General features: G+C 43.3%; 1 protein-coding gene across 1 annotated transcript; it reads left to right on the top strand.

Moving 5' to 3' along the window:
• Nucleotides 1-20959: 20959 nt before the first annotated feature.
• LOC115094707 (protein eva-1 homolog C-like) lies at nt 20960-67720 on the top strand. Its single transcript, XM_029607959.1, has 8 exons — nt 20960-20996; nt 30605-30804; nt 32645-32768; nt 38108-38260; nt 41346-41489; nt 43267-43338; nt 47071-47160; nt 66724-67720. The coding sequence occupies exons 1-8, from the start codon at nt 20960-20962 to the stop codon at nt 67098-67100; spliced, it is 1197 nt and encodes a 398-aa protein (XP_029463819.1). The 3' UTR covers nt 67101-67720.
• The last annotated feature ends 4369 nt before the right edge of the window (nt 67721-72089 follow it).

The following is a 72089-nucleotide window of genomic DNA, read 5'->3' as shown; positions in this document are numbered from 1 at the left end:
TTAACAAATGTGCCCACTCTCTCCCCAAAAAGTAGGTCTAGAAACAACCTTAAGATAGGTTTCACCAAAATAACACCTAAACCCACAATCCTTTCTGCACACACTTCAAAGCAATATGGAGCAACCCATCACCACCACAACTCCCACTATGAACAACCTGGTTGAAAATTAGAACACAGACCTTCTTGGAAAACCACCCTGTATCAATAATGCCAAACCCACTCCCTGGTTCACAACTGCCTTAAAAGAACTAAAAAGAACTGGCAGAAACTTGGATTGAAAATTGCGGAAAACAAAATCCCATGTAGACAGAACTGAATGCAGATGTGATCAGACAATAAACTGCAATACCTTCACAAAAGCTAGGAGACTATTACAGCAGGACAATCAACCAAGTGGAAAATCCACCCAGAGAATTGTTCCAAACCATAAACAAGCTTCTAAATGCCACATACCCACTACCCTCTCTCCTTAACAACCAAAACCCAATAAAACAAGCTGGCTACATTCTTCACTGTAAAGGTCACGAACCTCTGATCTGAACTAGATAGGACACAAATGGATAATCCAACACAAGAACAGCAATCAGCACTACTGCACTCCCCCTCAAACCTTACCCAACTGTGGAAAGATGACATTGACTTTCCTACTCTCCACCTTCAAAGTGACTACCTGCCAAGAAGAGCTGTGCACACAACAGGGTGGAATCGGTAAATGGACTTTATTATCTCTTGCCCGACTCTGGCCGAGTTTCGCTATACAAGCTGCTTCAGGGGCTTTTATGACTATAGATGCCTTCTGGGTAACTCGAATTGGCTCAGGTAAGCACGGACTTCGTATGCACTGTAATCCCAAACCATCAAACAGCGAACTGACATTATTCCAAACGGCACTCGTGCATTCGCTTCTCATTGAGAAGCGAATGCGCGAGTGCCGTTTGGAATAATGTCAGTTCGCTGTTTGATGGTTTGGGATTACAGTGCATACGAAGTCCGTGCTTACCTGAGCCAATTCGAGTTACCCAGAAGGCATCTATAGTCATAAAAGCCCCTGAAGCAGCTTGTATAGCGAAACTCGGCCAGAGTCGGGCAAGAGATAATAAAGTCCATTTACCGATTCTACCCTGTTGTGTGTTTGCTGTCAGCCATCTTGGATAGGCTACCAGTTTGTTTTCTTGGACCAAGAAGAGCTGTGTCCACCATGGCTGATCCAGCAAGCCAAATCCGGCCACCTACACCTCATCCATACCATAAAAAATATATTACTTATTGAGCCCACCTTCCAAATTTCCTAAAAAGCAATAGTGTGACCTATACTGAAAAGACCCAACCTTAATCCAAATGACCTGAACAACTACAGCTCTGCCTCCAACCTCCCTTTTGTAAGCAAGATCATTGAAAAAGCAGTCCAAATCCAACTCTCCAACCATCTGCTCATCACAAATGCTCTAGACTCCTATCAATAAGGATTCTTGACCCCATCACAGCATAGAAACAATACCCATAAGCCTGGTGGACAAACTCTGCATCTGCTTGGACCCATGGTCAGCAAGTCCTACTAATACTCCTTGATCTATCTGCAGCCTTCAACATGGAAGACCATAGTATCATCATCTCCTGGCTAAACAATTTTGGAATCACTGGCCCTGCACTAGCCTGGTTTACCTCTTTCCTTCAAGAGTGCACCAAAACTGTTGCATTAAGAAGAGCTCTGAGAGAGTGTGATTAATTAAGGATGTGATTGTCAGAGTGATAACTCCATGTACTTGTTTCAAGGAACTGTCAGGAATTGGGTCACATAGGTGAACAGCGGGATTAATTTTAGTAATGACTTCATTTATTTCAAGATTACTTACTCTGTTGAATGTGGACCACTTAACCAGGCTAAGTGGATCTTCAGGTGCTTTTGTAGGAGAACAGACAGGGAACTGAGTTTTCAACCTATTGATTTTGTCTAAAAAGGATGTGGCATATTCATTGCAAATGGCCTTTAAGAAGTTATAGTTTTTCAAGATGGAAGATGATGAGTTCTTAATTAAATTTTTAACAACATCAAAGAGCAATTTAGAATTATAAATGACCCCGTGAATCTGTTTAGCATAGTGATCTTATTTTGCTTTATTGGTTGGTGTGCAGTATTTTGTTAGGGGAGATTTATATTTTCCTAGGGCTTCGGTGGATGGGCGTTTCCACCATTTTTTCTTTAATTTTCTAAGGTTCTGTGTCATGCGTCTTAAATCATCATTGTACCAGGGCTTCTTATGTTTAGAGGTATTCCTTTCATTGTTAATAGTTTTTGTCTGGACAGGACTGAGATTTTCAGCTATGTCATTGACAATCTGATCCCAGGAATCAAATGCCTTGGAGGCATTGGCTTGATGTAGTTCAAGGAGCTTATTTTTCTATTGTTTCTGAAGGTAAAGGTTTGATTGTTTTCTATACTTTTATGAGTTCGGTTGAGGAAGGCGATTTCCACCTTTATTAACTGGTGATCTGACCAAGGCAATATTGTGTGAGAGGTATTGTTTAGACAGTTACTTGTATTGGCAAATGTTAGGTCTAGAATATGTCCCGCTTTGTGAGTAGCTTTGGAAGCAAATTGGGACCATCCTAAAGCTTCAGAATTTTCACATTTTTTGCTACATAATCTACCCCTGAGGTGCCACAAGAAACTGTGGGGCTGTGCCATAGACTTAGTCCTTGTTGTCTGACCATACTGGGTTGGGGGAGGGGAGTGTGTTTGTGTGTGTGTGTGTGTGGGGGGGGGGGGGTAATGCAACAGCACCATCTGTGCCCAGGAGCAACAAAATCCTAAATCCATCACTGGCAATGGGGCAAGTAAATTAGAGGGAAGGGAAAATGCCAATGGGTGAGTGTCTAGGAGGGATGGGAAGATGTTGAGGGGGGAGTGACTAGGAGGGAAGGAGGTTGAGTGACTAAGAGGGGAAGGAGGAGTGAGGAAGTGGAACAGAGGACTGGGGATTGGGAGGTCTGTGAGGAGAGAGGAGGGGGTTGGAGAGCAAAATTGCTGGGGACTGAGAAGTCTGAGAAGGTTAAGGGACTGACTGGGGATAGAAGGCTGGGCAGAAAGACTGCTGGGTTCTGGGGGGCAGATAGGACTGGGGATCAAGATTGCTGGAGCCTGGGAGGGAAGAAGGGTCTATGGAGCAAGACTGCTGGGGTCTGGAAGGAGAGAGAGGCTGGGGGATCTAGGAGGGGAGAGGAGGCTGGGAGAAAAGACTGCTGGGGTTTGAGAGGGGAGAAGGGACTGGGTGCTGGGAGGAGAGAGGAGGTGAGATGACTGGGGCAGGAGAGTGAGGCTGCTATTGCTTCTGTTTCTCTGAGAATGGGAAGTGGGAGAATTTGTGTCATTTTTGGTAAATGTGTATCTGAATATTTCTATATCTTTTACAGTACAGGGAAAATGCAAAGGTTTTTATTTCTCTGGTGTTATACTGCAGGCAGAGTCTGGCTTTTTGGCATTTCCAGTTCATCTTTTTTCTCTATATTTCTCTTTCTAATTTGTGGTCAATTATTCAATTATTCTGTGTTTGGTGGGCTTCTGTTTGTGTTTTGCAAGCGGGACGAGTTGAGGTGTTCTGTTAGCCTGTAGTTTCTGTGGCAGGGTCTGTAGCAGTCCAACTTGTTCTTTATTCAATCTGTACCTTCTAGTACAAGGAAGAATTATGCTGTAAAACCGTGAGCATGTGTGAGCATGAGACAGAATATGTGTGTGTGTGAATGAGCATGTGTGTCAGCCCGAAAGAGAGTGCGTCAACAGTGACAATGTGTGTGAGCCTGAGAGAGTTCCCAGGAATGGAGGGTAATGGAATTTTTTAAAATCCTTATTAGCATTAAATATTGAGTATTGTTTGATCTGTGCTGTTTTGAAATATTACATTGGTGTTTGAGAAATTCTAAAATATTTATATATAAGTTTTAAATTATTGAATGTTCTATTTGTCAGCCTTTTTGAAATATTTATTCTTTTCACTAGTATTAGAATTTAAAGAAATAAATAATGCTATCCTGTTTGGAGTGTCTTTTGCGGGAGGCACCAGATTACTAGGGGGGAGGCAGTGCTGAATTACTAGCCTGCCCTGGGTCCAGCCTGTCTGCTCTGTAATGCTCCACACTGTATAATAGCTCTGTTTCAACTCTCTGGCTGGAAAAGCGTGCCATATAACGAAGAGTTTAATCATGGGAGCTTCTTATTGATTTATGCGCAGTTTCATAGTTGCCTTGTTAGCAGCCCACTTGAATTAGCAGAAATAAAACAGTTCTCTAAAGCTAGTTACAGATGTATTAAGTCAGCCCAATAAAAAGATATCACTTACAATTTGATATTGATATTAATTTGAAACACGTTAAAAATAACAGATGTGTTTTGTCAGATCACTCATGTTTTCTTAAAATGCTACACATCTTAGAAATTCTGCCAGGGTATGTAAATGTATGATCACAGCTGTATTTTCCATTCAACTATTGCTTGATTTGGGTTACTAAAACATTTTTTAAATATTAGTTAAATGTATTTCTAATTTCCATCAGTTTGTAAAACAAACATTCACCTGTATTTTTATTAAGAACATAAGAACATATAAATTGCCATACTGGGTCAAACCAAGGTCCATCAAGCCCAATATTTTGGGTCCAATGGTGGCCAATCCAGGTCACAAGTACCTGCTAGGATCCCAAATAGAAGACAGATCCCTTGCTGTTAATACCCAGTTATAAATAGTGGCTTTCCCCAAGTTTATCTGGTTAATAAAAGTTTATGGACTTCTCCAGGAAATTATCTAAACCTTTGCTAAACCCAACTACATTAACTGCCTTTACCATATCCTCTGGAAAACAATTCCAGAGCTTAATTATACAGTAAGTAAAAAAGAGTTTTCTATGATTTGTTTTAAATGTGCTACTTACTAACTTCATGTGGTGTCCCTTAGTTTTCATATTTTTGGAAAGAGTAAATAATTGATTTCACATTTACCCATTCTGTCCCATTCATGATATTATAGACTTCTATCATATCCCCCCTCAACCACCTCCTAACCTCTTTAGCCTTTCCTCATAGGGAAGGCATTACATCCCCCTTGACATTTTGGTTGCCCTTCTCGGTACTTTTTTTAGTTCAACTATATCTTTTTTGAAATGTGGTGACCAAAACTGCACACAGTAGTTTAGGTGCAGTTTCAACAGGGAGTTCCATGCCTAATAATTCCTAACATTCGGTTTGCTTTTTTGATCACCACCTCGGACCTAGGTACTGCACAAAGTATTTTCTACAATGGTGCCCAGATCTAAAGATTAATTTACCCACAATTTCACTCTTTCCTAAACTTTACACCCCAAAATTACTCAGCAAAGCCATATCCACTGATCGTCTTCAGCCACCAGCCACCAACCAAGTCCTCTTCTGGTCCCAATGATCCATCAGGACCTATATTATTCTGTATACTTTCTTCATTTTTAAAGTTAAAACATTGTCATTCTTGTATTCTTAATAACACTGTTTTAGTCATCTGGGTTTATTATCTGTTATGTATTTAAAAGTAATCTTATTTCCTTTATTTTGGTAATGGGATGGTTTGGGTTTTTTGCAGAAATTGTTTTAGAATTTTGACCTTGTTTCTTCCTTCTGCTTCTGTAGGTTTCTAGCTTTGCAGGAACTGGCCTGTACTGGGCATATGCAACCATGGGTCTCTGTAGGTACTGAAAATGTCCCCTTATATTCTGAGAACCATTTCCCCTCTACTTTCATCTGCTCCAGCCATTGATGTAACAGCCCTCAGTCATGGATCACAGATCACGGAAACTGGTATGCACGCATCCTGAGTCTGCTTACTAGGGTCACCATTTTGCAATTGCTGGTCCTGCTCCTCCACTCCTTTATTGGAGCGGACCGGGAGGGAAATAGGGTAGGCCTTGTCCCATCGTTGTGAGTTTCTAATTAAAATCCCCCCCTCTTGTGCACACAAGTCAGCACCTGCACGCATGTGCGTGTGGGTAGCCGATTTTATATCATGCGTGCATCAACACATGCATGTTATAAAATCGGTGCGTCCATGTGCAAGCTCGGGGAACTGTGTGCACATGGATGCCCGCGCGGCCCTTTAAAAATGTAACTGTTAGAGCATGGCAAATCATAGACTGGTAGGTGTTTTATCTTTGAAGTAATTAGGTGATATCTCTTGATTAACAGAGTCAAATATAAAGAAATTTCAACGAAAGCATCATTGGTTTTCCATTCTACCTAATCAGGAGGCACATTGTTTATGGAATGTGAAGGTATAATTACAAACTTGTACAGGGGTGAAAAAAGCTTGTGACAGCCACTTCTCATAACTTTGAAGCTGGAATGGTCTATACATGGATTCCATAGGTCTGAGAAACCCCAACGATCCTACAGTCCATCCATCACAGACCTAGAAATTATGATGGGCAATTAGATCACAGAACAATGTGCTGGAATTATACAGGTAGACTGCCTAACTAAAATGAGAGCTTGGGCAGAGATATGGTTGGGGGCACTGTAGACTAAAGGGGACTACTGTTCATGTGATCTAGAAATAATTTGTCTACATTTATTGCAATATCTTTTCAAATACATTTAAATATCTTTCCTCTTCCTCCACAGTTGCGTGCCAAGATCTTGAAAGAAAACAGGGAAGGAAGGAACTGATCTTTGTAACAGTTCCAGCTTCAGAAAGAATTTCAACCATTCATTCCTTTTTGGAAAATGTTTGCTTTATTATGCTGATAAGATGTAAAAAAAAAAATCCAACCCATAAATACTATTATTACAAATACAGGAATCTGATTCTGTTTTGATATATTAAATGTGTTTTATGGTGTTATTTGTCATAAAAACCATTGCTGTAAATAACGTAGACTGTGTGCTTTAAAGCTTGTGAGGTTGACTCAGTGAAAAGCAATCAAGTAACACCCAGGCAGGAATTCCTTAGATTTTGACATTTGGGAATTTCCAGCTGTTGTTTTTCTGCTGGTGCAACATCTCTTTCTGTTACGAGCCCCGGAGCCCAGGAAACCCACTTGGGCAGCGGCATGGGACTGCAAGGCAGGACTAGGAGCAAGAGAAGGGCTGGTCTTCTGCCTAGCCAGCCCCCTGCCCCGCAGAATGAGCCCCTGGCTTCTGGGGGGCCAGTAGATCTCTGCAGTGGCAGTAAATCATAGTGGTAAGTCCACACAGGCAAGGCTTGGACAATGCAGACAAGGCTAGGCAGGCTGGACCAGGCAGACGGCTGGACACTAGGCCGGACCTAGAACTAGACAAAACAAGGATAAGACAAAGCAAGGACAGGACTCTGGTACAGGCAGGACTAGAGACTGGAACAGACGGGACAAGACCGACTTAGAGAAGGCAGACAAGGGAAACACAGAACAAAAAACACAGAAGCCTGAAGACAGCAAGGCTTGGAATAGATGGAATAGGCCCGAAGGCCCCAAGGCAGGATACAAAAGAGAAAAGGCCAAACGCCTTAAGACAGGGAATAAAGAAAGATAGGCCCGAAAGCCACAAGTCAAGGCAAGACAGAAGGCTTGTAGGCCACAAGACAAGAACAAGGGTCAGGTCATGGAGCCAGAAGTGACAGCATGAGAAGACAAGGCTACTATGGTAATCTGGTTTACATAGGGCTGGAACTTGGGCATGACAAGAGCAGTGACGAGGAACTTGACAAGACTAGGGATGAGGCATACTAAGGGTCTCTGCTGGTGGGGAGGTGTCATAGGATAAAGCTATGTAGCAGGTGAAATCCTAACACTTACCTTTTAGAAAAATCAAATTAACCAATCCTGAAATGTATTGGGTCTGTTACAGAACTTTCAGGCTTTATCCCTTTCTGTATGGATTCCAAATTTATAGAAGATATTGTGGAGAGGTTAAGAGGAAGAGTTTGTCTTTTTGTGAATGACACTAAAATCTGCAGAAAAATGTGTGCACATATATTGGACAAATAGTACAAAGACATGAAGGGGTGCAAAATTTCCAACAGATTGAACATGCCTGAGGGAGTAGATGGTATGAAAAGTAATTTAAGAAAGATCAAGGAGAGGTCAGCTTCTTGGCAGCGAAGTGTTAATACTAAAAAAATGCAGAGTTATGCATTTGAAATGTAGAAATCTGAGGGAGTGGTACATGACGAGGGGGAAATACTAATAACAATAAAGCAGGAAAGAGATTTTGGATGATGACATCCAATTATTTCAGGGTAATTAAACAGTATGACAAAGCTGTAGTCAGAGGTGAAGGGATGCTAGGGTACACAGGAAGAGGCATAGCTAATAGAAAACAAAGAATTGATTATGCCATTGTACAGACTACTGGTGAGGACTCTCCTGGAGTATTGTGTCCTGAAGGCCATACTTCTGAAGGATATAGATAGAGTGGACAGGATCTGGAGAAGGTGTACCAAAATGGTATGACCTCTGCACCAAAAGTCCTATGAGATGAGACTTATGGATATCCTTGAGGAGAGGAGAGACAGGGGAGAAATAATAGAGACATTAAAAAACCTGAAAGGTATTAATGCAGAAGAAGTAAATCATTCTCAATTGAAAAAAGCTTTCTACAACAAGGAGTCATAGGAGTATAGACTCAGGAGCAACGTTACCAATATTTTTTGGAGAAAAGGTGGTATATACATGGAGCACCCTCCTGGAGCAGATGATGGAGGCTAATATGGTAACAGACTTCAAGAAAGCATGGGATAAGTGCAGAGAATTCTTAGTTGCAAAATACTGTGGCAGTACAACTTAGTGGTAGGTATTTAAAGTGTCCTTCTTCATTGAATAAGGAGTGTTAGGACTGCTACAGTGAGTGGCAGAATGATCCTACCATGGTAGGAGCATGTGACAGGGGAGGTCAGGAGTCCCCCCCCCAAGATTTGCCAAACGTCCCTGGTGGTCCAGCAGGGGTCTGGAGCGATCTCCTGCACTTGGGCCGTCGGTTGCCAGTATTCAAAATGGCGCCGATAGCCTTGCTCCTACCATGTGACAGGGGCTGACCAATCGCACGGTAGCCCCTGTGGAATCGTAAGGGCAAGGCTATCGGCGCCATTTTCAGTCATAGCAGGCCCGACAGCCCGACAGCCCGACGGCATGGAGGGAGAACATAAGAACATAAGAAATTGCCATGCTGGGTCAGACCAAGGGTCCATCAAGCCCAGCATCCTGTTTCCAACAGAGGCCAAAACCAGACCACAAAAACCTAGCCATTACCCAAACTCTAAGAGGATCCCATGCTACTGATGCAATTAATAGCAGTGGCTATTCCCTAAGTAAAATTGATTAATAGCTATTAATGGAATTCTCCTCCAAGAACTTATCCAAACCTTTTTTGAACCCAGCTACACTAACTGCACTAACCACATCCTCTGGCAACAAATTCCAGAGCTTTATTGTGCGGTGAATGAAAAAGAATTTTCTCCGATTAGTCTTCAATGTGCTACTTGCTAACTTCATGGACTGCCCCCTAGTCCTTCTATTATTCGAAAGTGAAAATAACCGAGTCACATCTACTCGTTCAACACCTCTCATGATCTTAAAGACCTCTATCATATCCCCCCTCAGCCGTCTCTTCTCCAAGCTGAACAGCCCTAACCTCTTCAGCCTTTCCTCATAGGGAAGCTGTTCCATGCCCTTTATCATTTTGGTTGCCCTTTTCTGTACCTTCTCCACTGCAACTATATCTTTTTTGAGATGCGGTGACCAGAATTGTACACAGTATTCAAGGTGTGGTCTCACCATGGAGCGATACAGAGGCATTATGACATTTTCCATTCTATTAACAGTTCCCTTTCTAATAATTCCTAACATTCTATTTGCTTTTTTGACTGCTGCAGCACACTGAGCCAACAATTTTAAAGTATTATCCACTATGATGCCTAGATCTTTTTCCTGGGTGGTAGCTCCTAATATGGAACCTAACGTCGTGTAACTACAGCAATGGTTATTTTTCCCTATATGCAACACTTTGCACTTGTCCACATTAAATTTCAATTTAATGTGGACAAGTGAAAGATCGCTCGCGGGACCCCGCTGGACACCAGGGACTTTTAGTAAGTCTTGGGGAGGGATCGGGATGGTGAGGGGGTATAAGAAAGTAAAATTGAAGGGTTGGGGTAGGTTTTTTTGGTTTTTTTTTAATAAATGTGCTCCTCCCCCCGCACTAACCCAAAAAACGAATTTTCCCCGAAGCTCGGGGAAAATCCATTTCATGGTTCAGGTCCCCCCAAACCACATCGAATTAGGCAATTTCAACGAAATTGCCTAATTTGTTATTAACGAATGCACATGTCTAATAAGCACCAGTCCCAGTATGGAGAATCCCAGGATAGGGAGAGCAGGCCCTCGAGGAGCGATTACCTGATCCCTGAGAGCTGAGAGGCTTGAAGGCATTGTACTCACACAGCGGTTCCACGTAGGAGATGGCACAAGGCTGGAACGGAGGCAGGACTTCGAGGAGCGAGTACCTGGTTCCAGGGAACAGCTCTGAGGTGTAGATGGTAGAACTCACTGGTGTTGTAGATAGCGAATCTTTCCAGACATAAGAGAAGGTAGGAGCAGGCAGCGAGTCAGGGAACATGGGCCCTTGAGGAGCGAGTACCAGTTCCTGATAGCGACCTGAAAAGCAAGTGAGGCCCCCGAGGAGTGGGTACCCCATTAGCATTAAGAGTCCAATGGAACTGGAGGCAGAGTAGCTGGGTATGGAGAGCGAATCCCATCCGTAAGGAATCCCTTGTTAACTCAAAGCTTACAAACAATGTAGGCTTTTAAATATCCTAGCAGCGTGACGTCATCACAAGGGTATGCCCCTGAGGTTCGCACCAAGTAGGAAATAAGAGTGAGGGCCACGTGGCGCACATGCCCTAAGGTACAAGCAGAGCATAGCGGGAGGCAGTGCCCAAGCTGATCCAGGGACGCCGGAGAGGATGGCAAGCAGATGCCGCAGCAGCCAGGCGTCCATCCACCGCAAGAGGAGGTGCAAAGAAAGAAAGGTAGGCAGAATGAAGCTGTCGGGAAGGGACGGTTGCAACAGTATCCCGCTTCAAAGGGCGGTCTCCTCTGCAGGTACCAGGTTTTGGTTTCCAAGGATGCGAGAGATGAAACTGATGGAGCATCTCTTTGTCAAGGATATTAGCCAGAGGCTCCCAAGAATTTTCTTCGGGGCCAAAACCTTCCCAAGAGAGAAGGTATTCCCAGGTTTTGCCTCGTTTGCGGACATCAAGAATGGCATCGACCTTGTATTGTAGGTCTTCTGCATTGATGGAAGATGGTTCCTGAGATTTGAAGAGAATTCGCTGATGATGAGTGGTTTCAGAAGTGAAACATGAAAAGTGTTATGAATGTTCAATCCAGGTGGTAACTTCAGACTATAGGTAACATTGCCAAGATGTAGGAGGATTGGAAATGGTCCAACGTAGCAAGGAGCAAATCGAGAGGAGGGTAACTTCAGTCTAAGGTGCTTAGTGGATAGCCAGACTTTGTCACCAGTTTGAAAGACAGGCGCTTTGGAATGATGAGTGTCATAAAACCTTTTGGCTCGATCACTCGCTTTGAGTAGCATTGCTTTCGTCTGAATCCATAATTGATGGATTTCTTCAGCAGTGGATTGAGCTACTGGGGACATCACTGAGAGCTTCAGTGGAAGTGGCGGTGATGGTGAACGTTCATATACCACTTCAAATGGTGTTGATCCAGTTGATGTTGCTGGATGAGAATTAATGGCGAATTCAGCCCATGGTAACAGTTCGGCCCAGTTATTCTGACGGCAACTCACATAGTCCCGAATGAACTGTTTCAGGGTCCTATTCATCCGTTCTGTTTGGCCATTAGATTGAGGATGATAGGCAGATGTATAATCTAGAGAGATGTCGAAGAGTTTGCACAGGGCCTTCCAGAATCTTGCCGTGAACTGTGATCCTCGATCTGAGACTATATTCTTCGGTAGGCTGTGGAGGTGAAAGATATAGACTATGAAGAGCTTCGCAAATTCCGAGGCTGAGGGTAAGCCAGGCAGTGGCACGAAGTGGGCCATCTTGCTGAAGCAGTCGACTGTGACCCAGATGGTATTCAAAGGGGTAGATCAAAGGGGTAGATCAACTACAAAATCAGTAGCGATATGTGTCCAGGGCTGTTCTGGAGCTGAAAGCGGTTGCAGCAATCCCCACGGTTGGCCAGAAATAGATTTGTGCTTGGCACAGTTGGCACAAGATATCACATAGGAGAATATATCTTCCTTGATAGTTGGCCACCAATAATACTTCTGGAGCTTCAGCAGGGTACGGCGCTGACCAGGATGGCCAGCCAGCTTGGAATCGTGTGCCCAATAGAACACTTTCTTTCTGAGATGCTTTGGCACGATGGCCTTACCAGCAGGCACAGAATGAGTAGCCGCTAAGATGACTTTCTTCGGGTCGATTATGTGCTGCGGCTCTTCCAGAATCTCCTCCAAGAGAAAGGAGCATGATAGGGTATCAGCTCTGGTATTCTTGTCTCCAGGGCGATATTTGAGCAAAAAGTCAAAGCGGTTGAAAAATAAGGACCATCTAGCTTGTCTATGGTTAAGACGTTGCGCATGGCAGAGATACTCTAGATTCTTACGGTCCATAAACATGGTAATTTGATGTTGAGCGCCTTCGAGCCAAGGCCGCCATTCCTCGAATGCCAACTTGATAGCCAGGAGCTCTTTGTCACCGATCCCATAATTCTTCTCTGCCGGAGAGAAACGTCGCGAGAAGAAAGAGCAGGGAATTAAGGACTTGGAATCTCCAGTCTGGCTCAGAACAGCCCCCACACCATCAGAGGTGTCGACCTCTACGATAAATGGATTGTTGGGGTCCGGATGACATAGGCATGGTTCCATGGAAAAAGCAGTTTTCAAATCTTCGAACGCGGAAATGGCCTCCGCAGACTATTTAGAAACATTGGCCCCTTTCCGGGTCATAGCAGTCAAGGGCACCGTTAAAGAAGAATAATTCTTTATAAAGCTTCTATAGTAATTGGTGAACCCCAAAAATTGTCTCAGGGCCTTCAGGCTGCTAGGCTGGGACCAGTTCTTGATACTTTCTAATTTTTGGGGATCCATCTGGAAGCCATCTTTAGACACAATGTAGCCAAAAAAAGGCATGGATTCTTTATGGAATTCGCACTTGGATAGCTTGGTGAAAAGTCAGTGTTCACGAAGTTTTAGTCGAACTAGCTTGACGTCTTCTAGATGAGTAGACAGATTCTGAGAAAATATTAGGATGTCATCTAGGTACACTACGACACTCTTGTACAACAAATCCCGCAGAATGTCATTCATCATGTTCTGGAACACAGCAGTTGCATTGCACAGGCCGAAGGGCATTACTAAGTACTCAAAATGACCATCTCGAGTGCTGAAAGCCGTTTTCCACTCGTCACCACTGCGAATCCGGACTAAGTTGTAGGCCCCCTTCAGGTCAAGTTTCAAAAATATCTTGGCCCCCTGAAGCCGATCAAACAGCTCTGAGATTAAAGGCAGGGGGTAACGGTCTTTAATTGTAATCTCGTTCAGAACTTGATAGTGGATACAAGGACGTAAGGTTCCGTCCTTCTTCCCCACAAAGAAGAATCCTGTGCCAGCAGGTGACTTTGAATTTACAGAAACCTTTCTGTAAATTCTCCTCAATGTACTCGGACATAGCCTTGTTCTCTATATCAGTGAATGGATAGACACGTTTTTTCGGAGGTTCAGTGTTTGGTTTCAGCCAAATGGCACAGTCATAAGATCTGTGTGGAGGGAGGATGTCAGCAGCTTCTTTGGAAAACACATCACTGAATGATGCGTATTGAGGCGGCAGTCCTTCCATCACTCGAGTTGTAGGCATGCAGAGAACAGGAGAGACTTCCTTGAGGCAACTGCCATGACAACCTGGACCCCAGTGGGAGAGTTCCAAGGAGGACCAGTCGAATTGAGGCTGATGCAACTGCAACCAGGGTAACCCCAGAACAATACAGTGCATGGCCTTCTCTAACACAAAGAAGGGAATTGTCTCCGTATGGAGGGCTCTGGTGCAAAGAGTCACTGGTTTGGTGCGACAAGTCACATCACCGGGCAAAGGCTCTCCATGGATGGATGGATGACAAGAGTAGTGGAGCTTCTAAGGTAACTAGGGGAATCCTCAAGTGTTCCACTAGGCGTCGAAGTATAAAGTTGCCTCCTGCCCCCGAATCCACAAGGGCAAGAGTTTGGATTGTAGACGGTCCGCAAGTCAGGGAGACTGGTAGAGAGAGCAGAGGAGAAGGCGAGGTAAGGCCTAAGAACAGTCTTCCTGCAGGACTTAGGCCCGTCCATTTTCCGGATGAATAGGGCATGTTGGGACATCGTGACCAGCTTGTCCACAGTACATACATAAGCCATGTCTCTTCTGAAGTCTTCTCTCTTTTGAAGTCAAATGACTGTGACCAAATTGCATCGGTTCTTCTCCACTTGGCAACCAGTACAGCTAGAACCATCCAAAGTGCAAGTTTAGCACGAGTCTCCTGAGTCGGTCCTTTAGTAGGCTTGAGTTCTTTCACCTTATCACGAAGCCGGTAGCTCATCCAGCGAGTCAGGTGTCACTCGAGCGGCAAGCTCGTTCTTCAACCAGGTATTCAGACCTCTGAAGAAGAGAGTTTTCAGGCATCTACGTTCCCAGCACAATTCTGTAGCAAGAGCCTTAAAATCTATTGCAAAATCAGCCAGTGGTCGGTTGCCTTGCTTCAGATCCACCAGGTCAGAACCAGCAACAGTCACTCGAGCAGGATCATCAAAAACGGATTTAAATAATTCTAAAAATCCATCAATATCCTGCAGGATTGGATCCTTACGTTCTCACAGCGTTGAAGCCCAAGACAAGGCCCTTCCATCAAGATAAGATAAAATATAAGTAGTCTTGGCGTAGGCTGTGGGGAAGTGTGCAGGCTGCAATGCGAAATGCATGCAGCATTTGTTTAGGAAACCACTAGTTCTTTGAATCTCTCCAGAGAAATGAACTGGAGCAGCCAGAGGTATCATAGTCTTTATAGTTTCGCCAGGTAACTGACCTTCATTAGTGGAAGTAGCGTCTTGCGTCTTCTGTGCTTGTAGCTGATGAAACGCTGAAGTGAGTTTCTCCAATGCGTCTTGTTGTTTAGCAATGCGCAAGGCCAGGCCAGGGATGGCCTGTAAGGCATTGAGCTGTGCCGATTAGTGAGGTTTGGGTGGATACTGTGGCAGCTGACCATGCCCATGGGGGGGCAGTCCTGTGAGGGGCCACAGGTCAGGCTCAGCATAGGACACACAAACACAAAGATTGATCTTTTATTAGACAATGTGATGAAGCCACCAGAGGTGGCAGTAGTGAGCAGTTGAAGTAGCCCGGCTGGGCTAGTATCCCTCAGGCGCTGGAACAGCGACTCCTCCAGTAGCAGTGCTGTAGTGGAAAGAACTGAGAATAATGAGTACAGTGGAATAAGCACAAGCCCCAGTATGGAGAACCCCAGGATAGGGAGAGTAGGCCCTCGAGGAGCGAGTACCTGATCCCTGAGAGCTGAGAGGCTTGAAGGTATTGTACTCACACGGCGGTTCCACGTAGGAGATGGCACAGGACTGGAACGGAGGCAGGCCCTCGAGGAGTGAGTACCTGGTTCCAGGGAACAGCTCTGAGGTGAAGATGGTAGTACTCACTGGTGTTGTAGATAGCGAATCCTTCCAGGCAGAAGAGAAGGTAGGAGCAGGCAGCAAATCAGGGAACATGGGTCCTTGAGGAGCGAGTACCGGTTCCTGATAGTGACCTGAAAAGCAAGTGAGGGCCCCCGAGGAGCAGGTACCCGTTAGCGTTAAGAGTCCAATGGAATTGGAGGCAGAGTAGCTGGGTACGGAGAGTGAATCCCATCCATAAGGAATCCCTTGCTAACTCAAAGGATAGCAAACAATGTAGGATTTAAATATCCGGGCAGCGTGACGTCATCACAGGGAGACGCCCCTGAGGTTCACGCCAAGTAGGAAATAAGAGTGAGGGCTGCGCGGCGCGCGCGCCATAAGGTACAAGCGGAGCATGGCGGGAGGCAGCGCCCAAGCCTGTCCAGGGACGCCGGAGAGGATGGCAGGCAGACGCCGCGGCAGCCAGGCGTCCATCCACCGCAAGAGGAGGTGCAAAGAAAGAAAGGTAGGCGGAGTGAAACCATCGGGAAGGGACGGTTGCAACACATAGGGTCTTAAGAGATTGGATTTTCAGGCTTCAATTATGCTGGTATTGGTAGCTATTTAAATTATTACAAAGCCTGTGATTAGAAATGGGAAGGGAAGTAAAGGAGATCTTGCATGCTTAGCTACCCAAGGTGGGATTGGATTATAAAGGAGGAAGACGACAAAAACTCTTGTATAAGGAGTTGCTACACTAGATGTGATCACAGTCTCAGGAAAGCGGCCAGGATATCTCCTTAGCAGTGTGGACAGGAATAACTGGACAGATGGGACAGTCTTTCTCTGTCATCATCTATCTACGATATTACTACAAGTCCGAGTGTGACTTGGAAATACACTCTCTGTATTATTATCTGCAAGGCCAGAAAACTATGAACACATGTTTTGGCACATGCTGGCATATACATTCAGAACAGGCACCTTTAACATTTAATTATTTGCCAAGAGAGACACCTAGTGACTGCTTGGATTTTTTCACACTTTCATGTAGCGATTTTCAAAAACATGGTTTCTCTAAATTGATTTTCCACAGCTAACAAGCAGATGAAAATACTTCTTCCTACCAAGACTGCATTAGTAGCTTTTCAGTAATATGTAGATGAACATACGTCGGACCCAAGCTGTTTGAAAGCTGGATTCAAGTAGCCTGTCTTCTGGGTAGCAGAACTGGAACATTAAGAATATAGTAAAAGCACTAGCAAAAAAAATCTAATTCTTACAGATTCAAAAAAGTAAACAATGTTTTGTTAAACAATTCCAGCCATGCAGCTGATTTTATTGCATATGAGAGAGAGAGAGAGAGAGAGAGGCAACTCACTCAAAGATGAGATTTGTGCAATGTTCTCTCCATCTAGCTTGATGTTAACCAGGTAGAGAGCTACTGAAAAAGGTGTAGCTAAAATCAGCCTTAAAGACATGCAATAGGACTTTGCAAAACAGTAAACCCAGCCCACTCCTCCTCAAAGTTAGCTGGCTATATTCATATACCTCCAAAGATAGCCAGAAATGTTTATTTGGCTAATTTTGCTATCCAGACTATGTCTGAATATTGACCTTCTATTATAATGTAATCTGCTTAGCATAATTTATTATTATAAGCAGACTATAAATGTTTTAAATAAATAAATAATGATCCACATGAAATATATATACAAGACTTGCTTGTGGGGGGGAGGGAACCCTGCTACCATGTCATGCTGTGGTTTTGGCCGCCTTCTTGCTGGCAGAGGTGGGAATCCTGCCAGCGCATCACTCCTACGTCACAGTTATGCCCTTCTTCTTGCTGGCGGGATTATGTTAACACCGCCAACATGTCACTCCTGCACCGTGGGCTGCCCATAATCTAAATTTTAGAGAGACAGGCAGATCAGAATCGAAATGGTGATGGGCCGCATTTGGCACGCAGGCCATCGCTTACCCATGGCTGTTCTAGTCAGTACTCACGAGGCATTCTGGCAGGCAACATACTGGCAGCACACATGACGGCAATGAGGCCTTTAGGTACACAGCACCCGATGGCACCTCCCATCCCAGATCGGCCTTAGTTGCTCCAAGTCTCAATCTGTTTGGCAAACTGTCCCAGTTCTGGGATTGCAAAAAACTGCTCCTGCAATCTCAGCAATCCCTATAAGGGAACTGTGGTGAAAAGCAGCAAAGCTTTGTTTAGCAAAAAAAAGTGTTTCTTCTTGGTCACTCCATTTGAGCCGCACCCTGCTCCTCCTGCTTTTCACAAGTTTGGGATTTGACATTACTAACATGATGTGCATGATGATGTGGCATCCTACAATGTCAATTCAGCTTGGCCGGCTAGAAATGACGCTGCGGGATGATGCTTAACGCTGACGGTAGGATTATCCTCATGGCTGATTTTTGCATTCTTTGCATTCTAAAATGTCCCTATGGCAAGCACGGCGGCCTTTTATCAACAATGTCACAGTTCATAAACACGCAACAATTTCATTCCAAAATGCAGTGAAATGATTCAAAACAGTCCCAAATACATTTCCTTCATATTAGGGTACATGTGCAATGCCAAACAGGGTCCCTGTTCTGGCACCATAATATCCCAATTCTTGCTAACAGGACAAGCAGCAAAGATGGACTCTCTGACATCAGAAAAATGGACATTGGGCCTGTAGGACTATCTGCAGCCAAATGCAGATATGAGAGAGAGCCTTTGCGGCTGCTATGTACGTGACCAGCTTGGCAGATTTACAGACCCTGCCCGCCTGGATGGAGCCAGTGAGGCCAAGAGAAACATAAGGGCAACTGGTGCTGTGTGAATCTGTGCACCCAGAACACTAGGGGCCTCTTTTTATGATTCTGGGGCCAATCTCAGAACAGGTCTTATCAGTTCACAGTCGTCAGGCTGACCGCTCCCTGAACCTAGGGAAAGAAATAAAGGGCTTGGAAGAGGCCGTGAAAAACAGCCTGTCCAAACCTTATTTGTGTATTCACCTGGCTATGCCTGAAGCTCTTAAAAATGGCGGGGAGCAAGCATTCAGGGTTGGCCGATCGTTATCCATCCGAGTGCTGCTGCCTCCCCGCACCCTGGGCAGAAGCAACTTGCATAGACAAGGGCACAGCAGAGCCGGTCCCGCCAGCTACAGGAAGCAGAGTCCGGAGAGCCGAACGACCCTTGCTGCTTCCGTGACAGAGGCTGCCCTCTCTCGCTCGGTGCCGAAGACCTGAGAAGGGCTGAGACCGCCTGAGTCGCTGCAAGGCCCACATCGGTGAGAAACTGTGGGCTCCAGTCCCGGTTTAGTGGGTTATGAAGTTAAGGCTCTTTAGTTCTTTACCTATGCAAGTGCAGGAGAGAGGGATGTGAGGCTAGCATTAATTCTTAATCTGATAAGCACCGGATGTCAAGCATGCTTTTGTAACCATTGTCTTCTTATTTTTATTTCCCTAATGATAAGTGCTGTCCTGGTATTAGTGCCCTTATGGTAGTCCCGGAATAAATAAGATTTTACTTAGACATGTGCTCAGGATGTGCATCTCATATTAACTGGCGGGCTCTCTGGAAAAAGGAAGCAGTGTACATGGGGGTAAGACCCAGAATTCCCCCTGCAGTCCCAGACAGGGGCCAAAGGGCATATACCTGAGTTCTCAAATGCTACTTCTCTCCATTGTGAAATGGTTAGAAATTTAGTCCAAATTGCTTAACAGAATGAAAAGTCCCAGTTCTCAAACCTCTCCAGTAGTCTTTTCTATTTTCCTTCCTTCTGGCAGTACCGAGTTGACACTTCTTCCTCTCCCGAGTCTCTCACCTAGGTCAGTAGTAAAAGGCACTTGGATAACGCTCATGAACGCCTTCACTCTCTGGTAACGCCTTTACTCTCTGGCAACTCTCTGGTAACTCTCTGGTAACGCCTTTACTCTCTGGCAACTCTCTGGTAACTCTCTGGTAACGCCTTCACTCTCTGGTAACGGATATGCATCCATCCCTCCTTGATTGGCACGGCGTCTCCTCAGGTTCCTTCTGGGTGAAAGACACCACTTGCTCCAGATGCCACAGAATCTGAGTCCCTGGGCCCTAAGGCACTGAGTGAAAATAAAAAGGAAAAAATCTTACTCAAAGGGAAAACCAAGCAAAAGGCAAGAAAGGTGGAAATGTTTCCTCCTGCTACAACTTAAGGTCTCCAAAACCTGGACACAATGTGGATAAGGCATTCCGTCTCCAATTCCTTACCCCAGGTCTCTCTCCATGAGAACCCCCCCGAGTCCTTTTCCCAGCAAAATTCATCGGCAAAGACAGGCTGCCCCTACGAAGGGTAACTCAGAAAAACCAAACTAAGAATTCATACCCTAAGACGGTGGCAGCACACCATCGGAATCTCTCACTACATCACTTCTCTCCTCTCCAAATAAATTGGCTCAGTCCTTCTAGAGGTAAATCCTTTAGGTTTGCTACAAGTGTATAAACGGCATGCAAAATCATAAAACAGTTGAAATAAAGTTACTTTTTTTTGTTGCCTCTGCATTTCAGGGTTAATGGCAGCATTTGTTACAGACACAGGCCTTGAAGTGCTTAATACCCTGTGCACCTGCACAGGAATGCATGAGGGATTTGAACTGCCAGCCTCCTTGGTAATGCCAGTTTGAACACTGACTGTAGTTTGATGCCGCTACTAAAGAGGTGCCTAGTACCTTGTGCCTAGAAATAGCCAGTTGACGATTAATAATAAGAGCCTTCAGTACATCACATACATGCCGTGAATAAGCATCATATTAGCTGCATGCTGTTTGCTCAATTATGTCCCTGGATCATTCAGAACATTTTAATGAACAAGTGCTAGCTTTCAACAGCAGTACTTCTTAATACAGATAAATCTATTTCTGTAAGCTGTTGTACTACACTGCATGTTCCGAATACATTGTTTAATATTATCCAGTTTGTTTTCAGTTGAATGGAAGCATTCACTATTTTTTGGGGGGTCGGAGGGGTTGGGTCCCTCCATCAGGGAAGTGAGGCTTTCCTGGGATTTAAGTGTCCTGATTCCTCTGATCATAGACTACATCATAGTTCTTCTAAGAAAGTACTTCCCAAAACTGTCCCGGGGACCCCACAGCCAGACTGGTTTTCAGAAAATCCACCATGAATATGCATGAGATGAATTAGCATATTCTGGGTTTCCAAAGAATGAACATTTTTCTCATGTAGAGCAATCTCCTTAGCATACAAGGAAAATATCTCCTAGGAACCCAGTACTATTCATCCTTGATAATCATTTCCACTATTACCATGACGAGGGTGAAACCACAAATGAAACATCCCACAGGTTAGATTCTTCATTCACATGTATGCAGGGGTGGTTCTATAATGAGGCAGGGTGAGGCAGTCGCTTCAGGTGGCAAGAGTTTGAGGCGGCAAAATTGCCCCCTGAAACCTTCCTGCTATAGCCGCCTCACCCTTCATTCAGGTAAACTGGTGGCAGGTGCTGGTGGCGTGGAGCAGCGACTTGCTGGCGGGGTTTCCACTCCCCGGCAGCAAAAGAAAGGTCCTGCGGCAGTGCAGAATTGTGACGTGTTGGCAGGGTTCCCACTCCCTGCCAGCAAAAGGAAGATTCTCAGTGGCACAGAACTGCGATGTGCTGGTGGAATTCCCACTCCCCACCAGTAAAAGGAGACTCCAGCAGAGGTGGCATATTAAGGAAGGGTGCGGTCCGCTGTGGGTGACAGCCAGGAGTGGGGTGACAATCAGGAAGTCGGTGGCCACGAGCAGAGTCCATCCCACTCATGGCACAAGAAGAGGGAAGCCTCTGAGCTGTCCGAGGTAGAAGCTATGGGTCTGCATAGCCTTTTCTTCTTCCCACCTGCACTGCCCAGAAGAGAAAGTGGTAGGTTGCCACAGTTTGTGTGTGAGAGAGGGAGCCTGTGTGAAGGAGAGGGGAATCAGAGATTACTGGAGGGAGGAGTGATGGAGAAGTGACCCAATTGGGGGGGGGGGGGGGAGGGAAGGGAGACGGAGAAGTGAATTTGGGGTGGGAAGGGGATGGAGAAATGAATCTGGGGGAGCGGTGCCAAAGAAAATATCCACCCCGAGTGCCCAGCCCAGTACCTTAGGTATGCCACTATGCAGTGGACAAAGAAGAGCCACTAGGGTGATGCCAGTGTTTTTCTCTCAGCCAGTGGCAGGAAAGGGCCTATGGTGCCACAAGCATTTCCCCCACAGCCAGTGGCAGAAGAGGCCTTGCTGTGCAGCCAGGGAAAAGAACCAAAATATGTGTGTGAAAGAGACCTGCCCTGTGAGAGTGAGTGCCTGTGTATGTGAGAGACTTTGTGATTGTGTATGAATGGGTGTGTGTGTATGCATATAAGATTGTGGGCATGTGTGTATGTGTGTGTGTGTGTATATATGAAAGGGTGGATGTGTGTATGAGAGGAAGGGTGGGAGTGTTTGTATGAGAGGGTGTGTGGGGTGAGTGTGGGTGTGTGTATGAGAAGGTGATAGAGGTGGTGTGTGTGTGTGTGTGTGTGTATGTGTATGAGAGAGTGGTAGGGACGGTGTGTGTATGAGAGGATGGTGAGTGTGTGTATGCATGTGCATATATGAGAGGTTGGTGTGTGTGTGGGTGTGTGTATGTATATATATATTAGAAGGGTGTTTGTTTTTATATGTATGTGTGTGTGTATTTGTATATATATTAGAAGGGTGTTTGTGTGTGTATGTATGTGTGTGTGTAATTGTCAACATGAGAGGGTTTTTGTGTGTGTCTATGAGAGAGAGAGTGTCTGTGTACATGTGTGTGTGCATGTATGAGAGTACTTGTATATATGTGTGAAAGAGAGGTTAAAAGCCAAAGGCCATCCCGCCCCATTAAACATTTATCTGGCGCCCCCTAGTGCGGACGCCCGAAGACTGAGAGCAAAAAACGTAACAGGCCCAAAAACCGAGTGGTTTCAGCAATGGGCTGCAAACTAGGGAAGCCAGGGTTCAAATCCTATTGCCATTCCTTGTGTTCCTGGGCAAGTCACTTTACTCTCCAGTGCCTTCCTCCTGCCCTGGCCTTCAGTGCTTTCACCTGCTCTGGGCCATGGGGGGCGCCATTTAATCCTTCGCCTCAGGCAGCAGATTGCCTTCAGCTGCAGCTGCATGTATCCATGATCATCCCAGAGGCTCTGTCAAGAAGCTAGGCTATAGGTCTAAGAGTAGATCATTGAAATCTCTCCCTCCATGAAGTAAGTGCATCACAGGCCCAATATATGAACATTCCCAGAATCTGTCTTATAGCACAACCTTTGAACTAACTGCTAACCAACACTCTCTCTAGCTGCATCACCTTAAATACTCATACATGGGCAGAGGTGACATCATCAGCTAGTAAGGGCTCAACCTCTGGTTTACCTTTGCATGTTGACACACAAAATAAAACCCAATGGTCAAGGCACAGTTTAAGGTCATTCAGGTAGCAGTTAAGGACTGACATTTTAGCTTTGTTTATGCTATTTTATTTTAATTATCTCTTTTAAGGCTCCGGAGATAAAGCAGGAAATTAAGATCAAATGAATAGTACTGAGCCTCATTAGTTGCAGCAATCAAGCTGGCCTAACACAGTGTGAAGCACTACTTGTGCTGGGCTGCACTGCAATGATACATTGGTCCCTAGGTTTAATGGAAGCGAGTCATGTGTCTGGTGGGTAATGCAATGAACTGAGAACACTCTTTCATACTGGACAGAGAGAGAGAGAGACTGAGACAGAGAAATAGCTACTTCAACTCCCAGTTATCCTGGTGTGGTAAAGAGGCCATTGTTCATTGAGAATAGAAACCGTGGTAGAATGATGCCAGCAATAAGCCAGAGCAGCAGAGCCTCTGTGACAAGGGGTGGCAGAGACTCGTTGCATTATGACTGCACAATGGCTGCGACTCCAAGCTCCAGGCTCTGTTCTGGGAATGGTGTTCGTGTTCTCTTGCCTTTTGACTTTGCTGCTTGCTGTCCCTGAGTTTTCAGGTGAGTGTCACCAAGGATTCTGGCACTGGGGGTTGACTGAAGAGCTAAGAAATGCGGAAGGAGTAGAGCAGTTTAAGTCTGGAATTGTTGCTGTCTGCTACTTCTGAGGAGTGCGTAACTTAACTGGGGGGGAGGGGCAGCAGGAGGGATGGGAGGAGATTTTGCTTCATATATAGACCTTGAAAATTTTGATCCCAAATTCACCTCCTCCATTTGTGCTTTCATTGTCCTTGGCACAATAAATAATGAAATGTGATATCTCATAAGACATCGGGGAAGGACACCCTATAAACTAAACAGAAGCAGCACAGTGAAAACTACTGTCTTCCCTCAAATGTAGATTTTAAGAAATTGCAAATTAAGAGCAGGTAGGGAGAGATGACAGAAATGAAAGAAGGAAATATTGGTGAAAGAGGAGAGTGTGAGAAGCTAGGAGGATTGAAAAAGGAGACATGGGAACGGTATTGAATGATAGAGGCACCAGGATAACATTCAAAACACCCCAGGGAACATCTGATCCTCTAAAGTAGTGGTTCCCAAACCTGTCCTGGTGACCCCCCAGCCAGTCGGGTTTTCAGGATATCCACAATGAATATGCATGAGAGAAAATTTGCATGTACTGCCTCCATAACATACAAATGTTGTCTCATGCATATTCATTGTGGATATCCTGAAAACCCGACTGGCTGGGGTGGGGGTCACCAGGACAGGGTTGAGAACCACTGCTCTAAAGCAGGGGTAGGCAACTCCAATCCTGGAGTGCCGCACACAGACCTGGTTTTCAGGATACCCACAATGAATATGCATGAGGTAAATTTGCATGCAGCGTCTCGATTGTATGCAAAGAGCCACTTCACAAACCAATGTTCTTTTTTTTTTTGTACCTGCTCCTGCTCCTTTGGGATTTTTAGCTCACTTGGCCGGGATCTGGCACCATGAGCCTTCATTCACAACTAGCTGTGCGCTCTCTCTCAATTTACTTTAGTCCAGTCATTACAGCAACAGCTATAAGAACATAAGAAATTGCCATGCTGGGTCAGACCAAGGGTCCATCAAGCCCAGCATCCTGTTTCCAATAGAGGCCAAAACCAGGCCACAAGAACCTGGCAATTACCCAAACACTAAGAAGATCCCATGCTACTGATGCAATTAATAGCAGTGGCTATTCCCTAAGTATAATTGATTAATAGCCATTAATGGACTTCTCCTCCAAGAACTTATCCAAACCTTTTTTGAACCCAGCTACACTAACTGCACTAACCACATCCTCTGGCAACAAATTCCAGAGCTTTATTGTGCGTTGAGTGAAAAAGAATTTTCTCTGATTAGTCTTAAATGTGCTACTTGCTAACTTAATGGAATGCCAAAATACCTTGCACCAAGGGGAACTTTCCAGACTCCTGCACACCTGGGCCCTAAATCCAGCCACCAGATATCACCATTGCACAATGACTGTGACTCCTTTCCCCAGGGGCTACGAATGCTGCCTTAGTCCCAGCCAACCCAGGCAGGGGAAGGCCTGAGCTAGGAAATAAACCTAAATCCCATCTGATGGCAATGCTCAGTACTGCTGCTGAGCCACTAAACTGGCCCAAAAAGCCAATGTGCTAAGGCTACTGGCTTCCGTACATAGAGAGTTAAAAAAATTAATTCATATCGTCGACATCAAGGTGACAGGAGTTTTAATGCAAGTGTCTGCAGTGAAATGTATCATCAAAGACGTGTTTATGTCACGGCTTCCAAGGTAGTTATTCAACTTCTCCTGCAATCCTGTCTATCTCATTTACCTAAAAATAAGGAAAAATAATTAAATGGATTTAGCAAGAGAAATATTCACATTTCCCCAGGCGTCATGTTTTCCATCCTTTTAAATATTATCAAATTAAGAGCCTCATGAACTAAGCATTTTTTCCATAGACACAGACTGGGAGAAATCAGGCCTTAAGGGTCTAATTAAAAAATGACTTTTTCCTCATTCTGTGCTAATGGGAAAACAAATCTAAATTAAGGAAGGTCCTAAATGGGACAAAAGGTTTGGCTTAGTAGCCTTGGGAAGTTAAGCAGGGGGCTGGAGAGCTGGCGCGTGTAAGTTACGCCTGCCCGGATGCAGGCGTAACTTCTACAATAAAGGTTAGGAGGGGGTTTTAGATAGGGCTGGGGGGCGGGTTAGATAGGGGAAGGTGTGGGGGGTGGGGGTGGAAGGAAAGTTCCCTCCGAGGCCGCTCTGATTTCGGAGCGGCCTCGGAGGGAACAGAGGAAGGCTGCGCGGCTCGGCGCGTGCAAGTTGCACAATTGTGCACCCTCTTGCGCGCGCCAACCCTGGATCTTATAACATGCGCGTGGCAGTGCGCACACATGTTATAAAATCGGGCGTAGATTTGTTCGCGCCGGGTTGCGCGAACAAATCTACGCCCACGCGCAGGTTTAAAGATCTGCCCCAATATGTGCAGCCAAGCCTGCACATTTTACTCTCAGAAATTAATGCCTGCCAAAGGCGTTAATTTTGGCCGGCACTGGGAAAGTGTACAGAAAAGCAGAAAAAACTGCTTTTCTGTACACCCTCCGATTTAATATCATAGCGATATAAAGTCGGAGGCCCCAAAAATAAAAAAAAATAAAAATCTTCTTAAAAAAAAAAAAAAAAAATCTGCCCGTGGCCCACGGGTTGGAAAACGGACACTCAATTTTGCCAGCGTCCGTTTTCCGAACCCATGGTTGTCAGCGGGTTCAACAACCGACGCTGGTAAAATTAAGCGGCGGCTGTCAGACCTGCTGACAGCCAACGCTTCCGCCGATAAGGAGGCGCTAGGGAAGCGCTAGAGTTCCTAGCGCCTTCTTATTAGCGCGGGCCCTAATTTAAATACTGAATCGTGTGCCCAGGAGAGTGGCCTGGGTGCGCGTTGGGAAAGCGGGCGCTCGCCTCGGAGCGCCAGCTCTCCCGTGCAGTTTACTGTATGGGCCCGAGGTTAAGTTCATTCCGACGTGCATTGGGGTAAGGTGAGATCACTGAGATGCATCAAGAACTTAAAGGGACTGTAGGACAGTGTAGTTCTTTTCTGTCTTGCGTTGGGAGGAAAAGACAAATGCATTAATGACTACAAGTGGCAAACCATCTGTTACTATGGCTATAAGCAGAGTCAGTGGGAGGAAGCTGCAGCAGGTATTTTTCAATTAACTCCTGCTCTGAGAAATGTTATCCTGCGGGTGGAGAGAGGCTGAAAAGTCCATCCTGTTTTCTGATATAGTAAGTTGATGGATTAATGGCAGCATTGTGATAGCATTGCTGTAAAATGATAGATTTCAGAAAAGGAAGAATGGAAAAAAGGGATAACGCTGTCAACAGCTGTTGTATGAAACTGAGGAAAACAACCCTTGTTGCAATACCAGTGACTTACTCCACATAATAAGAAATAAAACTGTCCCTCAGAGTAACAGGACATTTAGCACCAGGGAATCCTAAGCTACTGGCAGCAAAGGGTTAATGTTCAGCAGATGAGCTGGCACAAAAAAAAAAAGGGTGATTGTATTTCCGAAGCTGGTACCAGCGGGCCTGAGCAGATGTGCAGTGGCCAGTGGGGGCTTTAGTCTGAATCAAGGCTGCTTAGGGCAGTCGCACTGCCTTTTTTCTAACAGGGTTTAGACATTTTTTTTTACAGGTCATTGCGGGCAGGCAAAATGTCCTTAGTTTTGTATTGTTTGGCAGTTATAACATTTCCCAGGTTTTGAAAAGTTTGCTTGTTTTGGGGAGCAATCTAGGAAAAGAAAAAGATTGTCCCCCCCCCCAAAAAAAACAAGCAAACATCTAAACTGGAAGAAAAGACACCCATTTTCAAAGAAAAGAGGGAGTGAATTACTGGGCTTCCTCTGTCTTCTCCTTCGACCCACAATTATTTACCCTGAATTTCTAAAGTTAAAAAAATATATATAACTGAGGTGTACTGGGGCCTTGTGTTCAGTTCCCAGTTTCTGTTTGTGCTTACGGTGAGTCTAGCAAATCAACAGAAGAGCAGCTCTGCCCAAGAGTTTGATCCCAATGCCTTTGGTTTCCTAGTTTTGCTCCAGGCCCTGAAGTAGAGATCTTTGTAATTGTCTTAAAAAAAATATCATTTGGATCTTTATGTTGAAATCTAGGTCTTTTAACAGCTCCTACATGAATCAGAAATTGCGTTTCTGCTTTGTCTTGCCTGATAAAGTATCTCCTGCTTTAGGCTTGGGTGACCGAATTTGCAGTCTAAGCTTGTTCCACTCTAGGAGAAAGGAGGTGAGATGATGCATAGATGGAGGGTGTCACTGCTCATCTCCGGAGGAGCGATGAAGTGCCAGTTCCAGCACAGCAGGACAGCCTGGCCTGAAGGGAGAGCAGATAGCAGATTTACTATTTCCCCTTTTCCCTCATACCAGGGGCATTGCTAGGTACCTTAGTGATCTGGGGCACAGGCCCAGAAGCCCTTCCTTTCCCTTCCCCCTGCAATTTTGATCATTAACTCGTCATGATCAATAGCTCCCCCTTCCTCAGAACAATCCTGTAAAATCACATAATTAGACATCACACTTTTAAATGATCTCTATTCTACATTCCCGTGCAGCTGTCATCAGGAAATCATCCTATTTGGCTTGTGACAGGGAAGCCACGACAGGGGCTCCCATGGTTTTCTCCATACCCGCCTCTTACATCTGCCCATAGGGAGACCGGACACCCCTGCAGGAGGCATCGCCACAAATATTTTGCACCTTTGTCGCAAAGTGCAAGGCATGCATGTCAGCTTTAACTGTCTAATAAAACTATCACTGAAATTATTCAAGAGTATCAATCAATAATGTTCTTCTTATGGGAGTGAAGTCTGGGATCTATACAGAATAGGACCCTGCATCTCAAGCGTTCACAGAAGCTTCCTCAACAAAGGATGCAGAGCAAAACCAGAACGCTTCCTCTTACCGCTCACCATAGAAAAATAATATTCAGACTCTGGTGTCACCTCACTGTAACAGCAACACATTAGCACATCTCAATAACATGGTGTGTAATAATTTAAAGCCCTGCATAAAATGTACTCAGAACCTATAGCAAACTTACCATACCAAAACACACTAACTGCCAGACTCAAATAGTAACATGAAAAGGTAACATTGCCAATATTGCACCTGGCCTTAAAACCCAATACACCTTCTATTAGGAAAAAAGAACATGTTAGCTACTATAAATCTCTACACAGAAACTTCATTCTAGCAAACTACCTCATCTAGATCACATGCAGAACACAGACAGACCCTCCCCAAATACAGAATAAAACAGAAATACAAACTTGCAAACAAAAGCTGAATTTGAAACCACAAACCAGACTCTGTATGCAGTGCAACAATAAAAAAGAAACATCACCATTCCTTATTAAACATCAAATACAATAAAGAAATATAAAACATCAGTCACACCAATGAAATGAATATGTGAAATCAGCTGATGAATAGAAAAACTTAATAAAAACACATACAAAATGTTTTAAAATTTACCAAACTCCAATTGAATATTTCAAAACAGCAGACACATCACGCCCAATATTTAAAACTGATAGATAAAAAATTATTCCCCACTCTCCTTGTCTGGGAACTTTAGACTTCCAGTCATCCTGAGACTGTCGTAAATCGGAGGGTAAACTGCACACAGTTTTACCTCTTTTTCTCTCATAGTCACACTCTCTCACACACATACGCTGTCTCTCACTCTCAAACTCACACAATCTCTCACACACACAGGAACTTTCTTTCACTCTCACACACACACAGACACACACATGCTCTCTCATACACAGGTGCAGACAGGTACTCTTTCTTCACTTTCACACACACAGGCACTTTCAGTCTCTCACAGATACATATAGGCATTCTCACACATAGATACAGAGGCATTCTCTTACACAGACACAGGCACCTACACACACACACACACACACACACAGGCACTCTCACACACAGTCACTGTGGCAGTCTCATTTTCTCTCTTTAGACCCAGAGGCACTCTGTTACACACACACACACACACACACAGACACTCTCTCACTCTGACAAACACTCTCACTATCACACAAACACAGAGGCACTCTTTCACTCACTCACTCACACACACATATACACACAGACACTCTCTCACTCACAGGCACTTTCTGGACTTCTTCTTCAGCTACAGGAAACACCACCAGCTCCACATGGCCTCGTCCTCGGCCGTCGGCTGCAGGATATGCTAGCGGCCCTTCAGGTCCTCATCTCTGGCCGCTGACTGTAAGGAAATGCCAGTGGCCCTGCAGGGCATCTTTTACTCTGCCAGCGACTGAAGACATGGAGACTTAGGGTACTGAGTAAGGGACTTGAATCATGGGCTCTGCGTGTCCAGTGATATCAATGCCCCTGCTTCACACTTCTTTCTAACCCTACAAACAACCTACTTAAGTTACAAATCAATTGTCCCATTTCCATGCTGAACAGCTAAGCAGAGTCAGTGGAAGAAGCATGAAATGCACCATGAAACCTTTTCCCCTGCAAACATAAATCTGTAAGAGTGCTCTAGTTTAAAGCCACCATGAAAAACTGCTTCTAACAGAGGCAAAATGGGGTATATGCAGGGTGACCAACTGGTCTCCATTTGTTTTTCCAGACAGGTGGATCCAATCCTACCTTTAGTCCGTTGCATGCATGAACTCACTGCCTTACAAGTCCAAGCCCGCAAAGGGGTAAAAACAGGATCTTCCTGTCCTGAAAATATGGAGTTAGTTGGTTACCCTAGATATATAGTCATTTTATTCTATGAGGCACACAAAGACATAGCTTGCAAAATCAGTGCTTCTTCCAAAGTCTCAGATGTTTTGGAGTGCTCTGCCTACACAAATTCCTGTAAAATTCTTTGGTGAGCTTGGACTCTCTAATGCCATGTTTCTATCCCACAGGGTACCTGCAAAAAGTATTAAAGAATCATACAGCTCATGCCTGTGATGGGGAGCAGTTGGGAGTCACCTGCCCCCACAAGACTTCCATCAGTGTCCAGTCTGCATTCTATGGGCGCAGAGTCCCCAGCCAGAACCTTTGTCCGAGTCCCAGTAATAATTCTAACGAGGACACTGTATGTGTTTCCCCAACTGTTATCCAGGTAAAAAAAAAAGACACTGAGGGATTCAGCAGTGGACAACACAGGGTGAAAAAGATGATGATGCTTTTAAACACCACAACATTTGGAGATTAGAAATAAGTTATCGTTTATAAAATACAACAGGTGCACTGACTGTGAATGGTACCTTTGACTTCCTTCAAGGTGAAATGAAAAAGGGAAGAGAACAGGCAAACAAGGTGGAGAGGGTTTCCCAGAGACCATCAACAGGAGGGGAGCTGAAATGGTGGGCAGAAGCGCGAAAGCGTCTTCTTCTTCTTGATATAGACTCTGTCTTGGAGTCGAAATGCAGTCTGCATCAAGGTTATTTAGCCGGTCGGAGGCACTGTAGCGGGCCTACGAAATAGGAATCACTGGAAATCACAAACAAGTTTCTTAGATCAAACTCCACTCATTAAATTGATTTGAAGTAGCATGATGAGGATGGTACCACCTGCTAAAGACATTTAGGGCAGACAAGGCCAGTGCACCGGCGACCTTTCCCACTGGGGATCCAGAGCCAGCCCATTCTGCACGTGCACATTTAAAGGGGGGATTCCTTTTTCCATTTTATGCCATGTTATTGGGGGAAGGGGTTTGTTTCATTATTTTTGTTTCAGTTTAAGGGAGTTTTACAAACGTGCACGCTTATAGGTTTTAGTGTGTACTAAAAGGTTTTAATATACACTGTTGGCAGTGTGCACTAAAACTATAACTTCTATTGCCCCCTCCCCCACTCCAAGTCCCATTTTAAATTATGTGCTTCTGCCTCACTGTTATGCAGACGCTTACATATCCAAGGTAGTCTCTACGTCTTCAAAATCACTATCGATAATATGATCTGCTGATAACTGTAAATCAGTTAGGTGGATATGCCAATGACAGACACAGTTTATAATCTTTTTTTTTAAACAATAGTTTTTTGGGTTTTTTTTCGAGGAGCAGGGGTCCTGAATCTGACTTTTCCATGAGATAGTACAGCACTCTGTGCAATAGGTTGTTTTAAATTCAACAGTGTGTCAAGATCAAGGTGACCAGCAATGGAAGGAATGAGAGTATGCAGCCTTGAAGGGCTAGTATTTAAGTAATATCCCATAAATTAATATTAACAGCTTCTTCCTGTCTCTGCCATTTAAAAAATGTGTAATGGCCAGAGGATTAACACGATGTGGTCATCTAGACCAGCATAACCCCCTGGTCATGATTATGTTTTATCAGGGATGTCAAGCTCTCCCATCTTCATTCTTATTAAGAATAGGATTTCTTTTCCTGGGCTACAAGAAACATATTGGAGCTATCCAGAACCTATGAATACACAGTAAACCATTTCCATTTAGCTCTTTAAGTTTCAGTGCTCACTATCTCAAAAGTATGCTAGATCACAAAAGGAGAAAAAGTATTGTAGCTGAATACGTAGATAGGAATTCTTAAAATCTTTTCCATCAATAGAACTATGTAAAAACATCTGGAAAGAAGCAACACTTTATAAAGACTGAATATCTGTCACATACCCTGTAAGCATTACAATTCCTCAATTGCTTTATGTTTATCATTCTGTTAATATTTTTTTTTAGCAGAATTCTTTCTAGTAGTCATAAACCTGTCATGTACATTTTAAGTAATTGTTTGTATATATGTATGAAAAACATTGAATATAATTATTGTTTTTGCTTTGTTGAAGCACAAAAGAATTAATAAGAAATGGTATGATAGACCCAACTCTCTCACACAGCGCAGAAACAGAATGACTGGAATGTTGGAGGATGGAGGGTTGTGATTGGCGGAGCAGATTGTGATCTGGTCATTATGACAACTCAGTTTTACATTTGGCTTTTATTTCCAGAAAGTATTAGATGAATGCCAGAACCAGCGCTTGTGCCACTTCTCCATAAATAGTCGCATGTTCGGGTTGGATCCCTGCCCAGGAACCCACAAGTACCTGATCATTTCATACAAGTGCAAACCTGGTAGGTCTCGAAACAAAATGAAAATTCAAAGAAGATGAATAGTTTTGGAAGGCTACATACACACTGATGTAGCAGCCAGGTTACTGCAGCTCTGCTTTTTCATGAGTTGAAAGTAGCAGCTGTCCATGTGTTATTTTTCCTGGGCTTCCCACTATGTACACAAACCTCATTACCACGTCACGAAGGGACTTCCGTCCTTTTGGATAAGGGGAAATTTCATCTTCATTCTTCTTTCAATTTTGAACATCCATACACTGGTACACAAAAGTATTTTATTTCTGCCCTCTGTCCAGTCATCAGTGTTCAAGATATATCTTTGGGCAAGCCTCATTATCCAAAGGGGCAAATATTACTGTACTACTGTGACAAAGTTTTAAAAGTTTTATATTGTTCAAACTCAGAATTAACTGCATTGAAAATGTAATGCTATTGCTTATATTAGACTCCACGGTAATACAATGAATCACACCGGCCCATTCTGCTCTTCAACTCTTAATTGAAATTTTAACCGTCCTTTCCTACAATCGATGTTCCCCTTCATGGTGTGCAGGTGATTGCAGACACCTTTCTCCCTACCAGATGTGCTGCAGCTGTTCCACGGTATGTCCGATGTTGAGTCTTGCGGACTGCAGGAACTGCCAGCCTCATGCCGCCTTTCGAGACTCAGTTCGAGAACAATCCTTGTGGTAAACAGTTCTAATAGCCACATTGGTTCTTTAGAAAATTGGATTCTTTGTAGGTTGCGCTACATGTAAATGGACCAGTGTAAAATTCATTTCAAGAGCTCAGAATAGCAGGACAATATACTTTGGAATTATGTTAGCAAAGTGCACATGATAGAGCAACATATTTCCTCAAATTTCTATGCAAGTGTATTGTAAGATTTCAATGTAACAAATGTGTTGCTTTTTTGGGGGATCCTGATTAATTGCTTCATTTCCTAAGAGGTAAACTGAGTGCTGGGGTGCAGTAGATTGGGGGTGACAGGATGTTTTCATATGGTCATGTGACTGGATGGAGGAAGGTCTGAGGGTTTTCTGTTACTCCTAATAAGATCATCCACTTTGGTTATCACTATTGTGGACTTTTTATCTAGCGTGTATGATGTTTCTTCTTGTCCTTGGATTTTCTAGGTGTAAATTTGAATCATGCTATGATAGTTATGATTATTACACCGTAATATGTCAATAAATAAAAACAGATAATTAAAACATATTATAGAAACATAGGAACATAGAAACATAGAAATGACGGCAGAAGAAGACCAAACGGCCCATCCAGTCTGCCCAGCAAGCTACGCAGTTTATCCTTTTTTTTTAAAATCTTCCCCCCCCCCCCCTTTTTTCTCCCCCTCCCCCGTCACTATTGGCTTCCAGCACCCTCCGGCCCCAATTCCCTTCCACCCCTCCACCAGTGCAGAGAGCAGCGCCGTATCCACATCCCAGTGAACATCCAGCTCAAACAGGGGTAGCAACCGCTGTAACAAGCAGGCCACACCCCTGCCCCATACTCTTACCCACCTCTGTTTTGTTTGTTTGTTTGTTTTTTGTTTTTTTGTTTTTTTTGGAGATAGCAGCCCTCCATCCTTCCGCTCCGTGAAGGTGGAACACAAACCACTGGCCACTGGCATCCCGCTCCGTGAATGCCTCTGTGGCTATTGCCGCTCCGTGCAGTGTTCTGCTGCCTGAAGGTGGAACACCAACTACTGACCATGAACTTTCAAGACCAAATGCACTCTTTCTTCAGAATACTTTACTATAATAAGTAAATGAAGGGGCAGCTCTTGTCTCATCCAGCCATGGGCAGTAGTGATTTAGGTCCAAATGCCTCTTGCTTGCCTGCTCGCTGGGTTCTTGTCCACTTGGGGTCCTCTCTCAGGGCCCTCCTGCCCTCTCCTTTCTATCTGCCCTGCTAGATTGCTATCATTTCCTCTGCTCTCCTTATGCTGGCAGATGTTCCTTCCTTCTTCCAGCTCCTGCCAGCCTTCCCTAACTCCCAACCTCTGTGTACCCAGCCACCTGGAGTGTTATCTTAGACTCTTCATCTTACCAAGCTCCCTTCCAGATCTCCTTTCTGTGCTCAGTGTTACTTTCCTTTTTTCTTTCATGGGCCACGCATTATAGACTAACTTTCTTGATTTGTCTCTGGGCAGCCAGATTGTTTGTCTTTTTAACTCTTGTTTGTTCTGGTTACATGTTCTGTACACTGTATCACACAGCATCACATGCTTCACCAGAAAATGGACAATCTTTGAAAACTGATCATTGCAACATGATTATTTGTAAGGATCTTTCCTTGAAATGAGATTCCAATAATTAATCAGCTTTAAAAAAAATGTTTTCCACTTTGAAGAAATGGAAAGGGACATTAATAAATTTCTGGGACATTTTGGTCAATAGTGATAACCACTGTTGATCTTTATTTATCCGAGTATAAAAGAACCAACAGTCTAAAACAAACTCACGCTTTTCACCAATTGTGAATTAAAGACCTTCATAAAAATATGCTGGAAAATTTTTCATTTACTAATGGCTATTTGGTGCACAAGATCTAAACAACCATGTACAGTAGTTGACCTAGCTCACAACATAGTCATTGATCTTACTAATTCTTTGTTACGCCTGTCGGTCGCAGACACCTGCGACTGCGAGTACTCACGACCTGCACTGCTCTCCTGTCCTCCCCGGGGCTGCTCGCTGCGTAGGTCTGTTTGCTTTGCCGCGTCCTGCAGGACTTCCCTCGGCGGCATGGATGCCGCAGCTTCCTGCTCCGACGCTGGGCCTTCCTAGGCGCGTGCGCGCATCAAAGGTCCCTCCTTTGATGTCTCTTCGGCGAGAACCTCGGGGGCGTCATCAGCCTCCCATTTATAAGCTCCACCTTCGCCCCCAGGAAACTGACTTGGCGACAAGTTCCATCCTCAGACTGAAGTCCTGCTGATTCCTTTTGACGTCGCCTGCTGCCTCGCCTTGGACCCTGTCTGGCACCCGCTCCTCGGGGGTCAGTGTGTGTGCTCCCTCGGGGACTCGCTCCCCTGGCCTACCCCACCCCTCGGGCTGGCTCCGCGCCTCTGCTTTGTTTCCGGCTACTTGAGTCTCTTCTGAAATACTGCAGCAACCTGTGAGTTCCTCATCTGGCCTCCTCGCCCTTCGGAGCTGCACTTGTACCCCTATCAAGTCTGACTGTGCTTGCCCGCTCCTCGGGCCCCGCTTCTATACAAGAACTACCTAAGTTCTGCCTCGCTCCTCGGGGCTGGACTCACGCTTGGTCCTACTTGTCTACTGTCCCGCTCCTCGAGTCAGTCTCTTTCATCATCTCTGGCAACCTCCGCTCTCCGGGATTCTACCTCCGACAGCAGCTGGGATCGGTACCAGACTATCCTACCCCGTGGGTAGTCTGCGTTCTTTTCCTACATCCATCACGCTGCAACTGCGCCCTCTTGGACCAGACCCTCCGGAGTATCCTCTACAGCCTACCACCCTGTGGGGGGTTTAGCTACAGGTCCCTGGGGCCTCTCAATCACTGTGCCTAGAGATCCCCACTGTGCCGGTATGCGCCTCCTGAAGTCGCGGACCTGTGGGAGCTCCTCTCCCACAGGCTGTAACAACTCGCATCTCGGGCCAAGGGTCCACATACCCACAAAGCATAACATTCTTTCTTCATTAAAAAAAAAAAAGATTTTTATGTTTGCATGAAATGTATTCTTTTATGTATTAGAACAGTTCATTTCAATGAAGGCACGAACATTAGTAACAACACAAAATGGGGCATTTCATAGCTATAGAAAAAGTTCACAATGTACATAGATTCCAAAATATCAACAGTCCTAGTAATTCTTTCTTAATTAATAAAAATATAACAGTCCCCTATTTACTAAAAAGGTATTATCAACACTTAGTAAATAGGGGAGTGTTGATAATACCTTTTCAGATGTTTCTTTTGCAGTCTGCTTCTGGTGATTTATGATTCTCCTGTAACTCTCTTTACTTGTGATTGTAGTTCTTAGATAGTTATTCACAGATGGTGGTAATGTTGATACTGTAATGTAATTTCTTTTTCTTATTTTCAAGTGCTGTGAAATGTATCTAGAAATTATAAAAGTCAAATAAACAATAAATTAAAAAAAATATATAACAGTTATATGTTTGCACAAAATGTATTGTTTTATGTTAGCACACTTCATTTCAATGAAGGCACAAAAATAAGCAACACTTCTATGATGAAGACGGTGAACCTTTCCATATACAAATGTCTAGTTCACCTCAGCCCAAAGTGGAAACTACAAGAAAAGCTCACAATGTGACACAGATTCCGCAAAACCTGATAATTGAAATGGTTTAAAATTTTAAATCAACAAAGTATACATTTTTTGCACTCCCAATGTGTTAATGTTTAATATGTAAGGACCTTCATTATCAGGATTACAATATCGCAAAGCTTGTCTAGCAACTAGCAAGTTGCTTAGCCCCTTCTATGTTCCTATATATGTGACAAAAAAAGTCACAATTATTGCAATCAATATTACAAGCATAAGATTTTTTAGATATATAACACAAATTATTGGGTGTTTTTTTTTTATTTTTGTCACATATATAGGACCATAGAAGGGGCTAAGCAACTTGCTAGTTGCTAGATAAGCTTTGCGATGTTGTAGCCCTGATTATGAAGGTCCTTACATATTAGACATTAACACACAGGAAGTGCAAAAAAATTATACTTTGTTGATTTAAAATTTAAAACAATTGCAGTTATCAAGTTTTGCGGAATCTGTGTCACATTGCGAGCTTTTCTTGAGGTTTCCACTTTGGGCTGAGGTGAATTAGACATTTGTATATGGAAAAGGTTCACCGTCTTCGTCATACGAGTGTTGCTTATTTTTGTGCCTTCATTTAATGAAGTGTGCTAACACATAAAAGAATACATTTCATGCAACAATAAAAATGTATACATTTTTTGTTAATGAAGAAAGAATTACTAGGACTGCTGATTATGTTGTGAGCTGGGTCACCAAAATGGTTTGTTTAGGTCTTGCGGACCAAATAGCCATTAATAAGTGAAAATTTTCCAGCATTGGTGATAAGTGTGAGTCTGTTTTAGACTGTTGGTCCTTTTATAATCTGAATTCAGCACAGTGATTTATAGGTCTTTTTCTTCTTTATTTATTTGATGCATTAGTCATTTTAAACTGGAGGCTGAGATATTTTGACATTCTTCTTACCAGTGGCGAAAACGTTGGATTAGCTGGTGCTGGAATTCTAATGTAAAGAGTCAATCAAAAATTCAACAAACAAAGCAAATAAACTATGGTATCACAAGGTATCAGCTAATCTGTTGTTTCCTAGACAACCACAGGATCAAGACGGTGTGTGAGAATGGAAAGCTAAGACTGCATTGCAAAAACAGTTCAGTCCTGGCTATTTATTCTGCAAGTTATGGAAGATCCTTCCAGGGGAACCCCAACTGCGATTCAGGAAGGAGAACCGGGCCAGATATAGGTATGCACTGAAGAATGTCTTTGCATATGAGTTTTCAAAGCAATAAAAGATAAATTCTTTACATGGTGTCACTTCATAGCAATCAAAATATTCAGGACATTGACGTACTTTCAGCAAAGCCCCCTCAGAAACAACAGCATAGTTAATAATGTCTTCTACCACGGGGATAAATTGTCAGCCATGTTGCCAGTTTACAATGAAACACAACCAGGTACTTACTTGGGTAAGAGAACCCTGAGGGGTCATGGAATATGTTAGAGGCAGAGCACATTTGCTTGTTTTTTTTATTGTAATTGAACTAGTAAAGGGCTGAATATGTTCCTTCTTTTGTGTTTTCTTTAGCTGTGCAAATACCAAGTTGTGTTCCCTTATTTGAATGGAGATGGTGGTTTATGTGTGACGGACCTTGAAGTGTTTGAATTCAGTAGCTCATGGAACACAGCCCCAGTAAACTGTTTGGAACGTGTGTCAAGCGAAATGTTGCCATAGAGAATGTATAAGAATGTGGTTTGAAAAACAGTATTGCTGCTAGCCATGATCTCTAATGTCTGCAAACACACAGCATAGCAAATCAAATACAAATAATATCAAATGCAATAATGGCATCAAATTTTGGCAATTTTTTTTTTATCTACAAATGCTATCCATAATTTTTCAAGCAGTGTCAACATTGAAAGTTTAACTTGCTTTTCCCTTTTAAGAGCCTCCTCAGTCTTTGATGACATAAGGCTGTCCTTGGTTAGGTTTGTAATTCTTCAAGAAAGCAAGATCCTTCTTCCTTTTCTTAATGTATGAAAACCTAATTCTGTTGTTCTTTCTTATTATATATTTTGATTTCATTAAGAATTCTTTTAATTACAATTTGAAATATATGCTCCAATGATATTTTACAGTACATAGCACATTTTATTACTCAGATCAAATGACACATATAGCATTGCATTGCAAGAATTATGTAAAATAAATCCACTTCTTCATTTTTGTCATTTTGGTGGTTGAAATGGCTATAATTGCATGGCTGAGTGCTCTTGAAACGCACCCAATCGGTGATTTGGAGTATGACAAGCCACAGAGAAGGACTTGATTGACTGGCATTATCTATGAGCCAAGTACATTTTTTTTTTAATTTTCTTTTCTATTTCAGGCTTTTCATTGTCCTTAATGAAAACAAACCTAGTGTCTGTGTACTGCACTTTCTCTGGTATTCAGTTGGAAGGATGTGTTGCTACTAAAAATGACAGCCATCCAGTGCTTTCTGAAAGTTGAAAATTCCAATTGACCTGCATATTCTTTAAAGCAAGAAAGTTTGAAATGAAGCTTTACTTAACCATTAAATTGTACTTCAGGGAAATCTAATTTAAAAGTAGTAATTTATAAAAAAAAATAAAATAAAAATGAAGTAAAATAGTGCTCATTGCAACTGGTTTTGATTACTTTGTATCCTTGGTGATGCAGTAATGGTTGGCAGGAGGTAATTGTCTATGCCCTTTCTGCCAGTAGAAAGCAATGCATGTAACATTTAACCATTATGTGTACATTTGGATAACTCTGAAGTGGTTTATTGACTCCCTTCCATGAGGGTATTAGAATATGCTTATCCAGGAAACATCAGCCAGTCACAACTGTGCCAATAATCTGCATTTATAGAGTGAATTTTATCCAAACAGGACCTCATCAGGTTTTAGTATCATACATTTTCAGAAACATTAGGGGGCAGATTTTAAAAGGGTTACGCGCGTAAGATATGCGCGCAACCCCCGAAAACCTACCCCTGCCTCCCCCTGCGCGCGCCGAGCCTATCTTGCATAGGCTCTGCGGTGCGCGCAAGCCCCGGGACACGCGTAAGTCCCGGGGCTTGAAAAAATGGGCTTTCTGGGGGCGGGGCCGTGGGTGGGGCATCGGCCAAGGGGCGTTCCGGGGGCGGGACCGAGGCCTCCGGAACAGCCACCGGGCCTGGGGATGGAGAGCTGGTGTGCGCTAGTTACGCCTGCCCGGAGGCAGGCGTAACTTCTTCAACAAAGGTCGGGGGGGGGGGGGGCTAGTTAGGGCTGGGGGCAGGTTAGATAGGGGAAGGGAGGGGAAGGTGCAGAGGGGTAGAAGGAAAGTTCCCTCCGAGGCCGCTCTGATTGCGGAGTGGCCGCGGAGGGAACGGAGGAAGGCTGCTTGGCTCGGCCTTCCTGGATTTTACAACATGCACGCGGCTGCGCGCGCGTGTTATAAAATCGGGTGTAGATTTGTGCGCGCCGGGTTGCGCAAACAAATCTACGCCCGCGCGCAGGTTATAAAATCTGGCCCAATGTGTACAGACTGGGTTGCAAAATTCCATTACTTGGGATTTCATTCACCAGTGCTTCTTCTGCTGTCTTTGTACACCCCGATGTCCTGTAATGTTGCCTAGTTATGCTTACCCACTAATGCAGGAACAAACATATAAATAATTACAATTAAAATTTCATGATGTCTTCTGCAGAAGGCAAAGAAAATTAGACTACCTTTTTATTTCTACTACTCAATTATGATTGAATAAACTATGTTGGGGGGGGGGGGGTTAAAAGTGATTTATCTAGGGTCCTGCAATGAGTCAATAACAAAGTCATGAATTACTGTAAACATCTTGAGTCTCAGTCCTTAGCTTTTATCAATAAAAAAAATCCTCTTTCTCCACATGCAGTCTAAATCAGGAGAATGACATCTTTTCATTAGGATGAACTATGTAGATGCTTTTTGTCAGCTTTTCATTACACTTGTAATTAAATAAATATACCCTTGGCCAGGCTAGTAGACTACTAGACAGTGATAATTACCGATTCCCACATAACTACTGGATTATACCGGTACCCATTTTCTCTTTTGCTGGGAAATGTCGTAGGATACACCTTTTTTTTTTTTTTTTTAGAAAGATCTTTGGTACACTGCAGTAATGCACATTTCTAACTGCCATATATCCAAATCAGATGGAAATAGATATCCTGGCCATGAGCTTTACCATTTTCCCAATAAAGCAAGTGGGCCAGATGGATCCTGTGGCAGGCAGCATGTGACGTTCAGGTATCCATGAATTGATGGTTGCTCTGTATGATTTTAGAGTGTCTAGCACCTGTTGCCTTGAAGAAAGTTTCCAGAAAGTGCTACAATAAGCAGAAGTGCTCCATCAATGCCGATATAGCAACTTTCGGTGATCCCTGTTTCCCTGGAGTGAGGAAGCAACTCATTGTGTCTTACACATGTGGTAAGAGACAGAACTCTTCAATTTTAGACCTAGACTCATCAAAATGCTATAAATATAGCAGAAATAGCGCTGGCGATAAGGGCATGGTTAGACTAATTTCCCTGCTCCCGCATCCTCTCTCTCTCTCTCTTTCTCGCTAATGTGACATTTCCAAGAATGCAATGTGCTGACCTGTCATATGGTTTATACTGGTTTGTAGAATGGAAATTGCTATAAATTGGTGAAAAGAATAAAAGTCATTAGAAATAGCAGTGAGGTAGTCTCTATGTGGCTTCCAAAAGTTATGGAACAGCAATTGGAACAAAGAATTGAAATCAGGCAAGCAGGGAACATTTATTGCTTCATTAGGTATGTCAGTCTCATGGCGGAATCGTCTTTGGAAACATTTCCACCATGGAATCGAAATATCAGTTGAACTAATTAATGTTTATCTCTGCTTTCGCCATGCGCCTGGTTTCAGATCTTAGCCCATTTGCTGCAAGTTACTGTGAACAACAGAGGTGACTTTTTGTATTCTCTACTAAATTCTAGCGCAATAGATGAGCACGCGTTTCTCCTCTTAGTTGCTTTTCGCAAGATGTGAATTTTTTTCCCCCCATCATATTTATTAGAGATTTCATTACAACGGTAAAGCAGCAGGTGAAAAGAGGTAACTATGTGGGTAATGAAAGCAACACTAATGGTTACGAAAGCCTTTACAAAAACAATTACATGAAAAAATCTTAGCTTAAACTTAAACAAGTGTTTACAGCTCACATTTGAAACCTCAAATTTTCGCCCTCTTTCTTCCCCTTCGCCCCCCCCTTAAAGTTGGTGTCCTTGAATAAGGGTGAGATGAAGTATTTTGAGGGCATGATGAACATACATGTGTCATAAAAAAAAATGTTAGGGTGAATGTGAATTTCAAAGTGAAATAAAACTATATGTAACCCTAGAAATAATCATAAGTTATAGGCATCTGGGTACCTTAGGTTCCGGGAAGCTCACTGGCCCCCACCAAGAAACAAACTCAATTGAGAAGTATAGGGAATCTACCAGCCAGAATTGTTTATGTTCTCCTTAATCTTGGGAGACAGGAATAAATAAAAAGGCCTCTAAATTGCCATCATTGCATGAAACCTTTTGGGAGAGCTCATCTTCGCAGAAAGAAATTCCAACGTAAACACTCTTATCATCCTTTGCAACCAATGTTCAGCGGAAGGAGGGGTATTATTTAGCCAATGCACTAAGATTACCTTTTTACCTAGAAGACCCGTTTTCAAAATTAAGGTTTGAACATGATGTCTCGTTCCGATCCCATATGGGCCCAGGTTCCAAAAAGCCCTATATTTGGGTCGGTGAATTTTTTTTATATTTAATTTTTAATTATATATGCTTTTCATTTGTAATGTCTCTGCTGCTGCGCATAACATGATTGCTTAAAATATTATAAACCAAACCATTATTGTTACATTTACAATAGTAATTCGGTTGCTTATCTGTACCTTTTTTCGGTAGTGCAAAACTTGCGTTAAGAATTGATTAATGATGGTGACTGCCATTATGCAGTAGCACTGAAATTTTTTCTCATAAAATCTAATTACCAAAACTGTCCGCTTTCATCAGTAAACTTCAGTGTTGATCTTCACATAGGCCTGTCACATATTTATATCAAAGCCATCCTTACTATCTCCATTTCCTACATGTACTCTCATTCAGGTACTATCATATTCAGTTTTCAGTACTATAATTCAGGTAATATGATATTCGATGCTTATACTGTATTTTACTGTTTCAGTGCCGAAGCAACTACTGGAGGACGTGAGCCATGGATCCCCTGACCCATTCTCACTCTCAGACTACACGCATGGTAATAAATGCTTCCTGCATTCTATTAGTATAACAAATAAGTGATTATGTCTTTACATTAAAAAGGCCATTTATTGCATTTCTGTTGAGAAAGTAGAGCAGAGAAAACTTAGTGCTGTGTTACCTTTTTTTCTTGATTGAAAATATTTTTACCTTTACAATTAAAAAATGTAAATGTTCCTCCATATGGTATCATATTCATGAATTTAAATGCACATGCCATCTTTATTTTTCTTTTTTTTAGAGTGTATACTACATTTAGGTCTGAAAAGTTTTGGTTTTTTTTTAATCATTTTGTTTGTGTACTCATAAGCCATCCGGAAATATTATTTTCCTTGTATTGTTCTGTGCAGATGCTTGAGAACAAGGAAGCGATTTATAATTCTTAGCAAAAGCAACTCTTGACTGGCAGTAGGTCAAAAGTAGACTTACCCCATATCCAACCCATTGGCTGCATAGAAGATTAGGATAATGGTTAACTGAAAAAGCTTTATGACAAGTTAAATGGACTATAGTGCCCTCTTCACCAAGATGACATGGGCCAGTTTGTAGAGAGCCTGCGAGGTAAACCACGGAATAGAGTTTCTTTGTTCTGGACTGGGGGTGGGGCAAAGTCTCCCCAAACCATATGAATGGAGCTGCAGGCCTGGCGGTCACTCTGCCAGCTTTCCTCCCCTCAGGATTCAGATTGAGCCTGCAGTCATGGGGAAGGGATTGGCTAGTTGAGTTGGGTTGTGTCCACCCTTCTTCTTCTTCCCCTCAACTTTTTCCCCCCTCCCAGCCCCTTTCCATCCTGTCACTTTCTGTCTGAGTGGGAGTTTTGATTTAAATGGGCCCAGGGTTTGGCCCCCACAGGGGCAAATGGGCAGGGGGTGGAGTGGGGGGGGGGGGGCATTTGTAGGCGGACTACACAGCATGAGCCTCGTCGTTGTCGCTTTGGAAGTTTGGTCTGGCAGCATTTCTTTCTCCCACCCTCCCTGTTCTGCGTTATGGTTTTGTTTTGCTTCGCCTTGCAGTTGCAGGTAACCTGAGCCCTGGTTATTGAATGTGTTGGCAATGTTGTTCCTTTGGCTGGTTCTGGTGGTGTCTGTGTGGGCTGAGGGAAACCAATTTACTGTCAGCTTCGGGAAGGTGAGGTCACTGACCAGGCTGCATGGGGTCCTCTCCTTTTGGGACATGACAGAGAGCCATTGGCAGGTGGCAGGGTCCACCAGTTGAGTGGCTGGAAGGCTGGTACTGCTTGGCTTGGCCCTGGTGGTGGCTGTCTTGACGCCAGTAATGTGGGTGTTGAGTATTGTGTTATATCATTATTAGGGGCTCAGGTTAAAAATGGGTTATTAATAACTGCAGCCTTGTTAAATCCATCTAATCTGTGTTATGATAATTTGTTCAGGTGGGGAGATGGGAACTTCGGGAGGGTCCTGTCTGCCTCTGTTAATTACACTGTTTTGTCAAGACAGCAAAGAACTGCCACATCCTCATGCATAAGTAGGATCGTTTGTCTTTTTCATGATGGCTTCTGATTCTACAAAGTGGCCTGTGCAAACACTTAATATAGTGCTGGTGGAAAACGCCTATATCATTTGTGTATACAGGCATGAAACAATACAATATGACAAACATGATTTCATTTGTTAGAGCCAGAAAACGTTAAGCAAAATCAGCTTCTATGCAAATATTGTGTAAATTACAATTCTACCAACTTTCCATAGAATTTCTGTTTGGAGTCTGTCCAGGGGTAAGAGGGATATTTAGTCTTTATAGTAATTCAATCCTAGCTGTTACCCATTCTGATCTAGAAATGGACTTGTGGGTATGACCTGCAAATTTATAAAAATTAAGAGGGTAAGTTTATAATTGCTCACATTCATGCAAAGTCTATGGGTCCTTTTTACCAGCAGGCTTTAAGCCCAATTTCAAAGGGATCATATGTGTATAATTTCCCTTTGAAAATGATCCCAGAAAAACTCTGCACACATTTACACTCGCTAATGTTTGTGTGTATTTCTTTCTGAGAAACGTTATACACATACTTTAGAAAATGCAAAAGTAGGCGCTTAACTACAAAGCTCACCTCAACCTCACCCACAAGAACCGCCTTTTCACACTGCGAGGAAAGGTGCATGCAGAGTATACCTGTGCCTGCGTATAGGGTGGGCAATTTTCCAAAAATCCCTTTCTGCAGTTAATGCACTGCTCTACCTATAGGAAACGAAGAGTACACAGTTGCACAATAAATTAGCTTCATTTAGCTAATTTTTATTTTTAAGTTTTAAAAATAAACTTGGATTTTTAATTGTGAAGCTAGATGGATCCTGAATATCTAGTTGTACTTACGCCAAAGAAAGTCTGCTTTACATAGGTTTAAACCTCTAATCCATCAGTTCATTTGAGTGGGTAGTCATTCTAAGACATGAACAGTGCCCGGCCTGAATGGGATCTTCATTGTACCTCAGAATGTTATGATGCTCTCTCAGTTTGTCTCAAAACGAGAACGATAAGTAGAAAAGAGGAAAACGTGGCAGAGTGAGGAAAGGGCAGAAAATCAGGGGGGGGAGCATAGAGGAGATGATCACAGAGCAAAAGAAGAATAAGGAGGAGACAATGGGAGCAGAGAGAAGATTTTATTTTATTTTAAAACATTTGTTACCCGTCCTTCCTACGTGCAGGGCAGGGTACAATGAAACACACATAATAGGTAACAGTTTTTTAAAAATAATCAACATTACAATAAAACTTAAAATTTGATAGAAAATACAATTCAAATTAGTATTGCTTTTATAGCAAAGAGTGTCATACCCTGGATGACACTGAGGGTGAAAGAAGCCAGGGAGACTTTATGTTGCTAGCCTGGAATAGATATGTTTTTAGGGCTTTTTAAAAGAAATTTCTTTCATGGAGGCTCCTCAATTCTTTTGGTCAGGTATTTCAGAGAAGTTGGCCTGCTGAAAAAAAAATGCACGTTCTCTTGTGACGTCAAGATGGTCTATTTTTGGGGAAGGAACATCGAGGAGGTTTTGACGTGAAGATCTTATTGATCTAGCAGAGGCGTGGATTTTTAATACAGATGAAACCCAGGGAGAGTGAATATTATGAAAAGAGGAGCATATGATGAAGGCCAGTTTGTACTGGATAGGGTATGATATTGGGAGCCAGTTTTCTTATCAGTTTCCCAGACTTTTACGGTCTGGGAATCTGATAAGAATGGGGGTAACCCACACAGCGCAGCAGATACTACCATAAGCAGAAGCTTGCTGGGCAGACTGGATGGATCTTTTGGTCCTTTTCTGCCATCATTTCTATTTCTATGTTTAACAGAGGGATTCAAGTATAGGGGTGATGGGATTGCGAGCTGGGGTGCCTGTGAGGAGCTTGGCTGCGGAGTTCTGGATAATTTATAGCGAACGACTGGAGTATGCTGAGAGCCATTGAGGAGAGAATTACAGTGGTCAGTATTGGAAATAAAAGTAATTGTGAAAAGAAGAGACCACAAAGAGAAAAAGCAGAGAGTAACGAAGACAACTAAAAAGGTCAAAAAAGTGAAAAGCGGAGTGATACAGGACAGCAGTACAAAATTAGTCCCAGAGGGTAAAACTGCATAAGTGAAGGAAGACTTAAAACACAGAACAACATAATAGAATAGAAAGATGCATATTAGGGAATCCCTAGCATTGTCTTTTCTTTCCTATTGTCCTTTGTAAGACTCTGCTCCATGTCCCCTTATTCACTGCAGGTGGCTGGTATAACGGGCCAAGGCTTTCCAAGCTCCATGAAGATATGATGATTTTAACTAATTCTCTGGAAACCTTTGCCCGCCTTTGGGGTATGTGATTATTCTAAGTGCATGAATGGCCTAAGTGGAAATGAAAGAAAGATCAAGATAGAGTTACACCATGTACCAAGAGACTTGATTAGTGGGTATATTAATCCAGTGGTTCCCAACCTTTTTCCCATCGTGACACACCTGACAGGCCACGCTCACATGTTTGACACACTGCTCATGACAATTCACGGCGGAAATAAAAAATAAAGGCCCAATATTCTTTTTATTGTTAAGAATGACACAAGGAAAAGATACGTATTCTATCTGAACAGAAATTGCATAAACGGTAAACATCCCACACCAAAACAGCACCAATTTCTAGGGATGTGAATCGGGCTTCGGACGATTGAAAATATCGGACGATATTTTCAAAATCGTCAGAAATTGGGGGCTCCCCCAAAACGATAGGAAAACCCCACGATATTGATCGTGGGGGTTCTCTTATCGTTTTGGGGGAGGGTGGGAAAAACGGCACACAAAAATAACCCCTAAACCCACCCCGACCCTTTAAAACTAATCCCTTAGCTTCTCCCACCCTCCCGACCCCCCCAAAAACTTTTTACAGGTACCTGGTGGTCCAGTGGGGGTCCCTGGAGTGATCTCCCGCTCCCGGGCCGTCGGCTGCCACTAATCAAAATGGCGCCGATGGCCCTTTGCCCTTACCATGTGACAGGGTATCCATGCCATTGGCCGGACCCTGTCACATGGTAGGAGCACTGGATGGCCGGCGCCATCTTGTGCTCCTACCATGTGACAGGGGCTGACCAATGGCACTGGTAGCCCCTGTGACATAGTAAGGGCAAAGGCTATTGGTGCTATTTTGAATACTGGCAGCCGACGGTCCGAGTGCAGGAGATCGCTCCCGGACCCCCGCTGGACTTTTGGAAAGTCTTGTGGGGGTCAGGAGGGTCCCCAAGACTTGCCAAAAGCCCCTGGCGGTCCAGCAGGGGTTCGGGAGCGCTCCTGCACTCGGGCCATTGGCTGCCAGTAATCAAAATGGCGCTGATAGCCTTTGCCCTTACTATGTCACAGGGGCTACCGGTGCCATTGGTCAGCCCCTGTCACATGGTAGGAGCACAAGATGGCGTGGGCCATCCAGTGCTCCTACCATGTGACAGGGTCTGGCCAATGGCACGGATACCCTGTCACATGGTAAAGGCAAAGGGCCATCGGCGCCATTTTGATTAGTGGCAGCCGACGGCCCGGGAGCGAGAGATCGCTCCAGGGACCCCCACTGGACCACCAGGTACCTGTAAAAGGTTTTTTGGGGAAGTTGGGAGGTTGGGGGAAGCTAAGGTATTAGTTTTAAAGGGTCGGGTGGGTTTTTTGTTTAACAGCTCGGGCGCAGCCGATAAAACCGCAATCGGGCCTGATGAAGAAAAAACCACATGTGAATCGGAACCGGAATCCGAACCGATTCCGGTTCCTATTCACATCTCTACCAATTTCCAGTACTCAAACAGTAAACACCTTACTTAAGAAAAGGCAACACTGAAAATATTGCACCAGGCCTTAAGACACCAAAACACCTCCTATTAGGAAAACGGACCAAGTCAGGCTGCTATAGAGCCCTACACAGAAACTACACGCCAGCAGAAAACCTCACCTGAATCACATGTGCTGATCCTCACCTAACAAAGAATAAAGAGACCAAAACGCATAACTAGAAGCCTACAGACCAAAATTGAATAGAACTGCAACACGCCAGGGTCTCTGTATGCAGTGTAACACAGGAAAAAGAGAAACATCACCAGTCCTTATAAAACAAATCAAGAAATATAAAATCAATAACAGTAAAACCATACTAACAAAAAGAACAGATTATTTCGAATCAGCTGATGAATGGAATATCCAATAATTAAAAACTCATATAAAAAATGTCTAGATACCAATAAAATATTTTAAAATAGCAGACACAAATGCCCAGTAATGAAAAATAATAAGGATACAAAAATGTTTTGCTTTGTATACCTGGGAAGGTTTGATATCCAGGTGTCCTGAGATTGTTTTGAATTAGCAGGAGGAGGGGTGTTTGCTTGCAACTTTCTCCTCTCTCTCTCTCTCTCACTGGCTCTCAATCGCTCACATATACACTTGCTTTATCTCTCTCACTTATATAGGCTCTTAATTACACATTTACACACATGCTGTCTATCTTTTCACGCTTTCACACCCAGGCTTTCAATCGCACACATACATGCTGTCTTTTTCTCTCACACACACTCCTTCACATGCTTACACATATGCGCTCTCTCTTTCTCTCATTTACACACAGGCTCTCAATCACATACTCACATGCTCCCTCATCTAAACCAGCTCTCAATCACACACAGACACACATGCTCTCTCTTTTACTTATACACACAGGCTCTTAATCATACATACACGATCTCTCTCACACACAAAGGATCTCAATCATACACACAATTCTTTCACACAAACAGGTTTTCAATCACAAACTTACACATACAAGTTCTCAGTCATACACTTCCATTCATGCTATCTCTCACACACAGGCTGTCAATCACACACATACTCTGTTTCACATATACAGGCCTCAATCATTCATAGCATTTAAAGAATTTGAACCCCATAGCCAAATTAAGTAAGGTCAGGTACGCTCAAATTATCCTTTTTTCAGGTCTTGAATACTACTAATATGTAAAATGATTCTGTCTGCTTAATTTATTTCTGATCTTTCAGTTTTTAATTGTAAGTGGCCAACTCTTACTATGATATCACTTTAATTTTATTGATTATGTAATATATTGTATTTTTATTCTTACTTTGTTTTAATTTGTTTTAATTTTTAATTTTCATTTTTTATTTCAACCAAGTTAATCTCTAATATAGTTTTGGTTTAAAGTTTATTTTAATATTATTATTGTAAACCGCTTTGGTCAGTGTTTTTCACTGGTAAACAGTATATAAATAAGGCTAAATAAATAAATAAAATAAATAAAAATATACATGCCGTCTCACTCACTCACACACACACATACATGCACACACATATACATGCACACACACAGAGCACCTCAAACACATATGCTTGCTCATTCACTCACTCTCCGTTCCCCCCCCCCCCCCCCGTCCCGAACTAGCAGCAGCAGCAGCCTCTTCCACTTCCAACCCTAAAGGCAGCAGCAACCTCCTTCACTTTTAGCCCTCGCGGTGAAAGGAGACTCATTGGCCACGGGGGTTGACGTTGTTCTTCGTTTTTCTCCGAGCCGCGCTGCTCATTCCTCAGGCTACGCCTCTCTTCAATTCTTTGGGCCGACGCTGCCTGCACTAGCATGGTCTCTTCTTCCCACGCACACACACACACTGCTCACCACTTCCTCTTCCAGACCGCGGGGGGGGGGGGCGGGGGGGCAGGAAGAAGAGAGCATGCCGGTGCCGCTGACTCCAGCTGTCCTGCCGCATTCCGCCTGGGCTATCAGCCCGGGTGGAGGACCTATTTTGCTCGGGTAGGGGGAGCAGCTGGGTCAGCGGGGGACTGGGAAGTGTGGCGACACATCGGTTGAGAACCACTGTATTAATCTATACATTTCATTAGGGTACCTGAACATCCTACAGCATATGTAAAACACTATAAATTGCAGAGAGTCAGTATTTAAGGCGAGTCTCATATTCAGACAAGCGTTCAACCCAAGCTGGCAATGAAGTAACTAAATGAAGAGGGCCTCATGCTGTTGCTGAAAGCATGTTCTACCAGGAACAACAGCAGAGCAATCAGTAATGTTGTATGTCTCCTACTTCCCTTAGGGTAGGATTCCCCAAACTCAGCCCTGAATGGGTGCAAACCAATCTGGATTTCAAGGTTTCCACAATGAATATATATGACATCTATTTACTTGCATTGCCTCCATTGTATGCAAATAAACTGTATCTCATACATATTCATTTTGTAAATCCTGAAAACAGTGGTGTACAAAACATGATTGGATTGTGGCCTTCGAGGACCAGATTTGGAGACCGCTGCCTTAGTGGAACAGATAATCTTGCTTCATGGTTGCTAAAATAGAAAATGGATGCTCCTTACCTGCAACAGGAAGACTTTTTCAACGCAGTTAACTTATGACCTGCTCACATATAAAATATTTTATCCAGTTGGGTGGTTACTTTCAGCAGCCTGGCCAACAGGTTACCCTGAAGTCTGAGTTTGATAATTTTGCTTTCATTTCTTTAATATCGACCCCCATATAATCCATTCAAGAGCTACTAGAGCAAATCAAAGATCTTATATTAAGATTCCTCAGCCTAGTGATCTCAACTCACATCAAGTATAGAACACCCATCAGTACACAGAGCCTATTTCTTCACTGCTGTCATATCATTCAGTCTCAACCAAGCAGTAAAAGCTCCTACACATGAGAATGGATTCATACTAGATTTGATTATCCACATGGGGGTGGAAAATCCAGGACATTACAAAGATGGCATAACAACACAACTATTCCTGGTCCAACCATTCTCTAATTAAATACTCACTATCAGGACATCCCCAATACAGAGACAAAGATAAGTGTGCTAGGGATGTGCATTCATTTAAAACAAAGTGCAAAATGCAATGAATAAGGCTAATTAATTTCATTCGGGTGGCTCCAAATCAAATCAGGAGTGCCCCAAATGAAACGAACCATATTTGTTTATTTCATTTTAAACTAGTGCATTGGGCCTAGGGTATAGGTTGGGGCCTTGTCTAGGGCATAGGCTGAGGCCCAAAGCAGGGGCCGTGGCCTAGGCCTGAGCATGATGTGGGGTCTTTGCAGAGACATGGGCCAATGATAGAGCCTCAGCTGAGACCCCCGAAAATAAAAATAAAATACCTGATCTATCAGGTAATCTGACGAAGGCCAGGTCCTGATGCTTGGGCCTTAGCTTAGGCCAAGGCCTTGGCCTAGGCCAGGTCCTGGACCCAGCCTTACACCATGACCCAACTTGAGACCACATCCAGACCTGATGCCGCAACCATCCCAGAGGCCAGGTCCCAATGCCTTGGCCTCTGCCTAGGCCAGAGCCCAAACTCATGCCCGATGCTGCGAGCTGACCTGGATGCTGGGTCCCAATACCAGGGCCTCAACCCAGACCCAGGCTGGGTCGCAATGCCTGGGCTTCTAAGCCAGAGCCCATGCCCAGGCCCGATGCTGTAACCTGATCAGGAGGCCAGGTTCCAAAGGCCTTGGCCTCAGCCTAGGATAGACTCCAAGCTCAGGCCCAATGCCACAACCCGACCCAGAGTTCAGACCCCAATGTTGGGGCCGAGGCCCGGAAACAAGCTAAATATCATGACCCAACCCAGAGGCCGGGTCCCACCACCAGGGCTTAATCTTGGACCTATGCTGGGGCCTCAGCGAGGAGGCCAGATCCTGACACCTGGGCCTTGGTCCAGGCTCAGAGCCCAGGCCTGGGAGCTCTTCTTCTTCAGTTCTTTTCTTTCTTTGGCTCTTCAAAGCCAAATGACAGCATCCACTGGGGTCGCATCAGAGTTAATTAACTGAGTCTTGGTCCCAATATCAGGGCCTTGACCTGGATCCATGACCAATGCCGTAACCTGCCCCGAGGCTTCGGGCCTGAGTCTGGGTAATGTCCTAAGCTGAGGCCCAGGAGTTGGGACCCAGCCTCTAGGTCAGGTCGTGGTGTCGGGCCTGAGTCTGGACGTGGTACTGGCATTGGGACCCAGCCCCTGGGCCAGGCCATGGCATCGGGCCTGTGTCTGGGCTCCGGCCTAGGCTGAGGCATCAGCCTTGGGAAGGCCAAGGCTGTGGCGACCCACTGCTGTCTCGGCCTGTGCAAGTCCGAGTTTTCAGCCTTGTCCTACCTGGCAGATCCCCACCGGACCAGGTAAATGGAGGCTGCTGGGGATCCTGGCAGCAGTATTTTTCCGGAAGGGGGGAGGGAGGCAAAGTGTTTGTTTTTTGGCCGTTTTTTTTTTTAATGTTTGATTCACTTTTTCACATGAATGAAACAAATCAAGCAGTTCATGAAGTGAAATTCGTGGGAAAAAAACCGTCCTGAAAACAAAAATGAGTTTTTTTCCCCTGCACATCCCTAAAGTGTGTCTCCTGCAAACAGACTAGAGATCTGGGACTTGTTCATCCAAATCAATGAAGAGGATCTAAAAAACTTTGAGATCCATATGCCCATCTACCTACACTCTTGACCCATGCTCATCCAAACTAGTTAAATTAGCAAGAGAGGGCCTCAATACCTGATCATGCAAAATTTTGAACTTTCCCTATCTGAGGAACTGCTCTCTATAGATCTAAAGACATCAGTGGTCTGAATATTCATTAAAAAAAGCCAACTTTGAACCATATAAACCAGAAATCTACTGCCTTGTATCTAATATCCTATTTCTAGGGAAGGTAATAGAATGAAGAGTATGAAAACTAAATGACTGGCTGACAGAGAGATATTGGCTGGACCCTTACCAATCCAGTTTGAGAAAAGAACGCAGAACAGAGACCATCCTTGTCACTCTGTTTGATGATCTTCTCAGATACTGTGATAGAAATAGGCTATAGTCCTAGACCTATTGGATTTCTCAGCTACATTTAACATGGTAGATCAGAGTATAATGCTATCTTGACTAGCTGAGACTGGAATAAATGGAAGGGTCCTAACCTGGTTCAACTCCGTTCTGTCTGACAGGCAACAATGTTCAATTTGTGGATAAGCCGTCAGGGCCCTGGACCTTGGAATGCAGAGTCCACTATGTAAGTGAAGTGGACTCTTTTGCTGGGATGTGGTTAGAGTAGCTTTGAGGAAGAAACCCCTAGGCCCATACTGCCAGCTGGCAGACGTGCCCTGGGACGCGAGTGGGATGGAGCATCACCTATACTAGCCTCCTTTCCGCAGGTTGAGCTTTTCCGTTCCAGGAGCTAGCAGGGATTAGGCGATAGTTCCACAGGGCTAAGGCGAAGAGTGAGTATGTGGCTGTGCTGAGGTCAGGGCAGGCAGCAGAGGGTCACTGGGTACAGGCCAAGGGTCGGGCAGGCAGCGAGTAAAGCATAGTGCAGATCTAGAGCAAGGGTCAGTGGCAACGGCAAGCAAGAAAGTGATCAGTCTCCATAGTGAAGGTCAAAGGCAAGACAGTGGTTAGTATCCAAAGCAAGGTCAAAGGAAGAAATCAGGCCGGGACCAACAAGGAGACGGAACACAGAGCACCACAGAAAGTCTGGACAGACAAGGCAGGACTACGAGAGCAGGGCAACAGAGGCAGGACCACAAACAGGACAATGACTGGGAGACAAAGGCAGGAATATGAGCAAGGCAATGAGAATCAAGGCACAGGAAACAACACACAATGCAATGTGGGGGGACTTATTGCTGAGGTGAGGAGTGAAGGGTTCAGAGTAGAAGTAGTTCAGGGACGCCGGCGTCATCAGAGTGTGCTACTTCCAGCTTCTTGCCGTGGGGCCAATATAATGTACACAAGTGTGCTCATGCATACCTATGAGGAAAGACTAAAGAGGTTAGGACTTTTCAGCTTGGAGAAGAGACGGTTGAGGGGGGATATGATAGAGGTGTTTAAAATCATGAGAGGTCTAGAACGGGTAGATGTGAATCCGTTATTTACTCTTTTTTACTCAACGCACAATTAAACTCTAGAATTTGTTGCCAGAGGATGTGGTTAGTGCAGTTAGTGTAGCTGTGTTTAAAAAAGGAATGGATAAGTTCTTGGAGGAGAAGTCCATTACCTGCTATTAATTGAGTTGACTTAGATAATAACCACCGCTATTACTAGCAACGCTAACATGGAATAGACTTAGTTTTTGGGTACGTGCCAGGTTCTTATGGCCTGGATTGGCCACTGTTGGAAACAGGATGCTGGGCTTGATGGACCCTTGGTCTGACCCAGTATAGCATGTTCTTATGTTCTTATGTGAAGAGAGAGGCAACACGTGGGAGCCGCAGCTGGCCAAATGTTACACCCCAAGGCTCTATATTATCTTTAGTCCTTTCAATGTATACCTAAACCCACTACCATGGCTAATCAGAACCTTTGATATAAAAACTAGGGATGTGCATTCGTTTGCGATGAAATAGGAAATAGAGACGATGTTTCCTATTTCGTCGCATTTCGGGGGGGGGGGGGCGACAAAACGATAAGAAAACCCACAAATTCTGTGTGGTTTTTTCCGGAATATTAAACAGAACTGATCCCAGAACCAATCCCTGAGGCACTCCACTTATCATTCTTTTTTCCTCAGAATAGATTCCGTTTATGACCACTCACTCTCATTTGTCAGTCAACCAATTTCTGATCCATTCTGCCACCTTGGGGTCCATTTTTAGGCTTTTCAATTTGTTTATGAGCCTCCTCTGTAAGGACAGTATGAAAAGCTTTGCTGAAATCCAGATAAATCACATCGATCACATGATCTTCCTCTGGTAAAACTATGTTGTCTCAGATCATGCAACCCATGGCATTGCAGAGACAATTCATTACACTTTCCTTCAGAAGCATTTCCATTAGTTTTCCCACCATCGAAGTAAGGCTAACTGGCCCATAGTTTCCAGGATCCTCCCTGCTTCCATTTTTGTGAAGTGGAACCACAACTTCCCTTCTCCAATCTTGTGGCATCACTCCCATTTCTAAAGATATGTTGAGCAAGTCTTTCAGTGAACCCGTCGGCACCTCTCTGAGCTCCAGGAGTACCCTGGAATGTATCTCACCCAGCTCATGGCCTGTCCACTTCCAGTTTTGTTAATTCCACCGAAATAATCTCTTCTGTAAATGGAGCAGTATCTACCCCATTCCTGTCCATGCTCTTACCAACAAGCAATGGTCCTTCTCCAAGGTCTTCTTTAGTGAATACCAAAATGAAATGTTTGTTTAATGTTTCTGATTTTCCTCAACTTTCTCCACACAATTACCCTTGACTCCTTTCAGTCTTGCAATACCACCTCTGGCCTTCTTCCTTTCTCTGATATATCTGAAAAATAATTTGTCACCTTGCTTTACCTCTTTGGCAATCCTTTCTTCCACTTGAGCTTTAGCTATCTTGATTACTTTTCTCATCTCTTTCAGCTTTACCCGATATTCTTCCATGTGATCCTCTTTCTGTGTTCCTTTGTACTTTTTGAATGCTGATCTTTTTGTCTTTTTTTCCAGCCACCTCTTTAGAGAACATGTCAGTTTCCGTTTCCTCTTGCTTTTATTCATTTTTTTTACATAAAGATTTGTTTGCCTTTCTTAGAGTTCCTTTTAATTTAGCCCATTGTTGTTCTACTTCTCTCATCTCCTCTTAACCTTACATAAGAACATAAGAAGCTGCCATGCTGGGTCAGACCAAGGGTCCATCAAGTCCAGCATCCTGTTTCCAACAGAGGCCAAATCAGGCCACAAGAACCTGGCAATTACCCAAACATTAGATAGATCACAAGCTACTATTGCTTATTAATCAATAGCAGTTTATGGATTTTTCCTCTAGGAACTTATCCAAACCTTTTTTAAACCCATTTACACTAACTGCTGTAACCACATCCTCTGGCAATGAATTAAATGAGCTACTTGCTAACTTTATGGAGTGCCCCTAATCCTTCTATTATCTGAGAGAATAAATAGCTGATTTACATTGATTTTTACAAGTCCTTTCATGATTTTGTAGACTTCTATCATATCCCTCGTCAGTCATTGAAAAGGACTAAAGATAATATAGAGTCTTGGGGTGAAACATTTAGCCAGCTGTGGCTCCCACACTGTTGCCTCTCTCTTTACATAAGAACATAAGAACATGCCATACTGGGTCAGACCAAGGGTCCATCAAGCCCAGAATCCTGTTTCCAACAGTGGCCAATCCAGGCTATAAATACCTGGCAAGTACCCAAAAACTAAGTCTATCCCATGCTACTGTCTGATGCTAGTAATAGCAGTGGCTATTTTCTAAGACAACTTGATTAATAGCAGGTAATGGGCTTCATCTCCAAGAACTTATCCAAACCTTTTTTAAACCCAACTACACAAACTGCACTAACTACATCCCCTGGCAACAAATTCCAGAGTTTTAATTGTGCGTTGAGTGAAAAAGAACATTCTCTGATTAGTTTTAAATGTGCTACTTGCTAACTTCATAGAGTGCCCCCTAGCCTTTTCTCACAGGGCAGCTATTCCATGCCACTTATAATTTTGGTCTTTCTTCTCTGCACTTTCTCCAGTGCAACTCTATCTTTTTTGAGATGCAGTGAGCAGAATTGCACACAGTATTTAAGATGCCACTGCCAGCCAGATATTCCCGCTGCACCGACTATATATGATAAGTGCTACCTTAATATTACTGCCTTACAATAGGTGAAAATAAGCTAAAACTATATAAAAAAAACGTAAACTGGAGTAACCTATGATTATAATAGTGACGGTTTGGTATCAAAAGGGTATCGAAGTGACCGCACAAGTACTGTATGGCTGACAGGGCTATTTGAATTGAACAAAGCCCGCCATTTTATATGAGGTTAACTCCGGAAAAAAATACAAATTATACATTTTGCTATTATTGTTGCATAAATATGATGATGTTTAGAAATTAATTGCATAAGATTTCATCATATATCTGCAGTTATTATTCCAGTATCATATTTTTTAAGACAACCCGTTATGCTTCTTCCTTCCCCCAAATCCCCTTCATTTCATTTACAAAGCTACTGTTTTTGACGCAAAGAGCTTCCTTCCTCTTTTTTTTTTTTTTTTGCTCTCTCTAATCTTTCCTCTACAGGTTGTAGCCTGGGATGGTCATTTGCCATTCATGAGATGCACTGATCCATGTCTCCAAGTCTGCCTCCACCATTAGGAACTGAAAATCTGGAACTTTGTTGCTCAGATTGCCAATATTTGTGCTCAGATTACCAGTATTTGTGCTCATATTACCAGTATTTGTTGCTCAGATTACGAGTATTTGTGCTCAGATTACCAATTTCTGTGCTCATATTATCAGTATTTGTTGCTCAGATTACCAGTTTCTGTGCTTAGATTACCAGTATTTGTTGCTCATATTATGAGTATTTGTTGCTCAGATTACCAGTATTTGTTGCTCAGATTATGAGTATTTGTGCTCAGATTACCAGTTTCTGTGCTCATATTATCAGTATTTGTTGCTCAGATTACCAGTATCTGTGCTCAGATTACCAGTATTTGTTGCTCAGATTACCAGTATTTGTGCTTGGATTACCAGTATTTGTTGCTCATATTACTAGTATATGTTGCTCATATTATGAGTATTTGTGCTCTGATCACCAGTATTTGTTGCTCAGATTACCAGTATTTGTTGCTCAGATTACAAGTATCTGTGCTCAGATTACCAGTATTTGTTGCTCAGATTACCAGTATTTGTGCTTGGATTACCAGTATTTGTTGCTCATATTACCAGTATATGTTGCTCAGATTACCAGTATTTGTGCTTGGATTACCAGTATTTGTTGCTCATATTACCAGTATATGTTGCTCATATTATGAGTATTTGTGCTGTAATCACCAGTATTTGTTGCTCAGATTACAAGTATTTGTTGCTCAGATTACCAGTATTTGTTGCTCAGATTACAAGTATCTGTGCTCAGATTACCAGTATTTGTTGCTCAGATTACCAGTATTTGTGCTTGGATTACCAGTATTTGTTGCTCATATTACCAGTATATGTTGCTCATATTATGAGTATTTGTGCTGTAATCACCAGTATTTGTTGCTCAGATTACAAGTATTTGTTGCTCAGATTATGAGTATCTGTTACTGGGGAGCGCTAGGAGAGTGGTCCCCCTTATAGGGAGTGTGCCCTTGGGCCTCTGGTATGATCCTGCACCAAGGGTAGGTGTAGCGTGGGTGGCGAGAGACAACTTGACCCCCAGCCGGACCTGCATGCCTCTGGAACCAACTGTGGAGTGTTGGTGATGAACTGTCCTTCGACCGTTCCCGACCCTTTCGGACCTGCCGCTGGGATGGCAAGAGGCAGCAGGCCGGACTCAGGGCGTGGGCAGACGAAGGTACAAAAACAGACGACAAGACTCAGGAACCACAGACTGTAGACGTAGACTCCAAAGCAAGGTACTGTAGACGTAGATTCTGAAACAAGCAGGGAGGTTCAGACGTTGGCACTGTCTCTCAGAGCGCCCTACACAGCTAGTACGACTGGTCTGGTCACGGACCACCCTGTCCCACATCCGCGGGAGCAGAACCAGTGCAGGGAAGGAAATATGCTGCACAAAGCAATCCAGGGTAATGTACTGCACACCGGCAGTCAAAAGCGAAGTACTGCACACCAGCAGTCTGAAGCAGGTTAAAACATCAGGGTCAGGAACAAACATCAAGGAACATGTTGCCAGAGGATGTGGTTAGTGCAGTTAGTGTAGCTGGGTTCAAAAAAGGTTTGGATAAGTTCTTGGAGGAGAAGTCCATTAATGGCTATTAATCAATTTTTCTTAGGGAATAGCCACTGCTATTAATTGCATCAGTAGCATGGGATCTTCTTAGTGTTTGGGTAATTGCCAGGTTCTTGTGGCCTGGTTTTGGCCTCTGTTGGAAACAGGATGCTGGACTTGATGGACCCTTGGTCTGACCCAGCATGGCAATTTCTTATGTTCTTATGTTCTTATCATGAAACATCAGGACGTGCAAGATACCGGACACCAAACTGAGACAGAAACGAAGGCCTGACAGAGTGCTGGAAGAAGAGACATCCAGAGAGGTGTAACTCCAATGCAAGGCAAAGCATGAGTGCTGGAGCAAAGCTTTTATAGCCCAGGAGCAGGCAACTCCCTGGGAGGAGTCCAGATGGGCCGTCCCTCGCTGGCTCTATAGGAGTGGAGAAGAGCCGTGGGCCCACCCCTTAGGAGAAGGGCGTGGCCCACACCAGAGCATCCAGGCTGCAGTGGAACAGGCCTCGAGTAGGCCCCGAACAACACCGAAGACCTCCCAGGCCATGGAGCATGATCTGGACACTTGCTCAGGTGAGGCCCTCGCTTTGGAGCGGCCTCCAGAAAAAGGTGAGATGCCTCCTGTGGTGCAGCTACAGGAGGAATCGTAACAGTATCTGTTCTCAGATTACCAGTATTTGTGCTCAGATTACTATTATTTGTTGCTCCTATTACCAGTTTATGTTGCTCATATTATGAGTGTTTGTGCTCATATCACCAGTATTTGTTGCTCAGACTTCCAGTATTTGTGCTCAGATTACCCAGTATTTGTTGCTCAGATTATGAGTATTTGTGCTCATATCACCAGTATTTGTTGCTCATATTACCAGTATTTGTTGCTCATATTACCAGTATTTGTGTTCAGATTACCAGTATTTGTTGCTCAGATTACCAGTATATGTGCTCAGATTACCAGTATTTGTGGCTCAGATTATGAGTATTTGTGCTCATATCACCAGTATTTGTTGCTCATATTACCAGTATTTGTGTTCAGATTACCAGTATTTGTTGCTCAGATTACCAGTATTTGAGGCTCAGATTACCAGTATTTGTTGCTCAAATTACCAGCATTTTTGCTCAGATTACCAGTATCTGTGCTCAGATTACTAGTATCTATTGCTCAGATTACCAGTATTTGAGGCTCAGATTCCCAGTATTTTTGCTCAGATTACCAATATTTGTTGCTTAGATTACCAGTATTTGAGGCTCAGATTACCAGTATTTGTTGCTCAGATTATGACTATTTATGCTCAGATTACCAGCATTTTTGCTCAGATTACCAGTATTTGTGCTCAGATTACCAGTATCTGTTGCTCAGATTACCAGTATTTGAGGCTCAGATTCCCTGTATTTGTTGCTTAGATTACCAGTATTTGAGGCTCAGATTACCAGTATTTGTTGCTCATATTATGACTATTTATGCTCAAATTACCAGCATTTTTGCTCAGATTACCAGTATCTGTGTTCAGATTACCAGTATCTGTTGCTCAGATTACCAGTATTTGTGCTCAGATTACCAGTATCTGTGTTCAGATTACCAGTATCTGTTGCTCAGATTACCAGTATTTGTGCTCAGATTACCAGTATTTGTTGCTCAAATTACCAGCATTTTTGCTCAGATTACCAGTATCTGTGCTCAGATTACTAGTATCTGTTGCTCAGATTACCAGTATTTGAGGCTCAGAGTCCCAGTATTTTTGCTCAGATTCCCAGTATTTGTTGCTTAGATTCCCAGTATTTGAGGCTCAGATTACCAGTATTTGTTGCTCAGATTATGACTATTTATGCTCAGATTACCAGTATTTGTTGCTCAGATTACCAGTGTTTGTGCTTAGATTACCAGTATTTGTGCACATAGTTTTCCATCTTTTTCCTCTCGGTTTGCTGCTCTTCCCAGACCCCTTTCCTGAGCTTTTGCCTAAAAGTGAACTCACTTTGTTCTTATCTCCAACCTCTTCCTGTATTTGTCTGTGCTTTTTACTTTTTGTTTTGTTTGTGGTTTCTTTCATTTTGTTTGAAACAAAATAAACAAAATAAAACCAAAGAAATAAAGGAAAAACACAGTGTTAGATCAGGCTGCACTTTCTTCCAACCAACCTGTGTTGCTAATTTGCCTTTGGCCCTCTCCTCTCCCATAGGCTTGGTTTCCCCCCTTTGACCTTTGCTTAACTTATCTGACACGTGGGTTCCAAATAGGGCAGGAATGATTCCCATTTTGGAGAACGCCACTGGCAAGGCAGGAGCAACTGGGTATTACTCTTCCCATTTTGGTGGGGGCAAATCTGGGAGGCACTTTCTATAAAAAAAAGATTGGGGGGGGGGGGGAGCAAGGCTGGCTATGCTATTAAATGGAATATAAGGAAGATAAATGGACTATCATTTGTTTTCCTTTAATTTACAAAATGGGAAGAAGTGAAATCGGAAATGTTGACATTTCCTGTTTTGTTTTAAATGAAAGTATATCCCTATTAAGTTCAAAACCAGGCAATTATATTTTAAAAGACAAGTAACTCTGTCTTCTGCAGTGATTCCTTGCAAGCAGCTCTGGCCATAATAAAGTGCAGGCAGTGATTTTTAAGTGGCGGAAGTTTTTTCACATTTCTCTGTCATGGCGAGCGACAGAGTAAAATGACATGGCATGTATTAGATAGCTTTTTCAGTCTATCATGGAAGAAAATCACTCATGTAGACCAGAATAGAACCATTTAGTTGTAGCATTGCTCCAGCCTGGAGATATTCCAGTCCCATATTTATGTCTAAGGCTTCTGGGAGGTGAATAAATGGCACATATATGTGTGTGGGTGGACAAGTGGGAATTAATGAAGCATTTATGATGGCTCTGCCTCCTGCTGCCAAATAGCTTTCTGGCACCTCTGAAAATCTCCTGAAAAAAACATTTTTACCACGGTTGCTATTTGACAAAACCCAAATATCTTGCTACTTATACCTTCTCTAGAGCCATAAAAGATGGGAAGAGGGTAGATGTGCATGAATTGGACCCTCTAAATTTTATGATACAAACTACATTTTTTAGGAGTAAATCAAAGAAAAGAAACTTAGATAATTCTTCAGGTTCTGGAGCTGTTGATGCTGTTGTGCTTCATCACCTGGAAGAAATGAGCGCAGCTGAAGCTGCTAGCAGGAAACAGAACCCTTAGCTTACATGTATACGAGTGTTGGTGTTTTTATTGTGTTTACCTTTTCTTTTTCTTTCTTTCTTTTTCTTTCTTTATTTGTTTTTGTATACCTACATTCGATCGAGATATCACATTGGTTCACATACAACTGAACAGTAAATAAGACATGGGCTGCTTATTTTTACAGTGTAACTTAAAACAGTTTGCAAGTAACTAATTATAAAACATGTGCCGCTTAATATAATACATTGGCTGCTTATTTTTTACATTATAACTTAGAGGAATGGTTAACAAGAACTAATTATAGTACATACATAATACAAGTGCAAAGGTATTGTGGGCTTGCATCAAGTGAAGATAGATTAGGAGCGGGTTGCACTTCCAGGCTAGGAGGGGTTTTCAAGGGGCTGTTTTGTCAGAGAGGTGTGGGTAGCTATGGGGAGAGGGGGGGGGGTGAGGTGGATGGGGGGGAGGGTGAGGGAGATAGAGGGGGGGGCAGACATGGGTTGCTTATTTCTACAGTGTAACTTAAAACAGTTTGCAAGTAACTAATTATAAAACATGTGCCGCTTAATATAATACATTGGCTGCTTATTTTTTTACATTATAACTTAGAGGAATGGTGAACAACAACTAATTATAGTACATATAATAAAAGTGCAAAGGGCTTGCATCATGGAAACATAGATTTGGAGCGGGTTGCACTTCCAGGTTAGGAGGGGTTTACAAGGGACTGTTTTGTCAGAGAGGTGTGGGTAGCTATGGGGGGGGGGGGCGGTGAGGTGGATGGGGGTGAGGGAAGTAGGGGGGAGAATAGTGGGGGGGGGGTGGCTTTGGGGAAGGGGGGATGCTTTCACTTGCTGGATTGGTTAGGGCCGAGGGGTGTGTTCTTGGTTATGTGGGGTGGGGGAGGGTGGGCTAGGTCTCTGGTGGGAAGGCTTTCAGGAAAAGCCATGTTTTGAGGTGTTTTTGAAAGGTTTGCGTTGAGGGTTCTATTCTGGGCCGGGCCGGGGAGGGAGGGAGTTCCATAGTGTGGGGCCGGCTACTGATATGGCGCGTTTTCTGACTGAGGAGGGGTGTGCTGCTTTGGGGGATGGGGACGGTGAGGATTCCGGATTCAGTGGATCGGGGGCTTCTTTCTGAAGTATGGGGGAGGAGGGCAGTGGTTAGCCACTGCCAGTCCATCTTGTTGTTGATCATTTTTTTGTGGATGAGGGTAAGGGTTTTGTATTGGATTCTGTAGCTGATGGGTAACCAGTGAAGGTCTTTGAGGATGGGGGTGATGTGGTCGTATTTTCTGTTGTTTGTGATGGGTCTGGCGGCAGCGTTTTGTAGTAGAGGTTTGAGGGTAGAGGCAGAGAGGCCAATGAGGAGGGAGCAATCAAGCTTGGAGGAGAGAATCGTTTCTGGACTCTAGAAATAGCTGCAGAATCATTAAAATGTGATATTACTAAGGGTCACCTTACTCGCACCTTTCTGCTGGCCAAATATTAACTATATACAAGGGCTTTATGAGGTGGAAATGCCAGAAATTTGCCCGACTGGTTGTCTGACTTGGCCTTTTTCAGTGCATTCAGTCCTCTAGACACAAAAACAAAAAAGTACAAATGACTCTCCTAAATCTAAGTGCACAAGTTTTGAGGATATTGATCAGCACAGTTTAACCAGTTAAGTGCAGCTGAATATCTGGACAAAACCAATTCCCCGCACACCTAAGCAGCATTCCCAGACCTGGCTGGCCTGGGGAACAAAGGATTCTCAGACCTGGCCGGCCTGAGAATTGAGCCCATGTTCTTCACATGGTAATTACACATTTGCCACTGAGCCACGATGTAACACACATTCAGGCCAATGCAATATCGGCGCACGTTAAATGGGCGCTCATGATTGAGTGCCCGCTCTCTTAATGCACGCCGATCCACTTCTCCCAGGCGCCTGATTTAATATTTAAATCAGCTGCCACAGTAAAAAGGAAGCCTTAGGGAGAATTTTGCATCCTAAGCGCCTCCTCGGCGTCAGGCGCCCAGGAGAGGTGGCTATGAGTGGATTAGGAAAATGGACGCTCGTTAATGGAACATCACTTTTACTAACCTGATTGCCAGCACACTTTTTTTTTTTCGTTCCTCTGACTTAATATCATAACAATATTAAGTGGGAGGAACTACAGAAAAGCAGTATTTTCTGTTTTTCTGTAAACCTTTTGGGCTCCTGAAGAATTAACGCTTGCTCTGGGGCAGGCGTTAATTTTTGAGGGTAAAAATGTGAGTGCCAAGCGCACGTTTTTTTGCATTGGGGGTAATAGCTAATAGCCTCATCAACATGAATTTACATGTGATGAGCACTATTAGCTACGTGCTTGATTGGATGCACGTTTTGGACACAATGGTGCATAAGGTGCAAATTAGGATTTGTTGCTAAAGATCACAATGCAGCTTGAAGCAATGATGGGTGTTGTTTGATTTCGCAATCACTTAAAGTGGTAGTGACCAAGTGTCTTACAAAAATAGCAACAGCGCTCTTTCGCTCACACTTTTAAAGCCCTGCGCACGTAAAAATCGGGGCTTAGGGCCGGGCAGCTAAAAGGGGCAGGCTAGTGGGCATGGTCAGGGCAGAGAGGGGCGGAGTGCGAAATCAAACAAACAAAGCCGATAAACAAAAAACCCCCAAACAACATTGGGGGTTTTTTGTTTATCGGCTTGGGTGCAGCTGATAAAAAAAACCGTGATCGGGCCGGACGGAAAAGAAACACGATGTGAATCGGAACCGGAATCCGAACCGATTCCGGTTCCGATTCACATCTCTAATATCTGATACTTTCCCCATCAGTACAGGTGTCCCCAAGGCTCAGCACTCTGAGCAGCCCTTTTCAACATCTACATGCTTCCTTTGTGTAAATTACTGATGGAAATAGGAATCACCTTCTTCTTATATGCTGCTGACATTCAGTTCTACATTACATTCGACTCATCATTTGAAAATACAGCCTCAACACTGTCAAAATACATGAAGGCAACTATCTGATCTCAAATTAACACTAAACACACAAAAATAACCAAACTAAACTCATCTGGTTAAGGAGAAACGCCCCCAGAGTTAACCCTCCATTCCTAAACCTAGGTAATTTCAGATCAAGTATGGGACTTAGGAATCCAGATAGATGAAAATGTTACAATGAAAAGGCACATAAATAAATTAATCAGCACAGCACACACATGAAGCAAATAAGAGATACTCACTACTGGAGACAATATGAAAGATTTCAGAAAGAAAGATATTCAAACATGAACTAAAAACTTGGCTGTTTAAAAACACTTATAACCTAATTTAAATCTATCAATATGCAGAGTCAACAATAAAAAGAATAAAGACTTTACCAAGTAACAAGAGAACAAAGTACCTTATGACATCTCCCCTCAGTCATGTAAACTATTAAACAGACTCCCTATCGTTCTAGCCTAATGTCCCATCTCCTCAGTTGAAACATATAAGAACATCACCCTAGATTCATATGACCTCCCTTTATATTATAGCAATATATTTGTCATAGAATGTGGTTTACCAAAGAATGTGTTACAACAAAGTATGTAATGACCTAAAGAATGAATGTTTCTTTTGTAAACTGTTGTGATCTTAACTTGGAATAATGGTATATAAAATAACTTAAATAAATAAATAAATAAATGTACAATACATTGCAATAGTCAATGCCTGATAGTGGAAGGGTCTGAAGATTGGTGCAAAAATCTTGATGATTCAATAAAAGTTTCAATCCACAAAACATGCATAGTTTGAAAAAGGATGTCTTAATCACAGATTTAATCTGGGTCCGCATGGATAGCTTACTATCGATGATAATACCAAGATTCTGCACCTGGGATAATATTTGTAATTCATGACCCTTGAATTTGAAAGCCGAAAGAGCATCAGATAGGGGGAAACTACTTAGTTAGGTTTTGGTAGGCTCAAGGTTTTCCTTTACTATTATTTGTTTAGAATTGTATTGCTCCTTTTACCACAGGTGTTCCTGAGAAGGTAGGCCTATATTTTCTGTGTGGAGTTTCCATTGGCCTGGTGTTCCTGCTCTGCCTCTTGATCCCCAAAATGTTTGTTCAGGATATGAAGAAGATCTTCTGGAAATCGGAGATGGAGGATAGCTTGGAGCTAGGAAGAATAAGGTCAAAAGATGAGGACATCTACAAGGATGACAGTTCCTCCGATTCCTCCTTCCGTCGCCTCACCCGTAGCTACCGCAACTCCAATAACATCTTCAGCCCCGAGCTGACGGCAGCCATAGAGGAGGCCACTGAGATTCAAGGACCAGAGAGAGAAGAGATCTGGATCCCGAAAGAATCCAGTCCTTATGCCATTCACAAAATTAAATCTGCTACCAAATAGATGAATGAAATAAGAAACGATAAGGTCTTGTCAATGCTACTTTCTCTCTCTCTTCCGAAAAGAAAATACATGTTGAAAATTGTAAATGGATTAAACGTCATGATACCAGATGGAATAAGAGTCCCTATTAAATCTGAGAATTCCTGTGTGATAAAACATAATCACTCAGGTTAGTTGTGCAAATGAACAGTAGATGGCCATACAATGCCAGGGCATTAGACCGGGGGAAAAATCTTGCACAACAAACACAGGTCAGGTGTGGCAACTGAGCAAAGCACATAAACCTGTTCTAAGGTTCAACATTGGATTTTTCTAAACTAGGAGCAATTTAAATTAAATTCCATTTGTCTATTTTCCTGTGATTCACAATTGGTGACAGATGCACATCATGTTTTTCATCTTCCTGTGAAATGCTACGTAGAGTTCACAAGTCATTTGAAAAAGGCTGGACTCTGTGAACACCCTGGCCTCCTCTTAATCTAACCATTTATGTGACTATGTAATTTAACACATTCGTCTTCATAAGGGATTTTCAATTTTCAGTAATTACATTGGGTGTATTTTCATTAGGATATGTATTTTCTACAAGTTGAGACCCTTCGGCTCTACTATAGAGTGATTTGCCTTAGTGAGGAGTGTGTATATCCCTTGGTATAGAGAATTCTCCATTAGACAGCAGGGATGTGCTGTCATTTGAAATGAAATAAAAAATGTCAATGGCATTCCCTATTTTGTTTACTTTCATTTTCAAAATGAGATGAAAAAGAAACAAACAAAATTTCTTTTGTGTTTGGTTTCATGTTGTGTCACCATCTTAAAACCCCACCAGCTGTCATTTTGAAATAGCCACCCTAGACTCTCCATCTCTCCCATCCACAATCCCCTCCCTCTTAACATAACTTAAAGTTGGGATTCTTCTCCCTCCCCCCCCCCCCCCCCGCCATGGTCCCCCCAAGGGGGAAGAATTGATCCCCAGACACTCCTGCCCTTCCATTGTCATTTCTCATAAAGGTGCTGGCCTTTTGTAACTGAAAAGAAGAGAAAGAGAGAGAGAGAAAATATTCTTTTACCTGGTTAGGAAGAAGCTACAGAATTTAGCTTCTGTCTTTTTCCCATGAAGAATAGATGCTCTTTAGGTTTCGAGCTGACAATGAAAGAGAGGAGAGAATCAAAAGATTCTCTTGCAGAAAGCACAGAGACAGGAGTTGAGCTTAGGATTCTAATGGGCAAGGAGTCCTGTGAGTGAAGTGACAGGGACTATATAGTTTCTTTAATAAAACTAGAAAGAATGTAAATTTCAATGAGAAGTGATAAGTAAGGATAAGGGAACTGTTGTGACAAGCAAAGATATTTTCAACATTCAAGGTCTTCTGCAGTGGTGGGTTGCAGTGAAAATTATTACAGCTTGTGAATTTTTATGCCAGCAGTTTGGTGAGCAAAATTCATGTGCATAAATTGTACTAACTGTGATATTCATCTGTAACCTTGTCTTGCGCTATCTCTTTGCTATCTGAACAGTTTGATGTAAATATGTTCATTGCTATAAATTTCTTCAGAAAATAGACTGTTTTTCTTTGTGAACCACAACATCCAGAGTGCTACATATTATTTTGGAGAGAAAGGTAGCTGGAATACTACACAACTGTGTCCCAACTCACTGAAAGACTTAAAAGAAATGTACTCTTTCCCCTTTAACAAGAACCCTGTCTTAGACATGTGCAGAGTCAAAATATTTGTTTTGGTTAATTCATTTTGTAGGTCACAGTCATTTGTTTGATTCAGTTCATACAAAAAGAAATTTCATTTGTTTATGCATTTGTTTGCCATTATAGTCAATGGGAAAAGCAATACAGCTGATTTTGGGCTCTAACATTGGGAGCTGAAAAACTGGTGAGTAGAAGACATGCCAATACATCATTATGCAATATGGTATGAAGGCCCCATGGACCAGCTACGGGGTAAAACCACTGGTGGCAGGAATTCTCCAAGGCACTGTCAGAGGAGCAAAACAGCAGCAAGAGAGGCCAGATCACCCCAAGACTGGAACAGTGGAACAAAGGGCACCAATAACAATAATATGAACCCTCAAGGCTGAACAAGAGGGGCAAAGTGAACTAAGTACAAAAAGAGGCAGAAAAAACTCCCAAGGCAGAAGGTCAAAGCAACTGAAACAGTGGCATGAAGACTCTAAATCATAATGAGAGATGCAAAGTAGCCACCCAGAGTGGCAAGAATGCCCCAAGGCTCCAAATGAGAGGCATACAGCACCGGCGATTTGGTAAAAAGCCCTAGGCATGGAGAACCCAGAGGAAAAACCTAAAGAAGGCCTGATGTAATTTCTGTATGACATCAATAGGTGAAGGAGCTGGCTGTTTGGGCTTCGAGTTAGTCTTCACTGGAGACTAAGATGCTACTGACTAGAGGCATCAAATGCTCTTTGGCACACAGCTGTTTAATATCCTGTGAGTCAAAGAATCCAGGACACAATTCTTCTTCTGAATCAGTTTTTGGAAATATTACCTCCATTAACTCAGCAGCAGTAATCATGGAGAAGCTCGGTCCTGGTTCAGGGTGCTGCACTTCTACAGTATTTGCCTTTTGCTGTGGTATAAACCATCAAATACTAAATATAAAGTGAAACCAATAATTACAAGAACTTTAAGGCAATGGAGTTTGAAGAAAATGTCCAAGATTGCATGAAACCATTAAAGATAACTGGATAGGTAAGACTTGTGTAAAGCATTGGATGGCCAGGGCAAGACCAAGAGTCAGCAAGTCCCATAAGGGAAGAGGATTTTGAATGCATCAAGAAGATAGCTGGAGTAATGGAGCAGGTACCAAGATTGGCTTGGAGCAGCGGTGGCAGCAGTGGCAGTGGTGATTACAATTTTAAGTGGGAGGAGCAGAGTAATGCAGCAAGAATAGGTGAAAACACTTCAAGGTAGCTGAGGCGGGAAGGTGGCTGAGGTGGGAAGAGGAAAAATGGTATCAAAAGGCAAAGGCACCAGGATGGGCATAGCAATACCTGGATTGGCATCAAAGTCTGAGGTGTGGTGCAGCAAGCATGCAAAGAAATTATATGGACAAGGCAAGACCAAGAGTTGGCAAATATTGTAGAGGAAGGGGATTTGGAAAGCATGAAAAAGACAATCAGAGCAGTGGAGGAAGCACCCTATGGAGGCGGCAGTAATGGCAATGGTGAGTAAAAACTGAAATGGTAGGAGAAGAGCAATTCAGTAAGAGTAGCCAACCCCTCGCCAAAGTGTACCTCAAAGACTGAGGCGGGAAGAAGTATGGTATCAAAAGCCTGAGGAGTGGTGTAGCAAGTGTGCAAAACAATGGATGGCCAGGGAAAGACCTCTAGTCAACAAATACTATAAGGGTATTTAAAAAGAAGCTTGAAGACAGCTGGAGTGGGGGTGCCTGTCCCAGACAGATGCTGGAGTGGAGGTGCCTGCCAGATAGAGGCATGACTGTCTGGTTGATCCTACCAGTTGCATATGCTTCTGTCAAAAAGTAAGGATTAAGTCATATAGGCATGCATATGTTAAGTACACATGTCCAGTACAGTGAAACTATGAATGGCTCATGAACTAAGTTATGGTTCCATCTATTTTTTGGATAACTGTATTAAATACAGAGATAATATATAACATGTGCTGACTCCCAAAGATAGTGCGGGCAATCACATATAGTATAAAGTCATCAAAGCCCCCAAGGCATACAGCACGGGTAATCACAAAGGCATTAAAACCTCCATACAGTGTGGGGAATCACAAACAGTAGAAAGTAGTCAAAAAAGCCCCATGGTGTAAAGTGCATGGAATCACAAACAGCACAAAAACATCAAACTCCCCAAGAAATGTTAAGCAGTACAAAGGTATCTAAACCACAAAGGCATAGAGTGTGGTCAATCACAAACAACACAAAGGCCTAAACAGACCTAGACAGCAAAATGGAAAACCAGAAGTCAGGTGAAGTGGGAGGAAAAACTTGTATCACAATCATAACCAATACAGAGGTGTCTATACCCCCAAGGCATACAGTACAAGGAATCACAAACAGCACAGAGATGCCAATATCCCCAGGATGTGCAGTGCAGGGAATCACAAACAGCTTAGAGTTACCTATATCCACAAGGCATACAGTGTGGGGAATCTCAAATATCAGAGAGGTGTTAACGCACTCAAGGTGAACAGTGTAGTCCATCACAAACAACACAAAGGTATATAAACCCACAAAGGCATGGCATACAGCCCATCACAAACAGTACAAAGATGTCTAAACCACCAAGGCATGGAGTGACGCGAACTGAAAACGCACCAAAGTGTCTAAACCACCAAGACGTGGAGTGTGGTGAATTGTAAACAGCACAAAGCTGTCTAAACTACCAAAGTGTGGAGTGTGTTCCATCACAAACAGCATAAAAGCCTAGACAGGCCTTGGCAGTATGATGAGAAACCATAAAAGAGATGTCGTAGGAGGAGAAATTTGGACCTTTTTCTTTTTTCACATTTCTTTCTGGGGACAAATTACCCAGTATAAAAAGAAAAACATAGGGTGAGAGAACGTAGGCTGGGATTGTAGACATGTAGAACAAAATGAAGAACCAGAAAAGAGAAAGGGTGGAAGGAGAAATGTATATTTATTCTTTTACATTTTTTGCTGGAGACAAAACATCCCAGTATCAATGGTGTACTAAGGGGGGTGAAGGGGATGGTTCATTCTGGGTGACAACAGGGGGAGGGTTGCTAATGCCATTGCCACCAGCATATAGGAAGGTCCCGAGGTGTCATTGAGAAGTAATGTGCTGGTGGGGTTCCCACTGCCTTGCAGCAAAAGAAAGATTCTACGGTAGAAGAAGAGGCCCTGCAATGCTGCTGTTTCCTCTGAGCTGGCAGCAGATGAAGAAACTGTGTGGTATAGCCAGCCGCTGGCATTTCTGCAGAGCCAGCAGCAGATAATGAGGTCTTGCAGTGCTGCCAGCAT

The sequence above is a fragment of the Rhinatrema bivittatum genome, chromosome 6 (assembly GCF_901001135.1).
Source record: "Rhinatrema bivittatum chromosome 6, aRhiBiv1.1, whole genome shotgun sequence".
NCBI classification, from domain to species: Eukaryota; Metazoa; Chordata; class Amphibia; order Gymnophiona; family Rhinatrematidae; genus Rhinatrema; species Rhinatrema bivittatum.
The sequence above is the reverse complement of the archived record's forward strand: the minus strand, read 5'-3'. Positions and strand labels throughout refer to the sequence as shown.

Bases quoted from the DNA above. Each gene is read 5' to 3' on its own strand.
- LOC115094707 (XM_029607959.1), top strand. From the start codon at position 20,960: ATGACGAGGGTGAAACCACAAATGAAACATCCCACAG. The intron at 20,997-30,604 runs GTTAGATTCTTC...TCTATCCCACAG, and splicing joins ACAAATGAAACATCCCACAG to GGTACCTGCAAAAAGTATTA. The intron at 32,769-38,107 runs GTAGGTCTCGAA...GTTGTTTCCTAG, and splicing joins TTCATACAAGTGCAAACCTG to ACAACCACAGGATCAAGACG.